The sequence below is a fragment of the Nilaparvata lugens genome, chromosome 1 (assembly GCF_014356525.2).
Source record: "Nilaparvata lugens isolate BPH chromosome 1, ASM1435652v1, whole genome shotgun sequence".
NCBI classification, from domain to species: Eukaryota; Metazoa; Arthropoda; class Insecta; order Hemiptera; family Delphacidae; genus Nilaparvata; species Nilaparvata lugens.
In genome coordinates this window covers 18,981,137-19,053,225 of record NC_052504.1, presented here as the reverse complement: position 1 = coordinate 19,053,225, position 72,089 = coordinate 18,981,137, and the positions used below count along the sequence as shown (strand labels likewise).

The window sequence follows — 72,089 nt, the reverse complement described above, 5'->3', positions numbered from 1 at the left end:
TGGAGCCCACATGCGATCAAACCGTTTTGAATGCCACACCCGCGCATCAAGAGACCACCACCAGGCATCCGCGCACGGACTATGCACCCCGAGAACCCATGATGGAAGAACAAAGGATGACACCAGGGAGTACGGGAGGACAACATTCGGGATACAGAAGATACACCGTAAGGCCGGAGACGGAAACGCCCGAGGCAGACACCGGACGACCGACTCCATGACCGACTACAGGAGAAAAGAGGCATGCACCGCAAGGCCGGAGGCGGAAAGTCAGGAGGAAGAAAAAGAAAGACGAACCGCGCGCGCGCATACCGGCCGCATGCACGTTTCAAACGCCCGAGGAGGACACCGGACCGAAACCAGGATGGAGGACGGAGATCGACGGCATGCATCCGCGGCACATTCGCTTTAAAGCAGAAGAGCAGCGATGTGACCGGCAAAATGGACATAATAAATGGAATGAAACTGGAGCTACTGGAAGGACTAATATGGATTCATACAGGGATATAAAACGGAACTGAAAGGAAAACTACGATTGAAACATGCATGGATGATAATAATAAAGTGGACTACGTATTGAGTTTGATGAAGGATAACAGTGTTTAAGAAGAGTAAAAGAAATAAGAAATTATAATAAGAGAGTGAAAGTACCTGACTATTACATGTTGAGAGATTATTGTTTAAAGAAATGATAAATGTTCTGATATATTGTATACTATTTGTTATGGCTGTGATATGGATAAAGGACTGCGTTATAGGTATGATAGAAATATTATGTTGTTGTTATTAGAAGAATCTATTATTGATGATGGGAAAGGTAATATTATAAAAATAGTTATTGTTGTGAGCCTACTAAGTTATAACGAACTGAAACCGAGAATATTAAATGAAATAGAGGAAAAATGCATTAAGACTACAAGATGATGGAAAAAGAATGGATTGAAATATATTACCATTAAGGAAGCTAAGAATTGTTTGAAAAGGTATACAAGATACCGAGGTTTTATATTATGAAGGATAAATCATCATCAGGACAGCCTCATCTATAAATAACAACCGGACAGCAGCAAACCAAATTTAACTTGGTGGGAAAATATTTCTAATCTCAAACCGTATTATCGAGACACACTAAGCGATAAGGATATAAACAATAATATTTTGATTAAACGTCATTGGCCTACCTGACAAGATATACATACCAGACGAACGCCAACAATAAACTTAATTAGCAGACGAGTATCCACTTCGAATAACAACACCTGAAAATAAAGAAATAAAAAATTTAGAAACCATCTTTAACACCTTTCTTATTAGTGAAACAAGAGAATAAATAACTTCTAATGTTAAAAGCCAACTTACCGTTGTTTAGCCAGAAGAGACATCAAAATGGCGACAAGTGATGAACCGAAACCAATAGAAACCAGCTGTCCACTACGAAAACCAGAGTAGTCAATGCCTATTAAATCATCTAAGTTGACACCCCCAAGAAAAATTCAAGTGTCATATAAATGTGAATTGTATGTAGAGATGTTATAAAAATATCATATTATTATTATTTATGTATAAACTAATTAAGAAAATCACTAAAATTATCCGCCAAATGATCAAACCGCATAGTACCACCAAAAGCATTAATCCCAAGTCTCAATGTATTAGATGAATAAGAAGTTCTTGTTGATAAAACCTACCAAAGATTATCCTTAAAAATATCCATTATATGAAAGCAAAGCCCAAATTCTGCAAGAGAATGAAATGAAAATGTACAAGTCACTGTTCTATGTTGAGGGAAAAAAAAATATATTATACTCTGCAAGTCGGAGAATTACCAGTTTGTTAGGTTGGCAATGATTTTGCACCAACGTTCAAATGTGCTTCTGACCTGAGGGCGGAGCGTGGATTAGAAAAAAGATTTATATTATGTATGGAGGAGGAGATAGTTATATTGTGTATTGTGTGTAGAAGGAGATTGGCCGATGTAAGGCGTATGTATTTGAATTGAATTTATTTATTGTTGTATATGTTGTTGAATTGTTAGGAGGTAGGATTCTCAGTAGATTATTAACAGACTTTGTAACATGTATGATTTCTGATCCAAAACCAACTGGATCATAAAATTTATAATATATTCTCGAATTGTCGTTTTAAATCAGAAATCAGAGGGCGTTTTGTGTCACGTGGTAATTTAAAACCACCAAATATTTTTAAATGAGCCAATGAAATGTAATAGAACTATAAAATTGGAAAGAAGGTTAGACCTACCCAAAGAGTAAATCAACTCAAATCAAGTATTATTAGCGATTAGGAGTAATAGCATTATCAACAACGATAAGAAAACATATATTATTGTGATTTAATAATTATGAGAACCCATTGGTAAGATCAAAAAATTATAAAGCGGCATACTTATTATTGGCGGATTATAAAAAAAAAATAAAATGCATGAACATTGAGGTTAGAGTTACTTGTTTACATTTTGAAAAGAATTAGTCGATCTTGGATAAATCGATAATTATAGAATCAATACTGAGCGAATCAGCTGATTATTCGATCAACCCATATGACCGGTTGAATCATATAAAATTCACTCATAAAGGATATATTATGTATACTAAAGGAAGTCGATGTGTAGACAACTATTATTTCTGTATAAATATTTATTATAATCCAAAAAAGCATGATAAATCAAGAGTATACAAAACTCATATAAAAACTAAATGTATTATCTATTAAAATCGTATGTTACGATTTATTTATGAATTCAATTTAAGATAAACACTCCATATATTTGTATAAAAACTTCTTTTATTTAATTTTTTCTATTATAAAGCCGAGGAAGCCCTGATTCCCAAGGCAACCAATTGTATTGAGTCTATTAAATTGAAGGCCAATCAGAGAGTAGCTTACAGAATTATTCTAGGAAGAGGCAAATTTTTCTGAAAACCTCCTTCTTCTGGCTTAAGATCCTGACCGGAGAGGATGCACATGGAGTTTAGGGTTTTTCTTATTCCTTTTAAAAATTTTTAATGAACTATTAAGCCAAACCCTTTTTTAAATGTAATGTATTGTGTTGAATGTTAATTATTTGTGAACTCAGTGCTGTCAAGGAGTTCGTAATTGTAAAGATCCCATAAAAATAGCTTTAATTCGAAAGAAACTTATAAAAATCTGGATCACGCGTTAGCCCAGCAGTGACGAAAAGGAGCCTACCAATTAATTATTGGAAATAATTAATTCAATCCACGAGAACATCTAGAACTTCCGTTCAGTGAGTGATAAGTCAAACCAAACGAGCTCGTTTTTTCTACGTCCAGTGGGGGTAATTAATTAATAAAAAAGCGCTATTCCAATTAATTTGAATTAAAATAAAAAGTCACCACGTGTTGAACAATATCACATAGTTCATAAGAACATTTTATAAATTTATTTGATATATGTAGGAAGCTTACTTCCATGCACAGCCCGAATTCATTAAATCCCTGAGATCTCATGTTTGAATATTAATTTATTAATTATAATTTGTTAATTGAACAAAGTATATCATATCAAACTTATAGACCGAACAGGTTTTTATTGGCAGAATTTTGTATTGATTGGAAGTCTAAGTACCAGTATTAAATATAATATATTTATGAATTTGAAACTCACTATTGTGAATATTAGCAAAGCCTGTGATAATTATTCAGATTTTAGAAATAGATTATTTAAGTGAATTATAGATTTATCGAATATCTTATGCACATCTTTTTTGTGGGAATATATTTTGTGTTTTATGTCAGCATACAAATCGTAGAAATTTATTTTATCCTAGTTCATCTCGTGATATACAGTTTGACCTGATTATAAGATTCAATGACTGAAATAATTGAAGTCAGACTGTATGATCGTTCCTTGATTTGCATTATCTGATTACAACTTTGCTATGAGATTAGGAATCTCATTAGAGATTATAACTTTAGACTATTATGAGAGTTGTGAATTCGCTTTTGAACATTCAAATAAATACTGCTCAGCTTGTGTGTACAGTATTGAGAAAAATAGTCCCAACATGGTTTTTCTATTCAATATTATCATTGATTGATAAAGTAATGATTATTTGTTGTTAATTCGATTTAATTGAAGCACACTTGTTAATTATCTACCTAAATTTTTCCTACTAATAGTTTACATTATCTGTCCAATCCAAGTTCAAATCAAGTTTATTTTAGTATTGTAATAAACTTGATGAGTGGGAGAGAAAGGGTTTATACAACACGTCGGCTTTTTTCCAGTGAATTTCGATGTTTGAGTCTCTCGAACCAGAGCTAAACTCCAATTTCCATTGTAAATACAAAAGTCCCATACAGGCTCTAAAGCCAAATTTTTCACCCCAATTTCACTTTTAAAAGCACGGGATTATCTGAGCCTAAATCCAATCTAGATCCGTTCTAATGTAATTTTTCGGATTGAATACGTGGCAGAGCACATAAATATGCATGGCCATGCGCTACTAAGTAAACAGGCCGGATAAGATAGAGGCTTCAACAGGAGAGAGGCGCCTGAATACAAAGTTACTTTGAACAGTAAACAGCATTCTACGCTAACGTGCTGAGTATTCAACTCCTAGTTGTTGTCTTGTGGAAAGCGTCTGCTGCTTTGCTCTTCATCACCCTCATCCATCTTGGTGTGGCAAGCACCTGAAATAGTTGCATGAGTGCTGCCATCTCCACCACTACCACACTACCTACCCCCTCCACTGCTCCTGCTGCTACAACTCACCAATATCAGCTCGAGTGAATTACATGGCAAGGGGCAGGGCAAGGCGCATTCTTAATGGAATGTTCACAAACCAACACAGGAATTCGCCAGGTATTAGGTATCCAGCCGCGTACCCTTGATGCATGTACTTTCGTAGATTGTGTTCCACGCAGTTCGTACTCGACTGTCTCTTCTATTGTCGTCACTTGATTCTTAATGTCCAATGCTGCTATAAGATCAAGTGTCATTTCTGCTATAGGGAATTGTTGTGTATAAAGCCCCTTCATCATCCTAATCATCTTCCATTTTCATCCAGGTAATACATTATCGAATTTAGTATTCTTCACATACTCTTATTATATTTAGGCTACTATTTGCTAGGCTTCTACTTCTTGGTCCACCAATTCTTAGCCTACTACTTTTTAGTCTACTAGTTTCGTGGGATTTTCCACAATGAAGCATAAAGATGCTATCTGTAGTGAAAATGACTGCAATACATCTGATACCTCTGGTTCCAATTATCAAGAAAGTAAAAAATCGTCATTCGTTATAAACCTCTTCTTACTGTTAAACTCACCAATTACTCGCACAGATGAATCAATACGATGTTTTATACGTATATGAATCACTATTCCATAACACACGGTGGAACGAACACGGAAAATGTATTTTTCCTCGTATGGAAATCATTTTCATTCAACAATTGAATCTACTCCAGTCTATCAAAGGAAATTAACGTATTGGAGCTATGAATCAAATAATCATTCCATACATTATCACGTTCAGTTTATAACAGTAATATTATCCACAAATTATTGTAAGACAGACATCATTGCCCAATATTTGAAATAATCTTACTTCAAATAATCGGAGTATCTACTTTGGATGTAATCACTAGGTCTAAGTGAGACTTAAACAATATTACCTATCAGTTCCTAGATAACGTGAAAGAAACTTTTATTGCAACTTCTACCAAAGTACTGTATCTCAAATTCAATGAGGAAGTCTAAATGTATCTCAGTGTTTAATGAGTTCAGTGTTTAATGAGTTCAGTGTTTCATAGAAGAAAGACCGATAAGATTTGATTTGATGTTGATGTCCACATAGGTCTGTGACTTGTGTGTAGATTATTGATATTAAAAACAACGCGCGTTGTGGGCTGAATCTGAGAAGCTCACTAATTAGGAAGCTCTACAATCAGATGCTGAAATATAATTTATAGCAGAATAGATAGGAAACTGAATAGATTGAATTTTGGAAATCGAAATATTTCACAGTAGAAGAGAATTTATGTTTATGCTTATTGCTTGATGATAAATTCATTGTTATGTTGATAGAGAAATGATTATAAATTTTTTTGAGTTGATGTTAGATAAATTTAGATATAATTCTCAAGAAAGTCAATACATCTCAGTGAAATACAGGAGGTTTGGAAGTAACATAGGAAGTGTTAGTGGTATCTCGAACTACTAAGAGAGTTCCTGGTTCAGGAAATGATTTTATCAAAAACAATTCAGTCAAGAAATCGTAATTAATTTACTAATGAATTCAGCATCAATGATTATTTATGTAATGATGAATTGCAATACTTGAAAGCCACAATTTCTCCAAAAATAAAAGAAGCAATTGTGAAAAGTAATAACTCCAAAACAAAGGGATAGGAGAGCCTTAATGGGATGCTCTTAATGGGCTCTTGATAAATAAGGACCCGAAGCTAATGTAAATGAACGACATGGTAATTTAATCTAAATAATTCAGACCAAACTAATAATTCAGAATGACCTAGTTGAGCCAAAATATTCATGAAAATTGTCTTGGTACATTCAAATGAAACCAATTGTTAATCTTATCATACTTTCTCTTTCTCAAGTTGGTTTTGTAAGACAATGAAGTATTATGTAAGATCTAAAATATCAATAATGAGTACGTACATTTTGGGAATCACTAGATGTATTCAAATCCTAGTCTAAAAAACTTTATCGTACTCCGGAACCAATTTCTTTCTTATCGACCATAATTTATAAAAAAAAAAACATACATAATATTTCTAGGAGAAATAACTCCATTCGAATACTTTGAGTTAATGGTGATGATATTGATTCCATAAATTCAATATTTTATAGTTCCACCTTTCCATACATTCATGATAGTTATGTTTTATAGCTCCACCATCATGAATACATTTGGAGTATCCTACAATTTCAGTTACTGAACATAATGTTCCATCAATTATTAATCCAGATAGGATACCAGATTCCACACGATTTTTTTAGACGCCAATATATTGAAATCACTTTTTTAATTACCATCTCTAGCTCAAAAACATTCTATATTTAGTATTTGAAAACGAAATGTTCAATTCCTCATTGGGAATTTTTTGCGGTTTCTAGATTCATATTAGAATTGAAATTAGTGAAGAATTGGAAAGTCGCACATAACCTTTATTTGGACAATTTATTTTATGGAATTGGGATGAAAAGAAGTTTTGGACTGTAGTCTGTTTCTTTGTCCTTAAGTTGATTGTAAATGATAAATAAATAAATATGATAAGTGGATAATCGACTTTTCAAAAATGCACAATGATGAATTGAATCAACAGATGGAATTGGAAATCAACTGGTGAAATTGTAGAAAATCATCCTAAAGATTTAAAAAATTTTATTTCTACAAATAACTTAGTAAACCAATTTATAAGGGTACAGACCCTTATAAAATAGATTCATTCAGGTCTGGTATGAAATTACATTACTGAAAAACGTAATAAAACAAGCATCCCCTGAAAATTTTAAAAATTTGATGCACTGGTAGGTAACGATATGTGAATATAATATTATAATAAAATAACTTATAGAACTAACATAATTCACCGTTGTAGTTATTGAGATTGGAAAACTTTTCCTGTAGTTGGCAGTTGGTGAAAAAAATATATAGACACGACAAACCGTTGGAAAATTGTTCAAGCAAGACGTCATGCATTTTTGTAATGATTTGATGAATTTCACTCACGAGTTCGGTTGTAGAGAGCAGATGAACTGCGACTTGTGGTATGCACGCATGTCCTAACGGCACCAGAGTACATTCGGCAATGCGCTGCTTCTGTCCCGGCGGCCTCAGCGGAATTCCAGCGTTTCCACCCTTCGCTACCTGCCACCCCCCACCCAACCACCAAGGGCCGAACCAACACGAACTCAGCCGAACAGCACCAAAGTCAGCGCAAAAGCTTTATCGGTTTTCCTAGAGAAGCATGGTTCATATCCTGCTTATAACCGGTGCTCGCTAATAAATACTGTACTGTCTTGCCGAAAAATATTACCAGTTAGATCCGTTTCATTTGTGAATATTCTGCCTAGCAGTATTCGATTTCCATGTAGTAACGTTTTCACAACTGAATGAAATCAAGGTTGTGTAAGAGGATTTGAATAGGACGAAGTTCTCCGTGGACTACGTGTGAAGTTTCTAAAAATTTTTTTTAATGTGCAACTAGTAAGCCACCCGGGCTGAAAAACTCGCTATCAACTAATTTTAGGATATTCACAATTTATTCATAACTAAATTCTATCCTAGAATAGAATAGAGAACTGAAGTTTAGAATGCATTGGAATATTAGAGAAATGTTGGAGTTATTAGAGTTAATGTGACAGATTCAAACGAAACTTTTTTGGAGGATACAGTTATAAATTCAGGGCCTGGCAATAAAACTTCACCAATCATGATACGTGTTTGAAAACAAATAGTTCAAAAAAAAACATTTCAACCAGTACCATTCAGCTTGATGCATGCGACTTTGTTTTATAATATATCACTGAAAATTACATCTAATAGAATAACATTAAATTAACATAACCTTTCACGAGAATTCTTCGCAGTTATTGCTTTTGGAATGGCCTTCCTGCAATTTTCTCTCTCATTTTTTTGCAGATTTTCCGGAGGACTGTTAGTACACTTCAGCCTTGAAGTGATAGACAACGCAAGGTGATAAATATAGAAGTGGAGGAATCTCGGAAGAGTCTATCTCCTCATCAATGTGCAATGTGGAAGTCCTCAAAGATTTAATTTTCGAATGGAACAATGTAGAATTACATTGTACGAGAGGTTCATCAGTAAGGTAAGTTGTTCAATATTTCTTATTTTTAGAAACTAACTTTTGAAACTGGGGAGATTTTTCTAACCTGACCTGTGAATGAGGAGATTCAATTCATCTGCAGAGGTGTGCAGCCAATTAATTTCTATTTTATTAATTTTAGCTACTGAATGATTCATGAATGGATGATAATATATTGATTTAATCATGCAACGTATTATGAGAATAAATCGATGAATGATGAATGATCAGCTTGAATGCTTGAATGATTAAGAATGATGAATGCTCGATGAATGATCAGCATTTTATTAGAAATTGTTCGACATTCACGATAGAAATCACTTTCAATAATTGTGTACAATTAATTCGACGTTATCGAGTCTTGGAGTGAGTAAACCAAGGCTCATTTTTCCCTGAACTCTTGAAGCACGAATACAATACGGTACTATGATAAAATAAACTGATATCATGCAAAGTTTTCTATCTTCAGCCCTGTACACAGGGTATCAACTGTCTACCTAATAATTATCATTACCATATTATTGGGATAATGACTGCCTTCAATGACAATTTATCTTAATTCATTCTAGTATGTATTGTGGCGTTTTTATTATCCATTAATCTTCTAGTATTGGGCCGAATTGTTTTAGCTTGCATGGAATCGGTTATCCAATAGGAACTACTAATAAAAGCCCCGGGTTTGAACCCTTAGCCTGCCAAGATATATTTTGGGTCACTTTTGTGTTATGGATAGACACGTTAAAATGTCGGTCCCGGCTGCCTGAAACCTTTTGTTAGGTAATGTCAAAGTACCTCTTATTGAACAGGTGGGACCTGAAAAGTCCGACATCAGACCGCAAAGGCCAGGTCACTAAGCATTCATTTACTACCAATTAATTTGCAAAAAGTAACTTAGTTTTCAGATTTGAAAATAGTCTAACATTTGAATATTTAGAACAGTGTGTAAAGTGACATTTTTTAGAGAATGTTGTGCTTATTCTATTAAACTCTATAGAGTTCATGTTGAGTTTTTTATGGGAACGTCAAAGTCAGAGAGTCTTCAATGGAAAAATCATATTATCATTGTTGAAGAGCCCATGATAATAATCTCATTGCTCAATTGATCCTGGAAATATTCATTTTTCATGAACCGCTTCATGAGTATTCTGAAGTTATAATGTCAATCGTTTTAGGAGACCAGTAGGCTTACCAATGAAATGCATAATGCAGTACCAATGTAACAGTAATTCCTTTTCCGATACAGTCTGGAAGTTATAGAAAAAACATCCTTTCTTTTCCGACTCTGGGTAAAATATGACATCTACACAATAAGAACTAAAAAGTCACCAGATTGCGTGGTGTTTCAATCTCATTCGTCGGAAATCTCCAACTGGTGCTGGAAAATGATTATTCCATAGCTTATTGCTTACCTTACAAACATGTTGAAGCCACATCATATATTGTTGTTCTCGTGTTCTCGTATTCTACAGTCATCAAAATTCTCAATTGGGAGTGAAATTCCGACTTCCTTATTTTTAAGCTCTTATTCCATATGAAATTCCAATCAATTAAAAGATTTATTAAATTAAAAATATATCTAACTGATATGATACATTCAAATATGATTAGAGCTATCAGATGTTTGTATCAAAATGAAATGAAAAACAGAAAAGAAAAAGCTTTATGCATAGTTTTCAAGGAGTAGTCTCTTACCATTTCCATATCGGGTACAAAGCATAGTGACTGTATCAAAGTTATATTGGGGAGCTTTTTATGATTTCCCACCTTTGTGATGAAGTGGCGATTCGCTATTGATTCACAAATCAATCCTCCCATCTTGAAGATTCAATTCTATGATAAATTTATTAATTACTGATAAAGTTACGATGCACCAAACAACTAGACTCAAAATCCTGTGAATGAATTCAGTCATGTGAAGGAAGACTGCATCTTGTTCCTTCAATTATTTCATTGTGTAACAGTTCTACAAAATTTCTGATAACAGTGTTCAATAAAACATTTTTAATTCATATCACACTTTTCTCCAGAAAATCATGATAAATTCCTTTTTTATTTTCTTCCTTTCTGATAAATTTTCGTTTTTATTAATTCTCTAGCAAAATTTGATCTTCATTTCTTATTTCGTTTCTATACTTTGTTTTTGTCTTCTTTCATCTTATACTTGAAATCTTTGAAGTGTTATATTTATTCTTTTCAAGTTTATTCAACTTTTTAACTTGTTTTTCTGTAACTGGGCACTCACCGAAAAACCTTCGGGTTTGGCAGGACCCTCAATTGTTTAAATTGTGATTGATTGATTCATGATGTTGAATCCTATATGTTAGAAACCCATTTTACGTTATTATACGTTCAATTATTCCATAGAAAAACTTCAATCATAAATTTGATTGGACCCATATTACACTATGACCCACTACATACAAAAATATTTCATAAAATATCTTTGATATTTGAATAAGATTCTTGATTCAAGAACATTGACATTTCTATGGGCCCCATACTGGTCTGATAGGAAATCAAATCTGAAAGTTCGTCAATGATTTTTATAGAATATTTGAACGTGTAATAGGCCCCACAGTCTCATTTTAGTTAATTTCCGTTTTGCTTCCCGCGCCAGATATATTCGCGGGTTACAAGGCGTGGTCGCAGTAACAATTGAAACAATGTACAACACAGCAGAGTGCGCTCAATCACCGGAATTAGTGTGAAGTGGAGTAGTAGCATCAGCAGCAGCATTAGTAGCAGTAGAAGCACTCTTCCTCACGGCGGTCTACACCAATGACAGCGTAGCTGAATAGAATAAATTGACGTGGATGCTGCTTTAAAAGTTTGCGAAAGTTTGATGGGCACAGAACTTCTTCAGTTGGAGCAGGATAATGGAAAGTACTTCCTTTTAATTAGCAATGTAAGAGAAGAGTTTCGTGGTGCTTCTTGGAACATACAATTACTGGAAAGCTGTGTTCAAACCGTTCGTCATTGTTGAGAGCCTTTCATAGTCATCATCGGTGAACCCTCAACCACCGCTGCTCTTTTCTACACTTTTTGAATGGCTCGGCAACAATCGAGAGAGTATCTGACCCTGACCACGAGAACCGAGTGCTCGATATTGCCTTTCCCGCCACTGGTCTCAATTGTTCTAAACGATGAAAAGCATTGTGAAAGACTCAAGTGATGAATACCACATGAAAGGAAGACGCGCGCAATATATCACATTTACACATCCACCGCCAAACCAATTGCTACCTTCAAAGGTCAAAGGTGGTGTTCACCAAAACCAGCTTGTTGATGTCCCACTCACAAAGAATGTGAAATTCGATCAGCTGCACTGCCGGAAAACATTTTCACGCCACTACTGTATGCTATTTAATTAAGAGTTTATTAACAACGATGTTCACGGTTTAATTTATTACTTTCCTTGCCCTATTACCATAGGTAAGGAAAGTATTGCTTTCCGAAAAAAATTAAGGTACCGTACCCGAATTTCTATATTTCTATACGTTTCAAGGTTCTGTGTACACGATATCTCGTCTCCCAATCAACGGAATGACTTGAAATTTGGGACTTAAAGTCCTTCCCCTATAAGGATCCGACACGAACAATTTCGAACAAATGCAATTCAAGATGGCGGCTAAAATGGCGAAAATGGTGTCAAAAACAGGGTTTTTCGCGATTTTCTCGAAAACGGCTCCAACGATTTTGATCAAATTTATACCTAAAAAAGTCATTGATAAGCTCTATCAACTGCCACTAGTCCCATATGTGTAAAAATTCCAGGAGCTCCGCCCCATCTATGCAAAGTTTGATTTTAGATTCTCAATTATCAGGCTTCAGATACAATTTAAATATAAAATTCCAAGTGGAAAAGATTGGGCATGAAAATCTCTACAATTTATCAATGTCTAGTAACATCTTCACCTGAAATTGGAAATAAGCTCGAAGTTCGAGAAAATAAGATTATTCAATTTGCAAACTGTTGGCTAGTGTTGATTCTATTAAATCTTTCACTATGAACAGATAGCAGACTTCATGTGTCTGCAGCGTTATTGTCCTGTCACCAGCTGGCTTAGATCTTCGAATAGTAGACTAATTTGGATGCGCGGGAACACTAGCGTCAGTTGATCAATTTTCATAACGGTAATATAAGGAAAGTTGTGTGAGTGCGCCACACCAGATTTTTTTTAATTACAGTACATCAACTGAATAACATTGATATGATGTAATTTGCTGTTATGATTCCACTTGAGATGTGAGGAGATGGTGTCTAGTACAGACTACAGTAGCTATATTACCCATATTTCTACTATTTCAAGTTCTAAAACTATATTGTGAATTTATAAGAATAACTTAATAAGAATGATTTAATAAGTAAACGCCAGCGATTTTTCTTATAATCCACTATAAGCTGCATTAAAAAATATAAATATTTGAAATCTTCCTGGCGACGGCGGGAAAAAGCTTGAAAATATTTAACCGTGATTTATTCATTTCATAACATGTTATATTCAATTGAGCCGCAAGAATATTTTGAAATAGATTATTGGAAGTTCGATCCAACAAATTGGATTAAAAAATACAATAAAATTGAAATCTATATATCTGTATATTTATCTAGATCAGTCAGAGACGAGGCGTCCGGTCATCTCTGGATTCGCCGTTGACTGGACAGAAATTGATATGTAATGTGTATATTATTCAATTGAAAAGATTCAAAATAAATACAAAAAATTGTGAAGAAACCAAAAGAGAAACGATTTTTTGCGAGCGCGCCGAGCTTGAATAAAGTAGACCACTGAATCATCAGTTCCATCCGTTCAATGTGATTCTCAAAAATATGCGATTCCAGTAATGCTATTTAGCATTGGTTACCACCACTCTTCTGCATCATCACTCTCCCTCTCCCAGTAAACGATGGTGGAGTAAACGGTCAAAGACATCGCTATTTTCTGCGATTCCACTGTTCCGCGCCAGTGTTGCAAACCGTATGATAATTATGTTGTTTGCAATTTGTTATTGATAATTATTTCTTCTATGTTTGGTTTTGAAGCATCTGAATTAGAAAATCTACTTTGTGAAAATAATTAAGAACTGAACATTTATTGAAGTGAACAACTACAAGACTTAACCTATTTCGGACTATGTGTAACCTTTCTAAATTTGGAAGAGGAATAGCACAAGGTTACCTTATTTTTTTCTCTCCCTCTCATTTTTGATGATGTACTTGTTGTATGAATTAATAAAGAAATTTAATTTCAATTTTTTTAATTAATTTGAGGGCCAGTTTCCGAGCTTGAGATTTAGCCAAGTTCTAGACTTTTCAACTCTAGGATTTTGAATAGTAAGCTTATCTTATACTAGTTGTCATCTTTCTCGATAAATAATCGTCCAAAATGAAGCATTATCTTCAAAGTAGGGGTAGGGGTGCAGCTTTTATTCAAACTTTGAACTGAATTGTTCCTGTAGATGACTGAGCCAAAAAGTCACGCCTCGCCCCTGAGATCAGTGGTTACCAAAAAGTGGTCCGCGAAAGCACTGGAAGCGGTCCGCGAGAAGCCCGAGGGGAAAAAATTGAAGTTTTAAGCGTTATAAGTGTTATTTTAACCAACTTTATTGGTCTATCAGTGATGCATAATCAATTTTCCTTCGGAAATGTTATATCAAACTCATCGGAAGTTCAAAATATGTTTCCAATCGGTAAAAGAAGTGATAAGTTCCAAATTTCCAATGCAATAAGATAGGACTATAAAGTTTGTTTGGAATCTTAATGTCGGATTTGTACCACGTGATCGAGCTAGCCAATTAGATGCGCGACATGCACGTACAGTCAATGGCCATATTTTGGAAGTATTTGAAAGTTATTAGCCTATACCCAGATTCTCGACTCACAAAACATGGAAGTAACTTGAGAAAAATCTCTTTGTAAAACCCTCAAGACCTCTAGGTTTTCGAAAAAAGTAAGCATTTAAAATAACAAGCATTTTAAAAAAGTGAGCATTTTCAAATCAAAGAAGCTTCAAAGAATCAACACATAATTTAAAAATATCATTGAATATTTATTTTTAAAAAAATTAAAAAAATAATTTTTTTAAGTATATTTTATTTCACTATTATTTGTGTACAAGATTCAAGAAAATGTGAAATTAAGAAGGTATTTGATTAGGCTACAATCATTTTTTATATTGCGCTCTCATGAGGATGGATAGGTTCAAAGAACTTAGAACTGAGGGGAAGTGGCATTAAATCAATAAGTAGATAATAATATAGCAGAGCTTGGCCTTGATATACTATCGGTATTGGTTTTTCGTAAAACACACTCAAGTATCACGCTGATAGAGAAAGATATTTGTATCAGAGAGCTGAGCTGGGGATAAAAGTTCTTGATGGATACATGAAAACAGCTCATCATATAAAAAGAATGAAAGAACATTATTTTATGGAAGAGCTCGAGCATTTTATTGCAAATATCAATGTTTTAATTCTGAAACCTCAAAATTGAGAGATCATTTTCAATGGAATCGTTGTTCATTTGCTGTTTGCTCAAGAAGCTGCAAGTGTGAAAGGGGAATCTTCTGTGGCGCTACTTTTATGTCCGTACTTTGCAAAGTGTAAATATGAGAGAGCCCAGCGGCCCAGCATCCGACTCTTGCAATATTTGCAGTACTTGAGCTAGTGGGGGGGGGTTTTAGGGGCCGCAAGACAGGCAGTAAAACAGCGGATACACAACCAGATTGTATTTCTTTATAGACATTCTTCCTCTCGTGTCCGAGCCGTGGATTCCACAGCGCTCCACATTTCTTGCTCTAGAAACAAATCTCTTGCCAAGCACCTAGACAATGAATTTTCTTCTTGAAAATGTCATTCAGATGCAGATTATGAATAAACAATTTTCAACCATTCAAAAGATCTTTCTCATTTACAAGACGAATTCTTCGTTAATTAAGCATGCACGTGATCCTTATTTCAATTATGAGATTCAATTAACATTTGAATAACAATATTGCAATAATGTCTTCTAAATGGATTCAAATGTTAAATTCTTCAATATAATGGAATGATCGACAATAGGGAATATTTAAAACAATTATTTCACAATGAATGAGTTGAATACTGATCAAAATTATGTTGGTGATTGAGTTTACAATGTTTATAAAATTCTACTTAGCCCAATGAGCTGATGTATTACAATATAGTTAATTGTTTTCCCAGCAAGAGAATTTTTTGATGGAATATTCGTGATTGTTGATTCAATTTTTGGGGCACAATATGCACCAACCGGATACCATTATAACGCAACATCAATTATGCACTACCCAAATAACTTTTGCACAGAGAGCACACACAGAAAACCAGAATTCAATTTCTGTTTACTTTTAAACAAAAAAGTAATCCCTTCAAGCTCGATAAAGAGCACGCTACATGGTAATTGCGGACCGAATTCGTTGTACTGTAGTCGGTTTTGTGAACACCAACAGCGTAATCCGTTATAATCGTATTTGCTCGAGAGAGAAGCTTTTAAAACGAAATCGAGTGAGATAGTTGCAAACAGCGTGATGTGGTTCATGTATTTACAATCTGATTTAATCGGCTATCAAATTGTGAATTTGAATATAATCTTCTACGCTACAATAAAGCCCTGTGAAATGATTGAACAGATCTTTCACAGAGAGAATGTTTGAATGGTTTTGTTTTTCCAATGACCATGAAATATTCATTTGACCTAATGATATCATGAAACACCACGTTGTTCACACAATTCTGAGAATATGTTACCTCCACCCACAACTGGATTGATTAAATAATGGATAATTTCATTGTATTACATAATATATCATGGATTTGCGATGCATTATAATTCATAATTATTCCCATAATGGGATTATAGCACAGACTAAGTAAACATATCTGTTTATATCGGTGATATCGGTTCATAAAAAAAACAATATTGTAACATATTTAAATTTGGGTAGATGAAAAGCCCTAACAGAAATAGTAATAGGTCTAAAAATAAAGTAATTGGCTAATATCGCCAAGCAGATAATAAACAAGATTAGATAGCATCAGCTTGTTCTGGCTAAATGGTACAAGAACTTAAAAAGGATTTGAAGGAAGTTTATTACTCATAAATAGATTATTATGTAAAATATTTGAAGATTGAGGTTATGTAGATGTATTCACGGATCGGTGACCTAGAGATCGATCAAACCGAAGAACGTAGAATCTGACCAAAACCCCTTGGCAGAGCTTTATTGCAATCGGATGGTGTGCAATGTGAAAAAACACCCGTCCACGTGGCTAATTATTAGGTAGCATGGAATTAATATTAATATATAGAATATTAACTAGCATGCAAAGAGCATAAATAAAAAACCAAATAAAAATAATTTAATGTATTCAGGAAATAAGAGTTACCAGGCGCATGAATACCGAATAAAATTTGCATGCACCAATAGTAAAACGGCAGTTAATAGGCGGCAATTAAAGGCCAATTCAAAAATATTTATATATATTTATATAAATGTACTAGATTTTGTGTAAGAATTTGTGTAATCTATGTTATCAATATGGCTCGAATGCAAAGAAATTATTAATCATATAATCTAAGCAATATTTTAGCATTTTTTGTAAGATCTATTTGAATTAATGGCGGAGGATTGAGATATTTAAATTTTATGCTAATTTGAAAGTCGGAAAGAGGATCTGTAAAACTTGAAAAGGAAGAACCAGCACTCGCCAGCCAGATGCCACCATAAGAGGACCCCAAATATTTTAGAGCGTAGTACCTTACTAATGATTTTGTAAAAGTTAAAGTTAAAGTAAATTATTAAATTTCTTAAAAGACTTCGTGATGCTATTGTGAAGCAGAAGTCATTTTCATTTTGAATTAAATTTATAACCCCTTGGAGGAGACGATTCCGGCTACCATATTCCCGGACCACATGGAGTTGGATCGACATCGGCGGCTTACAAGAAGATTTTCGACACGTGAGTGATTAAATTTGAATTTAGTGATGGGCGCCCTAGTGCTTCGAATTAATCTGATGATCAAAGCTAGCTCGCCGAAAGGGTTATTATAAATTGAGAAATTAATAAGAGTAATACTTGCGCAAGTAAAATTAGTATTAAAGGTATTTAATTGAAAGAAAAATATAGATCAATATTTTAGAAATTTCTATTAAATCAAAGAAGTACGAAATCTAGGCTATTAAAACATATGCATACAATATTTAATTTTTTGCAATACAATTTGCGATAATTTATCATAGTTCTAATTCACTAGATGAATGGCTCTACCTATTCCGTCAGGTGCCGAATCTTGCACCCTGAGATGAAAATATATATTCGATACAAATAAATCTACTAAATACTAGAGATTTTAATATATATATATATTTGGATTATTAGTGGCTAATTTATCAAGCTGATCTTAGAGCACACATTTTTTAATTGAATTGTCCAAGTCGACAAGTATTAACAAGTGCATATCGCAGCTACATGCAAAAGAATGCATATGATTTTAAGATAAAGGCACATGGTAATGATTCGTGCCATAAATCTAGAATATAAAGTTTAGCCTGTGATATTTTGCTGATATAAAATTATTGTTCTATTTTTATATTATATTTTTTATCGCTCTATATATATTTTTTGCCTCGATTGATCTTTGCATTATTTGTGTAATATATGTGTGAAATTTTCATGGTGTGCAATTTATTTTTTATTCCTCAACACTATAGTATAAGTATCATTTATATATATATTTATTATTTATTGAATTACAAGAGTTATTTGGAGAAGCCCATATCTAGGCCTATCAAGATTTTTTAAGACTGAATACTATTAGAAAACCACGACCTAATTATATTAAATCTCATGCTTTACCGACTGATGCCAAGCAGGAGGCTAATCGTTATTTAAATATAAAGAATAACGTGACAGAAAGACATGTCGCCCAACGTGATAGGCCACGGATACGGCACAAAGACATGTCGTACCAACGTGGGACTGATGATGAGAGCCAAGCTCATCGAATAATTATTTGAAATTAAGTCAATAACCATATTGAAAATTATAGATAACTTATACGAGTTGTGAGGAAAACTGGCGAAAGGAAATTTGTATTACTTTTTGGGGAATCAATAGCTTTAAATAAAGAGAAATTATATGTTTTAAAGAAAATTTTTTATTATTGTTATTGTAAAAAAGAAAATATATTTTATAGAGAGAGCTATTATATTTTATAGGCCTAAACTGCTAGTCAGAAATCAATGAATAGTATTATTATATTATAAGAGCTTAAGTAATAAATAGGTTACCTGGCTTGTAATGTCCATAGGCCTATCCTCATTTGTGTCCTTATTAATGCCTTGTTGGCCAAAACTTTCACTTTTTTAACAAACACTTGACACTTAATCCATTTTTAAAATATGAGTCTCTTTTCGTCCACGCAAAGTAAGGTAGCAGACACACTGCAGACGGCGATAGTAGCGGAGATCGACGCTGAGGGGGGCGTGATGGAGTCCAACGCCCAGATCTCTTCAATCACCGCCAAGAATCCTGTGAACAGTAATAAACCGTTAAATGTCTCCCAAGAAGCAATAAGAAGGGTTCTAGTAGAGGGGATGATCAAGTCATTTTCTAATAGTTTAGAAAAAACAATGACCATGGTAATGAAGGACTTGAAGGCGGAAATGAAGGAAATGCGGGAATCATTGAAGGATACATCGGTAAGAACGGGTAAGGAAACTGCGGACACAATATCAGCATCTACCGCTGAAAATCAAGAACTAATTACAACCGATTTAACAGCAAAAATAGATACTGTCACTTGTGAGTTAAACGAAAGAATAGATAACCTACCAGCACAAAACACTTCGCAAATTCATGAAATAGCTCACCCAAATTCTGATATAAATCAAAACACTGAAACCTGTAACGCTTTAAACGGAACTCTACTAATTCAAAAATCCACTCTGACTCAATTAAATCAAGAAATAAACGCAAATAAAATTACACATAATAGTCAATGGCAGATAACACAGGAAAAAATAACAGCATTAGAAAATCATATTCAACAACGACCTCAAGGGATTCAAACAGACAACCTCAACATACATAGTATATTACAAGGACTGGGAAAATTTGATAATACTGATCGCCATTTGCAACCTCAACCATTCATTGATCAGATAAAATTAGTACAAACTCTTGCACCTACCTCTTGGAATTTTTGGCGTCTCCGTTTGACTAATTTATTGATTGGCGAACCCCTGATGTTCTTTCGGAGTAGAGCCCATGAATTTACATCATTGGATGAGTTTGTCGCTGTCTTCCTGGAACAGTATTGGAGCAGAAGTAAACAGTTGGACGTGCTAGCGGACATCATATCATGCGAGTTCAACCCTAACTTAGACGGTGCATGTACCACTTTCGTCACTGCCCTACAGTTTAAAAATTCTCAATTGAGCGAGCCCATTAATGAATCGGCATTAGCAAATATTATTTTAAAGAAGCTACCGTATCAAGTTAGAATGGCACTCGCCACACAACCCATTACTGATTGCAAACAGCTGATAAATCATTTATATGGCATACAGTCTGTGATGGCAATATCAAACCACCGTTCAGACCAGAGATACGCACAAAATCAACATAACTCAAAATTTAATCAGTATAACAGCCAAAATTATGAATCAGTACCATATGATTGCTCACGATCTACCCCTCAATTTAAACGCCGCTATAATCATAATCAAAATAACAGCTGGAATAATAGAAGTTTTCAGAATCGTCAAACAAACCATTATCCACAGCAAACCTATGAAAGAAATTATTATTATGGCCGTGATCGATTTAACACAAATAATGATAACACTCAGAATAATTACGACAAAAATTACAAACCGCCACCTCATCAAATAAGTACAAACTACACATTAGAGCATGCGTCCAGATCAAATCACCAAAAAACACAGAACCCAACACCCAACAACCCGCCACCAGATACACAGAAAGCTACAGCTAATAAACCAGGACTATATGATACCCCCGATATAACAAGCACAAGCTCAAATGAAACAAACCAAGAAAAGCAGGATATTTTAACATCATACACCACCTTTAGAAATGATCCACCGAAAATATTATCAGGAGAACAAAAGCCAACACCAGATAAACCACCACCAAAAACCGCCGCCCACCATGCAATTAAAACCAGCCGCAAGCAACAACCCATTTTAAGTATATTGTTTCCCGCCGAAGACCCATCACCGCAGGAAGAGCAGCCCGCACATCAAGAGACCGCCACCATGTATCTGCACACCACACCCGCGCATCATTTGACCCCACAGCAGACCAAGGACCCGGACCAAGAGGACGACAACAGGGAGGACGGACTACCGGACAAAAGGAGCGACCACCGTAAGGCCCGGAGACGGAAGCGCCCGAGGACACCGGACGGCCGATATCAGGACGAGGAGGATAACATGCAGGAGAAAAGAGGCATGCATCATAAGGCCCGGAGGCGAAAGAAAAGGAGGAACCGCGCGCGCGCATACCGGCCGCATGCACGGTTCAAACGCCCGAGGAGGATACCGGACCGACACCGAGGAGGGCAGGAGCGGACCGACAGCGTGCATCCGCGGCACATACGCTTCAAGAGAGCAAATCAGCGATGTGACCGGCAAAATGGGCTAAAGAAATGTGACAAAAACGGATTGAATGAATGTATTAAAAATGGAACCGATAAGACTACTATGGATTCGTGCATGGGCAACAAGGAAATGGAAGATGGACTAATAAAGAACAGACGGTGGCTAATAAGATTGGAGGAATTAAAAAATAATATAAATAAAATGGAAGTAAATAGTTATTATATGATAAGAGATTATACTATTAAAGAGAAAATAAATGTTTTGATATTGTGTGTAATGTTGTTTATGGCTGTGATAATATTGAAAAGTGATGCTATAATTAAGACCGTGTTATTGTTGAAAGAATTTATTAGTGTTGATTGGAAGTGTTATATTATTGAATTGTTTATTATGATGATGAAGCCTAATAATGAATTTAAGTGGGTAGTATTGAAAGAAAATAAATGGAAGACTTTGGATCAATTAAAAGAAACAATTATTAAAGGAACAAGGAGTTATTTGAAGAAAGAGTACACCAGATACAAGGGTTTTAAATTCATGATGAAAATAATTATCAATTAGGACAGCCTCAACAAACAACCGGACAGCAGATAACCGAACGGCCTACAGCAGTATAGCTACAAGCAAAAAGCCAAGATGCAAGTAAACCACAACAATTCTACATGAAATATCACAGATTTTGAAATAAATATGATAAGAAATCAAGGAAAACATTATTATCAAACCGATTACTAACCTTCCTTAATAAATTTAATCTTGGTATAGGACCGCGTGGCAACAATCCAGTGTTTTAATTCCTTCCAACCGTTAGAAGCCTGCAATAAGAAAAAGAATAATTTTTAAATATGTAATTAAATTATATACATCAGATAAAAAAGGACACAAGCGGGGATAATAAAATTAAAATTTGTTAATTACCTTTTTAAGAGAAAAAATTGAGCAGTTAGGTAGTTATGAAAGTCGATAGCAAATTCTGAAGTAACATGTAGCACTCTGAATTGTAGAACAGCGACCAGCTGACCAAAGCCACCCAAATCAAATGAATGTAATGTCTGTTGAACATATGTTTATAAAAAGAAGTACTGTACCCAAAGAGTTATTTATTATTGTTATTTATTATATTTATTAATGTCGATATATTTATTTATATGTTTTTATATTTATTACTTTTAATTATGCCACGTTTGTTACCTGAAAAGACTTAAAGTGAATACCAGTTACCAAAACCAAAGAGCCATTAGCAAAAGAAAGTATTGTACCTGATGTATAGAAAATTATTTATATTAAGACCTAAGAAATACTATAAGATATAAGCCCAGAAGTTTATGAATCGAAATTATTGTCTAAAAGGAATCATTTATGAGAATTATGAAATGTGTGTAGTTAAGTTGGCGGCCCTGCAAGCGGCGAATTTAAAAATTACTGTGTTTTAAATGTTGTCAGGAGGAGTGCGTTTAGAAGTTTATATTTATGATATTTTTATGTGTATTGAGGAGGAGAATTTGTTATTGTATTTGATAAAAGGTATAAAGGAGATGCAGCAAATATGTCTGCGATCTGTGATAGAAGTAGGAGAGTATAATTTATAAATAAAGTATAGTGTATATCAATGTATTGAAGGGTGGGTATTCATTAAAAACATTGTGATTCTCAAATATTTTGAATTCAAAACCCAGGGGCGCGTGTAACATATTTAAATTTGGGTAGATGAAAAGCCCTAACAGAAATAGTAATAGGTCTAAAAATAAAGTAATTGGCTAATATCGCCAAGCAGATAATAAACAAGATTAGATAGCATCAGCTTGTTCTGGCTAAATGGTACAAGAACTTAAAAAGGATTTGAAGGAAGTTTATTACTCATAAATAGATTATTATGTAAAATATTTGAAGATTGAGGTTATGTAGATGTATTCACGGATCGGTGACCTAGAGATCGATCAAACCGAAGAACGTAGAATCTGACCAAAACCCCTTGGCAGAGCTTTATTGCAATCGGATGGTGTGCAATGTGAAAAAACACCCGTCCACGTGGCTAATTATTAGGTAGCATGGAATTAATATTAATATATAGAATATTAACTAGCATGCAAAGAGCATAAATAAAAAACCAAATAAAAATAATTTAATGTATTCAGGAAATAAGAGTTACCAGGCGCATGAATACCGAATAAAATTTGCATGCACCAATAGTAAAACGGCAGTTAATAGGCGGCAATTAAAGGCCAATTCAAAAATATTTATATATATTTATATAAATGTACTAGATTTTGTGTAAGAATTTGTGTAATCTATGTTATCAATATGGCTCGAATGCAAAGAAATTATTAATCATATAATCTAAGCAATATTTTAGCATTTTTTGTAAGATCTATTTGAATTTAATGGCGGAGGATTGAGATATTTAAATTTTATGCTAATTTGAAAGTCGGAAAGAGGATCTGTAAAACTTGAAAAGGAAGAACCAGCACTCGCCAGCCAGATGCCACCATAAGAGGACCCCAAATATTTTAGAGCGTAGTACCTTACTAATGATTTTGTAAAAGTTAAAGTTAAAGTAAATTATTAAATTTCTTAAAAGACTTCGTGATGCTATTGTGAAGCAGAAGTCATTTTCATTTTGAATTAAATTTATAACCCCTTGGAGGAGACGATTCCGGCTACCATATTCCCGGACCACATGGAGTTGGATCGACATCGGCGGCTTACAAGAAGATTTTCGACACGTGAGTGATTAAATTTGAATTTAGTGATGGGCGCCCTAGTGCTTCGAATTAATCTGATGATCAAAGCTAGCTCGCCGAAAGGGTTATTATAAATTGAGAAATTAATAAGAGTAATACTTGCGCAAGTAAAATTAGTATTAAAGGTATTTATTTGAAAGCAAAATATAGATCAATATTTTAGAAATTTCTATTAAATCAAAGAAGTACGAAATCTAGGCTATTAAAACATATGCATACAATATTTAATTTTTTGCAATACAATTTGCGATAATTTATCATAGTTCTAATTCACTAGATGAATGGCTCTACCTATTCCGTCAGGTGCCGAATCTTGCACCCTGAGATGAAAATATATATTCGATACAAATAAATCTACTAAATACTAGAGATTTTAATATATATATATATTTGGATTATTAGTGGCTAATTTATCAAGCTGATCTTAGAGCACACATTTTTTAATTGAATTGTCCAAGTCGACAAGTATTAACAAGTGCATATCGCAGCTACATGCAAAAGAATGCATATGATTTTAAGATAAAGGCACATGGTAATGATTCGTGCCATAAATCTAGAATATAAAGTTTAGCCTGTGATATTTTGCTGATATAAAATTATTGTTCTATTTTTTATATTATATTTTTTATCGCTCTATATATATTTTTTGCCTCGATTGATCTTTGCATTATTTGTGTAATATATGTGTGAAATTTTCATGGTGTGCAATTATTTTTTATTCCTCAACACTATAGTATAAGTATCATTTATATATATATTTATTATTTATTGAATTACAAGAGTTATTGGAGAAGCCCATATCTAGGCCTATCAAGATTTTTTAAGACTGAATACTATTAGAAAACCACGACCTAATTATATTAAATCTCATGCTTTACCGACTGATGCCAAGCAGGAGGCTAATCGTTATTTAAATATAAAGAATAACGTGACAATATCTTTTAGATAATTATGTGATTATAGATTCAATAGTTATCTCTCTTAATGTTATTCATCCCCATCTAAGTTTTCTCCCTATTGAATTGAGTTGCTCTATCAATGCAAAGAATATTATTTCAATGATTTTATTCATTCAAAAAGTAATACATTATGAGAATTGCTTATTGGTTACAGAGTTATGACAGAAACCCTTTGAAAGTAGATTTAAAATTTCCAATCTTTAGTCCAAATATATTATTATTATTTCTCGAATCATAGTACATCGGAACTGAAGAGGTATGTGATGTATTAAATGGAACTGTTTACCTAATAACACAAAAAAAACTCATCAAAAAAGAATCCTTAAACAGAACTATGTTACATATGAGTTATATGTATGCGATAATGTGAATACCGAATGCTTTTGCATAAGAAAAGATGAGTTGCATTCCCAAGATGAGAAACAAGGTCTAATATTGTGGGCTTATCAAAAACGGAACAGCCTTTTTTTCTCCCTTGGGTTTAATGCTCACCGACAATAGTCCATTACCAACAATACTATAATTCATGGGGAATAGTTGAACTTATTAAGGAACTTATGAAAGAATACTTCGGTTCCACATTGATTTTGTGTCAAAGAGAATCCAAAATTCCACCTTTTAAATAATATTTCTGAGTCTATCCTCTGGAAATAATATTGCAGATATTTCTCATGCACTGTCACTCTTATTATTCCACGATCTCTTCACATAAACTGGATTTCCTTTGCCAGCATTTGAACTCTTCTTGTTCTCGCTCTCATAAAAAATGAAAAAGAGAGAAGTAATAAAACTATTGCATGTTAGAACGCTTTGCTTGTGTGAGTAAGAGTGACTGAAAAACAAAATACGATAAACTGATTGAACTGGACAGACCCTATGAGATTTGGCTAGAAGAGTTCAGTATACGAGATTCTAGACCTAGACAGTCACAACTATTCGAAGACCCGTTTGGAAGCGAGAGTACCACCTATCCCGAACAATTTAGTTTTGCCTGAACGCTCATGGCTAGATGTAATGCTCGGACTCAAAGTGCTCAGAACATTAATACTAGAATGGAATTCCTTTGAAAGCTAGACATGTGGAAGCAACGCGTTAGAAGCGTTTGAGTTCAACTATTCAACCTCAGTTGCAAGTAGATTGCACTCAACAAACTCAGGCCATTATTGCTCCATTGATGCAAAAGTTGTAATAATTATACTTTTGCAGCATCAGAGAAAATCTAATTGATCGTCCTTGAAGATTCTCCAAGAATATCCATTCATCGGATAACTCTGAAGACCGTCCTTATTTTACGACAATATTTGAAATTTCCATTGCTGTACACATTTCCGTTTGGGAAAACAACTTTTATTGAGCGAGCTCATTGGAAATATATGAATATTCAAATTCTGAATTCCACAATATCTGGAATGAATAAAAATTAATAAATTCAAGTGATTTGGAGAATTAATAACAATTATTTTAATATTTGGTAGAGATATCATTAAAATAATTTATGTATATTCTAGTATATGCACAGACAAATGTGAAAAATACGGACGAGCGTATTGGTGAAAGGTAGGAATTCACCAGTGAATTTTCGTTTTGATAGGCTACACTAAACGAAAATTTGAGTTTTGATACAGAAAATTATGCCCTTCCTGAAAGGCTATGCAAATATGAACGGATGTGAATAGCTCATTCATCATTACACTCATAGCTTTTGGTGGAATTTGCTTCTTATCATAACTAGAAGAGAAAATTTCCATGTTGCAATAAATTAATGTTGCTCGCTTAAAATAATAAGTTTTTTGTTCAACGTTATTACCTCCATATATTAGTTATGAATAGAATATTGAGATCAATCAATAGGGTTCTAATATTCAATTACTTTTGAATAATGATTCTATTAAAAAAATTAAGAAATTTCAAAAGTTCAATAAGTATTGTTCAATCTTACTATTAAATTACATTATATAAAAGAAAGCTCTCTCTTATCTCATCGTATGATATTTTACTGAAGATTATATTTTTGGTGAAGTAATTTCGTACTACTCTATTCATTTTCTCATTTGCAAGTAGGTTAATTTGAATATTTCTTCAGAAAATATTCCACTGTAAATTATCTGAAATGCCATCTCTCTTCGAAAAGGGAAAGGTCACCATGATACGCTCATCTCTTGTAATAAGAAACAATAAGAGGAAAACTTCAATTAAAGAGAACAGCATTCAATCTTATCGAACGGATTATAACTTGAAATTTCGACTGGAAAACTCTTCAATTTCTGACTTTGGCATAGAATTAAGATTGATATTCTCCATTTCCAATTAATAAGTTTTCATTTGATATCGTCGAATGGCAGGAATGGGTTGACAGAGGGGCTGCGAATCTGAGCAGAAGCGACACAATGAGAGCTAATCAATATGAAGAATTCTTCGTCGCTAGAGCAAAGGATACTGCGTTTTTAAAACGAATTAATCAATAATATGAAGTTCAGAAGTTGAGGGATAAAAAAATTTAGAAATTTGATGGAAGACGGGTGTAGTTTCTGCCTATGTAGCATCTGATCCATGTCAATATTGAAAACGGTACGTCTCTATTTAATTGATGAACAATTTGAGCTTTGTTTCAACTTTGAGTTGACAGAGCTTGAAACTTAGTTCATAAATGATCTTTAAATTGGAAAAAACGTAGATGAACTTTTCTTATCAGTCACTAAACTTCCCGTTAGACAAAAACGAATGAAGCACGCAAAAAACGTGGCATATTAGTCAATCAATATTTTCAATGTCGAGTACCAAATGAAAGTCAAATATATATGAATAACGGCTTTCCTGTCGATTATACCACAGAATACAACACTATTTGTATTCTGTGAGTATACGTATAATATATCCTAGGGGATTTCTTGGATTGATTCAGTGAATCACAAGATTAGAGTGAATAGTTGTGAACACAATTTTTTTAATCATGAAAAGCCCCATGCCAGCATAATATAAAAGATGAATTTATGGAATGAGTCTGGGCTCTTTGAAGTATGAATCGTAACTTTGTTTCTACTTTATCATAATTAATAAAATATATTAATAATCTCACTATTCGTAAAATTACTTCACTAATATGGGCTACTTTTGTTCAACCTAATAAAAACAATATAAGAACTTGTAGTAGCCTTTATTAAAAACTTTAAAATATTTTAACGACTAGTTTCGACTAGTTGAAATGTAAAAAATAAAGAAGTTGATACTAGATAATATGAACATTTTGTAAGAAATAAATTAATCATGTGAAAATAAGCATACCGTTCATATTATCAAATTGATTATTTTTTACATTTTAACTTGAAAATGACCTATGGTCGAAACTAGTCGTTAAAATATTTAAAAGTCTTTAATAAAGGGTACCTCTAGATTTTATATTGTTTTTATTAATTCTCATTATTCGTTATATTTCGAATGCAATTTTTAACTATAATAGCATATACGATACGGTACAATGTAAATTAACCAAATGAGTTGCAGAACTTATTTTTTGCTTTCTTCTGTGACTGGAACCTCATCCATCATCAGATGAGCTGTATAATTCTTGATTTATTCACTTATCTTGCTAAAAAATCTAAGTTTGAATTATTAAAAATGTTTCTTATGTTTTACCCTAGGAGCAGTACTGTACGGATGCAGTAAGAAGGATTCCACCCGGCCGCGATGGTGACGTGTATGCATATTCCAGTTGGAAACTAATTAAAGTATCTAAATCCACCATCAAAGCCCACAGGTTGTCGGAAATGAGTATCTGATAACATAGGTGTCCGTGCTCATTCAAAATTCAACTACCCTGCCAGACTTAATTAGTCAAGTGTGCCGTGCCCGGCTCGCAGTAGACGACTAATCAAGACTGGTTAAACTTCCAAACATAGTTCGCCAGCTTCAATTTGCGAATAACAAAAACCCGTCAGTCGATACATGTAGGTGCTGACGCAAACTTTGCATACTCTAGCAACACTTCAACTTAAACGCAATCTGACAACTTTACTAATTCAACAGCAATGAGAATAGTTTGGAAAATCATCTTTCTAATAAAGTACAGACAGAATCATACCCCTTCCATACATTCACTATTCATTTTTCTAGACATTAATGTACTCAATATCAAAACCAGTTAATATTATTTTAACAATCTTCAATAGTTATGATTCTTCCAAACTTTCATTTCCTATAAGTGGATTATGACTTTCACAATGAAGAAGTGTAAAATTAATCTGTACTTAATATTTCAGTATGCATATTTCTAGAGGAAAAATTTGCTTTCATATCACATAAATGAAACAACTGATAAAAATGCTAAACGTATTTGACATAAAAATGGTTTGAATTACACTCATCTTTGGATTCAACAACAATGAAGTTTAATAAAATTATTCAAAAAAGTGAATATGGAGAAATAAAGTTCTCTTCAGATTGTCAAATTGTTGTCAAACTCCTAAGACAGTTGACACAACATTATAGTTTAATTCGTTATGAATAAATGTTGGATTGTTGGATCATAAACCGATGATAGACTTGAAAATAAACTATTAGAGATTCAGTGGAGATTTATTTAAATAACAATTTAGCCTACTACGAATAAGCCATAGAAGCTATAAGGCTGATATCACTTCTCAATACAGGTTTCATTACATCTAAATGCAATGAAAGTATGATTCTATATGGATAATACATGGATGGAAACAATTTTCTTGTTTCAAGCCACTCTTGAAATTCCTTCCAATTGCGAGAGTTGTAGGAAAGGAATTTCACTATTCAAATTTTTCATGAACAGAGTTTGAGATCCACAATATCCATCCAAAACATTATTCTACTTATCAATACAATTCTATTGAAGGGTGTTGTACAAATAATAACAGAGATACTGCAGCGGTGGCTACAGCAATGGAGATTTACATGTGAAACAAGAAAGGAAAAACTCTCTCCATAATGGACAGAAGGATTTCTGACAATAATAATTATAATTGTGATCGCTTTGGTGCGCAGACAAAATCCAATTTCATTTGCAAACATTGCAAGTCCTGTCTTTGTGAAAAACAAATTGTGTTGGATACTGATACTGAGATAATCAATGAACATGCACGGTCAGATGAGGGTGTAGCCTACTCTGTAGCACGGCAGTGTATCACAGCCTCTGTCATGTATTTGCAAATCAGTGTAACGAATCGAAATTGAAATATTTGGATACTCCCTTTGCTTACAACTTCTGCTACATGGATTGTTTGGTGAATATTGACAAGCAAATTGAATGCTTGTAGAAAATAATTACACTAGTGAAATCAATTGAAACTTCCTCATGTAGAATAATTCTATTAGGAACCGGGAGAATTGAATGGTGAATCAATTTGCGAGCATTGCAGATTGAAATTTTGTGAATCAGGTTGATTGTACTGTTCGAAAGTATTTTACACCTGGAACCTTTTTTTCAAAATATTATTGAAAATAAAATATGACTCAATAGCCTATTGCAGAAATTGTTTTGAAAAATTAAGTAAAAGCGACAGAAGTATGAGATCTTTAAAATGTTAAATAGTGGATATACTTAGATAGCGATAACTTACTTAAGTATCAATTAACTAACTGAGATAAAAACATTATAATACTTCTCAACAAAACACGCCAGAGATTGTCAGATCCGTCAATTTTAATTGTCAACATCTTCAAAACACATATCAGGCTGTTTTATAATGTATTTATCCGTATTCAATAGTATAAAAAAATATTGTATGATGTAATCTTCTTCATCGAAAGCCTCTTGACCATTTGGAAACTAGCAAACCATTCGTAAATCAAGAATATATTATTAAGATCTATGTATTACCTCCATATCAGATCTGTCTACTTTATTATACTATATCATAAGACTTCAATTTGACATTGGAGCGGCTCATTCTTTAAAACAAATTCGATTGTTCATGTAATGAAGTGATAATTCACTTCGAAAAAATATTTCCAAACTTTTCTTCGAACACATCAATAACTCCATACTTCGTGAACACTCTGGAATTTCAAGTTTTCACTCGAAATGTCTCATCCAATACTTCAGAAGAACATGTGTAATTTTATCAAGCACTTTGTAATTCTCATTTCTTGGTGGAAAGTTGACCAGTAAGGGAAAGAGATGATGGAAGTGGAGGTGAGCAGTGGAAGGTCACGTTGCTGTTTTGAGATGACAAAGTTGGATTCGAACTTTTGCCTCGTAGAGCAGAGCAGGCTGGTTGGTCAACAGTAGTAAACTTTTAACACTTCTTTAGAGGATCTTATGGACATCCTACTCGTCCTGCTTCTCAAATACATTTAACGCTTCAACTTCCAACTCCCATCCATTATCTTCGAGATGGTTTCAACACCTGATCCTACACTTTCGTTTTCAACCTAGTGTATATATGACATGAACATCTATAAGCGGTTCGTTGTTTGCAAAAAACGTTGAGGATCATTAAAGCAAAGTTTGGAGAAAACACCAAACATTCAGAAAAATCTAATTTCTAGCTAGATTTTGAAAAATCTTCAATATATAAATAATTCTTACCGAGCAAAAACGTATGGAAGACGTATTGAAGTCCATGTAAATTGGTTAATCCAGTCCATAACAAAAAACACAGGTATTTTGCGACACAAGGTATGTTCAAAAACATTTATTTATTGAATAGAGCAAACAATATAATAGTAGGAAAAGAAAAAATAGGCTATTGCCTAAAACTTCTCCAATTTCCTAATTTTGTTTCAAATTGTCTAAATATTACATTGTGAGATTTATTTTATCTCTACTAATAATCATTGAAGTTGATACAATTTGATCGATTATTCTTTACATGTACGTTTTCAAAAATGTTTGGCAATTTGTCATACATTATAACTAACTACATCAAACAACAACAATACAAGCAACAACAACAGCAAATCATGTAGGAAATAGATGAGCAAGATACATGGAGTCGTATGGTATTTAATGTTATCTTATTGAATTTTATTTAATGTAGTGTGATAGTTATTCGAATAAAATATTCTATTAACTCATAAGCCTAGCTTAATTAGAAAAATTTCACTTACTGAGTAAAGTTAACCTCAGTCTTCCTGAACATTAACCTACATATTTCTGTAGTTAACTTTTGCTAAACGTATCAACAAATAACGTAGTTAGGTACTCTGAAGTAGAAATAAAAAATTAAAATCCAAGTACCATTTTTTTATGTTTTCTTACAAGATGTTACTCTAAAGTATTTTTATCAACCCCTGACTGCTATTTTAAAGCGAGCAAAATCATTGAGTCGATCTTCGGCGGTTGTTCATAATAGGCGTATCAAGCAATAAATCTTAACAGGTTGGGAAGGCCTCAGCAAAGATAATGAAGTTATCTTTCCAGGTCGAGAGCGGAGATTTATAGCTGAGACGCGCTCGAGTCAGCCTCTCGAACCACTAAATGATAACTTCCACGGCACATAATCGTATAATGGATATTATTTTTGTGCTCAACACCATCATTCCTCTACTCCACCCAACCTCTGAGCATCTGATCTTGTAGACTACCTATAGAGGAAACTGAGCTAAAATTGAAAATTCACCAAATTTTGGTACAGATAAAGTCAGTACTGGTAGGATTGCATATTTGTGTATTTATCTCCCATACCTCCATTTCTTGTATGCCCACCACACCACTCATATGTTATTTTACAACGATCTGTCAATTTGCAGTAAATCTTTTCTGGAAAATGGAAAGCGTGCGTGAAAAGAAACACTGATATGCTGAGGATGATTATGGTAAACTATGAATTCAATCATTCTGCTACTTTCAGGTTTCTGCATTTTCGATACAGGATAATATTTGATATGCCTCTTAAACTTTCGTCATCGGACGTAATAATAGCCATACTAATTAACTTTACAGTTATAACTTTTCATACTCTCCACTAAACTTACAAAAGATTATAATACATGGGTTTCCGTAAAATGATTCCACACAAAATTGTTTTATTTATACAAGTAGTATAGTATTAAAAAATGAAGAGAACTACTGGAAAATAATAAATGAATAATAATATTGGGAGGAGTGATTGGGCTTTCCTATTGCCCCTCGCAAATGCGATGTTCATTAATGAATCAATTATTATCTGTACCGTAGGCTACTATCAAACAGAAACAGGAACTCGTTAATCAATTTCATGAATCGAAAATTGAATAATAAGAATACATCAACGCAACTACGAGAATCAACTCGAAAACATCAACTCGTACTGTCGTAATATACACTGAGATGTCATTTTTCAGCCATCTTTCGGCTCTATTTGGAAATAGAATTGAACTGTTATTCAAATGACTTCTTCGTCGTTTTAAGAACGTAATAACACGTTATTCTTCTCTCCATTATTATTTCGAATGAAATGTTCACTAGCACGATGTTCACTGAATGTTTACTATTATGTCAATGTTCACTACGAAGAGAAATGAATTGAGAAGTCTAATAAGGAATGTAGGATGAAAGAAATGGCTGTGAGGAAAACGGTTGGATGAAAGAGATGATAGGAAGTTGTGTTGCGGAAGGGAGGAGAGGAGGAGATGATATAATCATGAAGCAAGAAGTGGCGTTTTTCATTACCCTTATATGATGGCAGCAGGGTGAGTGGCACTCGTCTATCTCGCTTACGGAGGATAATTTTGTAAGGAAGAAGGACAATAATCTCTCAATAGGGGTTCATAGGTTCCGTCGAGTGGCAAATTGAATTACATCTGCGAAAGAGGCAGTAAATGAAATAACCAAGTGAAACCAAACAAAGTCAGAGTCGGAGAGAGAAGTAAGACGAAATGGCTCAGATGTTGCTTTCCAATCTCCCCCTACAATCTTCACTGTTTTCCAGCTCTTGCTTCCAAGCGTCGTCATTCTTGCTCGAATAAAATCTTTTCAAATTTATTCAGAAAGAGTTAATAACTTTTCCTTCCATGAAGTTCCCTGAGAAAATATTTACATTTTAATTTTGAATCTGTACTTTACAGTTGTGATCGTTTGTATAGTACATAATTTAACAAAAGTGGATGCTCAATTCAAGACTGTTTGCTTTAATTATTTAAGAAAACGCTTAATTTCCGAAATGCTAGTCTGTTTTCATTTTCAAACTGGAAAAGGCAACATGCCTATCACCATGCACATTCAGGAGCAATAAAAATTCAAACGGTTATTTCCACAATTATTTTCGTATAAATGTTGTTTAAGAAACAATTAATCACTAAATAAATGATAAAATATGACTGTATATGTTTTTTTTTGAGCTGGAAACTACCATTTTATCATTTAAAATTATGAATGATAAGATCCTCACAAAATATTGTGCATACTTACTGATTACTATGGGAAAATAAATCACAAGTGCTTGTGCGGTTAAACCGATAATAAACCAAGAAAATATACATACAAACAAGAAGTAATTCAGAAAATAATTGAGATTCTATCGATTGATGAACATCATTTAATTCACAAGTGAATGTAAACCTGGAATGAGTGAATTCTGATGTGAGAGCAAATAACAAACAAGAGAAGGAACGAAAAGCAACTCCCAAATTGATTTCCCACCTTGAAGTGGGAAAGAGCAAAGCAAGCTCATCAGCTCTTCCCCATAAATAAGTTATAGCCTGAGTGGCTGAACAGCTCCGGTGGTCTGGGGTGCAGTACGTCTGAAGTCTGGACTCGGAAGTTGTGTGCAGGAAATGCGAAGCAACCGCACAGCGTAAAATGGCGTTTTTTATCTGTACTCTGTGATGAATATGCAGTTCACATCAATTCCAAGAACACCACTTACCTCCTCAGTTTGCTTCAGAGTATTTTTTTACCATATACGATGAATATTTTATGATAACGGCTTAGCAGATGGGGATATTATCCAAATGCTGAGATCTGCATCTTACACCGAACTGGACCGATTCTCATGCTGCATTAGTAAATTAAACGGTAGATTACTACAAAATAAATTCATGCTAGCAGTAAATTCTTTGAAAACGTAACAAAAATTGTTCATCTATTCATCTCTATAAGAATACTTAATTTCGAACAAAATGTAACAGAGCTTATTAGGTCAGCATCAAACACTGTACGGGTGAAAAGTTCAGTAAAAATCTCAAACGCATATTATTATTGAATAGAGCATAGCGAGCGAGTTTTCAGTTCAGATTCGCTTTTTTGAGGAAATTTTCCATACTTGGAGTTAATTTCATCATTACATAATTTCTAAAAAAACTGTCATGGAATATAGAACTCTGGTAGAAGGGATATTGACAGACCTCTAAAAAGATGCTAAGATAAGTAGGTAGTTATATCCTTTGAAACCGAAACAGGTGTGTACGCCTAATCCTGGAAAGAAGAAGAAGAAGATGACATAATTTTATTTCACATGGACAAGTCCATTATTTATTGGGTTGCTACAATTCATGATTTTGATGTCATCATAATGAATAATTTTACTGTACCTTGTATCATAATAAGTCGAATATTGATGTATTCAGAGTTTAATGGACTAATCGGTATGTGAATCACTTTCTCACTTCAGAATAGTTTCATTTTTATAATCTGATAAACAACCAACTAGGCTACCTCTGACATTGTCGTTAACAGAATATTTCTGCTCAGCCTACTTGCACGGTGTTTGCTTAAAGGTGCATACAGATATACGCGCCGCGAACATGAGCAACTCACTTTTAATCAGCTGACTATATCTGTATTTTTACAGAAACGGTAAGATACAGATATAAAAAGCTTGGCATCAGCTGATTAAAAGTGAATTGCTCATTTTTGCGGCGCGTATATCTGTACGCACCTTATTACTGTCTGCATTTTTTGTTGTAATCATATGAAATAGCTATTTCAGGGGAAAAGAATTCAGAGTATGAGGTACAATAAATTGCTTTCTCTTCCTCCAGGGCTGTAACTAGACGAAGTCGTGAAGCCATCTTTATTTGATATTTAATGATAATGCATGAGAAAAGTCAACTTGCCCTTTCCACACCTCCGGAATCAGCAGAGCATGTAACCAGAATGACGGAAAGGGCCTACTTCCGTTTTTTCCACATGAAATATCTCAACTCGAGTCAGGGATCGGGAGGTGTGCCAAAAACACTAATCTCTGTCGGAAATTCGGTTCCACTTTTTTCTAGAGCACTCAAACGAGAAAATCTTCAAGAAATATGAATAATTTTATCGTCTCCAGCAGTTTTATTATTCATGGTGGAAAAAGCACTTCTGAGTCGTCGAGTAATGGGCCAATGTTGAAAAGATTCTCCTATCGTTCAAGCTCATTGAACGATATATTTTTCAATGGATTAATCAACATTGGGACTACTATCAATAAAACTGCAGTAAAGTTCAGTTTATTCTGATATCCTACTAATTATATGTCTGCAATTTCATGAAACAATGCGTTGTACACTCTGAACTAGAGCTATATATATATATATATATATATATATTATATATATATATATATATAATATATATATATATATAATATATATATATATATAGGAGACGGCTGGAGGGAAAACAGGAAAACAGGAGGAGGCTGCCAGTCGGTGAAAGGAGACTCAGTCTCCGAAAATTTCCCCCATTTCTAATGTAAGTTTTTAAGTGTTTTCAATCTATTTAAACTTATATCGTGTTTCCTGTTTTAATTTATATTACAAACTTTAAAGTGTCTTTTGTTATGTGCTATATATATATAGTAAGGTGATACAATAATATTACATTGTAAATATAGACTGATCTTTGTGGCGTATTTCTATTTATCATCTTTATGACGTATTCATGTATGTTCTGACTACAAGTTTAATTGTTTCATTCATTTTATAGGGAAGCCATCAGTAAGTGGGAAACCCACATACAGTCCAATTAATAATGCAGTCCGATTAATTTGTTAAAGCAATTTAAAGATGAAAACTATCATAGATGGAAGAATAAATTATGAAAAATTTCAGATGAAATTTTTTAACAAGATTGTAACATAGACAGGTGTTCCCACAGCCCCACAGGAAGGGGGCGTCATTTAAATTATTCCTGGGAAGGGGTTTCAAGACAATTCCTGGGGGGTCCTAAGAATAATCAGCAGTCAGCAATGTTCAAAATAGCGATAACAACCTTTTTAGTGAGTGTGCCTTATTCGCGAAGGGGGTGGGAATTTGTTTGTGATATTTGGGGGGGTGAGTAATTGACCCCTGGCATAGAGAGCGTGTAATTGAATATTGATCAAGAAAATTAATCAATAATACATTACATTATAATCAACTACTCTTGTTTACAGTGAAGAAAATTGAAATATCCTACCATCCAATCTGAGATTATGATCAGCCCTGTTATAGGTGGTCTACTACCGGTACTCTTTAACTTGTTTAACTGATCCACTATTCACCTCTAGGCACTTGGGCACTTGGATGCTACAGAACCATAGGCAGTTACTATATTCTAGGTATATTATCCTATACAATCTTATCTAGTCTGATAAATGATCAGCCATTTTTGAGAGAACATGAGAATATCTAGTGTAATGTTCATCATATTTTCTTCAAATTTATCCTGAGAAATCACAAGTCTAGATGATGAAATAAAAGGAAACTTTAATTATTCACTTGATTCTAAAAGCAACTTAAAAATACTTGAAAAATAAGTTTTAACGACAAGAATGAACATGACATGGTCATTGAACAATAATTCAATCAATCAATAATTTATTCAATTCAACACAAATAGAAATACACAAAATAAATCAAAATACCAAACAAATAAAATAGAGATTCAGATGACATTGGTTCAAACGTCTGCTGTTTCCAGGCTATCTGCATCACTTTGAACAGCACTAATTCGAATCGTTTGAGGAGTGGCATTTTCCACGGTCGAGCTAAAGCACTCACCTTTTCCGAGTCGGGCAAAATATTTATGGAAACGTTCGTTCATTTTTCACAGTCTTCGCCAGCTCGCCGCCATCTATTGAAAGTTACTCTTGTTTAGAGCAAACAAAATAAAGCTGTAGGAATTCGAGACAAGTATTTGAATATTATTCGTCTGAACGACCAGTGTTCTGCACTGCTTTCAATGACATCTAGCTGTGCTGCGACGTAATTCTTTAAGAAACTGAAGCTGCTGACAGGTCCTTGCCTGCTCAAAGGCGAACTGTGCTCGTGTCTCACTACACTCCCCCTTTCTACCCTCAACCATCCCCCCCTGCATTCCTTTCACAGCAACTCGATCAAGAGGCTGACTTTTCTCCAGACTGCTGAAAACTTCCAGCATTATCTCGCGAAAGACGAAGTTTACATAATTCGATATCAGATCCCCATACCACACGTCCTCATTATTATTGTTGTTACTCTCCCTTTTTCTCTTCGCCGGCAACCGAATCCTTCCATCTCACTCATTCTCAGTGCATGCTTTTCTAAGTTTGTAGGAGAGCGACTTCATCAAGTTTTTGCTCCGTCTTGAATATAACACATCAACTGGCAAGAATCTTTGCAAGAGAAGAGCTTATTCGTTGTAAAACTTCATTCCAGAAGAATCATGTTTCCATTGTTTTTTCGAAACTTACGGTAGGCTACGCCTACATGAGAGATTCCTTCATGAGAGATAATACGCGTACTTCTGGAATTTAACATTACTTTACGATCATTAGAATAAAAAATTATGGTTAGTATTAAATTTCCACCATCAAAAGTGTATAACCTGATGAACCTCTCGTCATCTTAATTAATTGAGTTTACATTGTTACTATAGTGAGGTCCACGTTATAAAGTGAATTCAGTTTTACCATAGAGAAAAGATAGCATAAAAAGATTATTTCATGATAAAAATAAGAAGATATTTTATGCTATATTTGCTCTGTAGTGTTACCTACCATAGAGAGGTCCACGTTATAAAGTCAACATTTGATTAACATTGGTGTTTCAGTCCTTGTCTTTTCATTGGACAGCAGATAGATAGGTCTATCCTTTTCTAGCTCAGCAAAGTTGTCAGATTGTTCCTGGGCCATTTAGAAATATAATTATTAATCTCCAAAATATCCAATCAAAATTATAAAAATGTATTGAAAAAAATATCTTTGGTGAATAAAATGTAATTAATTATTATTAGAATTATCAATTGATATTATATCGTATATACTGAGAGTGCTCTCTACTATAGAAGGCTGTGATAACGCAGAGAATCGGCAACGCTGTTATAATATCTTTTTCATTATCATTATAACGTGGAAATCACTATAGTAAAACGGTGATTTAAGTGCAAATTAATTTGTCGTTTTCAATATTTACATCACCTTGTATCAAAGAGAATGTGACATAATTTGCATCATAGTACTCTATCCTGTTGATAGATTATTTCAACTAATTAACTTTGATTCGACTTTCATTCTAGCTTTGAAAATAATCATCTTGATTCAGATGTTTCAGTTATTGCTATAATGCAATACATGAGTTTATTTTTTCCTTTTGTTTATGAGATAGGCCTATATTATGATTAGTATTTTACATTAGTAGGAACTGAGTTCACTTACATCTCGAAAGACAACAGTCATGCTAACTCAATTTGAAAGAGGAGTATTCATAGAGAAAATTACGTTGCAATGAAATTATCAATTTGCCATGATGAAATACAATACTGTATAAGTTTCAATTGTAAATAGTTGTAATGATTAAGTTTAGTTGAAGCCAAACAGGATATTCTGAAGACAGAGTATCTACATCGCTCTTGAATAGTGGTAGGAGACAGGGAAAATTACTTTCAACTAGTAATAGAATACTTTTTCGCTGCCAACAAGTTCACCCTTTTCAACGGTGACTTGTTGCAGAAGTCCACTTGCAACTTTCCTACTGTCGTACAAGTTTTTCGAATTCCTTCAATTGTTTGGCTCTCATGAAAGGAAACGGCGCCCTTCACAAGACTTCACAGAGCGAGACCCATTCTGAAGCTTTGTCATGCAAAATAACTCTGCCAAATTGCAGGAAAGGATCACGAAATTTTATTTCTTCAAAGTTTCGCTTCTCAGATCGACTGTGACATCAGACTGTTGTTCATCTCCAGAATGGGTTGCACACGATTTATCAGTAGAATATCAGAGACATTCAACAAACATTCCAAATATTTTATTTCTATTCAAATGTGGCTAATGAAGTGGATTTGTGGCTATTAAAAAGCAATAGAAATTCGGAAAAATATAGTTTTATTTCATTGAAATCATCTCTATATTATTATTGCACATTATTCCAATATAGGAATAAGGAAGTTGCAAATTTTATAAATATTATATTATTATTTATTCGTCAATGATAAAAATACATAATTATACAAGTAATATGATAAATCAATATGTAATACAAGTGAATATCGCGTGAATCCGATAAGTGAGTTGATTGCTTATCATTGCAATTTACTCATCTATAGTTGAAACAACAACACCCGGAAATACTCCTCCACTACCTTCTCGGATCCCTTCTCAGCTACCCGCATAGAAGCCTCCTCGGCTTCCTTCTCGACTACCATTTTTGCTACCTTCGCTGCTACCCGCTACCATCGCCGCTCCACTATTTTTTGATAGCAACTACTTTCAATTTTCTTTCAACATTTATCAACACAATTTGCTGAGTTGATGTCATCAGTCTGTGAAGAGCAGCCTGAGGAAGTTGAGAATATAGTCGGTACTTCAAGTTGATATGGCGAACGGGTCGGTGTGGTGGAGGGTAGAAGGAAACGGAGAAGGCGAAGGCTGTGCAAAGGCTAAAAATAAACTTTCTACTTGTGATATTTTTCAAAGTTTTTCGATTTGTATATCATCAAGCTATCAAAATGATAAAGTTTTCTCGCGAAAACATTTTTTTCCGATCATTACTTTTCAAGATATGAGCGCCTGAAGTTTGAATTTTTGGAACAGAACATTTCAAATTTGGTAGGATATAAATCCATGAGATTTAGAGGATGGATTCTTCATGGTATTCATGATCTAGTAGAACAAAAATTTTCTGAAAATATCAATATTTGAAAAAGTTATTCAATTTAACAAAAATAACTAAACAGAAAGTTATTTTTAGTAAATTGAATAACTATCTTGGAAATTGATATTTTTAGAAACATTTTTGTTTTACTAGATCAACAATAACATGAAGAATCTATCCTCCAAATTCATGGATTTATCTCTTACCGAATTTGAAATGTTCTGTCCCAAAAATTTAAGCTTTAGGCGCTCATATCTCAAAAATTAATGATCAGAAAAAAATGTTTTCCTAAGAAAACTTTTTCATTTTGATAGCTTGATGATATACAAATCGAAAAACTTTGAAAAATATCACAAGTAGAAAGTTTATTTTTAGCCTTTGCACAGCCTTAAGATGCTGCATGCTCCACCTTTCAAGACCCTCAGCTATCTTCTCTGCAACCTTCTCGACTACCCTCTTTGCAAGCTTCTCGGTTACTTGCAAAGTAAATGGATAAATTATTAAGTTAGAGCCTGATTAACATTGGTTTGGCATCCTTGTCTACCATTAGACAAAGCAGATAGCTCTATCCTTTTTCAACTTGACTAGCTTCTCTATCATTGCTGCTCCATTATGACTACGTTGGCCACTTCCACAATGGGCGTTGGTCAGCATCGCGTATGGCGTATATGGAAGTTGACAATGTAGTCGGCATTGGTGCGCTGCACACTGATAGCGAAGGGGTCGGTGGGGTGGAAAGTGAATGCAACCAGGCGGCGTGCTGCAGGGGGAGCGCTGCGGCCCAAAAGCCCCGCGCTGATGCGGAACTTCAGCAGACCCGAGTTGCGGCCATAGAATCTGCAATACAATCCAAAATCAAATTTCAAATTTTATTTATTCAAACTCACAATATTTACAATCACAACCAATAAGAAAAACAAAAACACACAGCTCAGTAAGATAAAAAAAATAATGGAAGATTAATAAAATAAATACTGGTATGTTTTATTGGGAATAAATTTTTTGTGAATTGGAATAAAAAATACTACTTGCTGGAGGTATACAATACGTTTGCAAGCAGGAATGAATATCACTTTAATTAATTTGGAATGCATGAATAAATGGAGAAAGAAAAAGAAAAGAGAAAGAGAAGACTAACAACCATTAACTCTCGCATTCACTCACCTAGCACACTTTCCAATAACAGCTCATCTTACTAATGCTTATTGCAAGCCACCAACATTACATTTAAACTACGAAATAGCATTAAATAAGGATTCTAAATGGTCAGGGATAAGACCTCTGAGCCATCTAAGAATTCTTTTTTTGAAAACCAGTTGATTCTGAACCCTCTTGATTTCAATTGGGATGTTATTAAAAAACTTGGGCCAAGAAATACAAACGATTTCTGGAAACAAGTGGTATACAATTTGGGAAGTCTCAGTAGATCAGCTGTCACTCTCCTAGTTTGATAGCTGGGAACATCCCTGGGCAACGTATGACCACCGTTTCCAGACATTACAAAGAACATACACAGGACCTTGAACACATACATATAACTAAGAGGCAAACATCCAAGGCACTGGAATAGAGGAAAAGAATGTTCATATCTACCCTTTCTTTTTATAACACGGACTATCGATTTCTGCACCGTTATCAATGGCTTCAAGTGACAAATATGGGTGGAGCCCCAACAATAAATTCCATAACTTATTTTTTGATCAAAAAATGCAAAATATAACTGCCTAAGAACATTTAAAGGGAGAAATTTATTTAAGAAGTAGAATTTTCGCAGGACGAGTAACAGATAGTTTTTTTATGATAGATATATGCTGAGACCAGTTAAGCTTTTCATCAACAATCACACCTAAATATTTTATTGCATTGGTCTGACCAACGACCTCACAGTCACAGTCATTCCGATCACAGGCACCATGAAACTTCAGTGCAGAAGGCAGTGTCCATGGTGTTGTAATGTTAAATCAGCTTAAAAACTTGGACAAATTTCTTTATTGTAAGATTCAAGATTCAGATGTGAATATTATGATCATTATTATATCATTTTTGGGTTTACCTTTTACTAAATAACCAATTTTTTCAAGTTTTCAGTGATTCATGAAGGTTTCTTCATTCTTGTTCATTCATTATAGGAGCTCATGATGGAGCTAAAACTTGAAAGTCACCTTTATGGAGGTCATGTTTGAAAGTACAATCCAAATTTTCTGTTTGGTAGACTACTTACCTGCATTACATGAATAGGTTACAGGCATTACATAATATCAGTTTCTAATTTAGAGATTCATCCTTCTACATTCAACATTTTTAATTTATTTATTTCGAACATAGGATCGGACTCTAATTCTTAGAAGTGAAAATATAACAATCTTTTGGAAATTGTACTATTTATAAGATTTGGGAGTAGAATAGTTTTGTGTTAGGCCTGTTGCTCTTGCCTATTCAACCTATATTAGTATATGTAATTGTTTTGAAGAATAAATAAAAAAATAAATAAGTTATTATGTCAGAGCCTGATTAACATTCATTTGGTATCCTTGTCTGTCATTAGACAAAGCAGGTAGCTCTATCCTTTTTCAACAACGCACCATTGCCAAAATGCTTGTAATCTGTGTAGAAATAGTATGAAAAACGGAAAGTTGTTTCATCTTAACTATTCAAATGTATTATTAAACCATGAGAGAATACAATATACTTGACAAATGAAATATATTAGAGATATAATTTATCATTATTTATAATAATGAACGACATCTTTCAAATGTCGGCCTATTATCAAATAATGAAGATGTAGTTTACTGATGAATAGAATATAATTGATTATTATTTATTATAAATAATAATTATTATTAACAAGCATTCTTTATTGATTCATACAATAAGTACATCATCAAAATGATAGAGAGAGAAAAAATAAGTTAACCTTGTGCTATTCCTCTCCCAAATTTAGATGAGGTTACACATAGTACGAAATAGGTTAAGCCTTGTAGTTGTTCACTTCACAAAGTTTTCAGTCCTTTAATTATTTTCACAAAGTAGATTTTTAAATTTTGATGCTTCAATGCCGAACATAGAAGAAATATTTCACATTATTATCACTAAAATAGGAAATATTCACATAGATTCATTAACTAAGATCAGATCTGATTTGTCTAGTCACAGAATTATTCTCTTCTTCTGTTGTTGATTATACAAAACTACAACAGAGGAGCAGTACTCCTGCAGCATATCACACGTCAAGCTTTTTTAGAGGCTAACATTACTGATATTGATACAGTATACTATGAGATAATATTATACTTGAACAACAGACAAGATAGCATATACCAAGCAAAGATCATTGCTCACGTTAATCAGCGATCTGTAAAGGTATTTGATTGTTATATCTACATATTATATAGCTATTAAATATATACCTTGGATTTAGATACCTATACGATCGCAGATCGCTCTATATGTGGTCAGGCCCTGAATGTTATTTTATAAACTTTCAAGCCTCCAATTTATTAAATTTCAATGAATATTGTCATTCACATATTATAATACTGTCCACTCTCCAGCTTACAAAAATAGATGAACTTTGAAATTCCTTCTATTATATAGTAAGATTCACGTTTTGAAGTCAGCATCTGATTGAAGTTGGTTTGCTATCCTTTTCTGTAATTAGACGAAGTTGATAACACTACTCTTTTCCAAATCCGCACGGTTCCCAAACCGTTTGTATATGGTATGAAGAAATATAATGAACTACCGGAATACTCAATCTTTATTATGGAAATGTTCCATTAACCTTCCGGTAGTCGCGCCCTACTCAATCACACGAGCAGTCGCGTGTTGTATTTCTTACAACATCCAATTTTCCAAGTCTTATGTACTCTGTTTACTGTCAAACATATCAATTCATTGTATAATTACTTTTCCATCTTCTTGGACTATTTTACGCCTATGAACATTTGGATGATTACCATTTCATAGCCCAATAAGGTACATCAAGCAAAGCCATCAATTCTGCGTTATTGGTTCGTTTACAGTCTTTCCCTATCTTAATGCACAGTGCGACTTATGCACTGTCGCGACTAAATGGTACCTAAAGACTGAACCATTGCTCGGTTGATACTGCAACTCAGTGGAGTGATGGGGGAAAAGTTTTCGAATGCATAGGTGACTCATTCACTGACACCACCCCATTCAATAGTTTTTGCAGCCAAAAAAGCTGACACTGTTATACTTTTTACAACAGCGCGACTGCCGGAAGGTTAAATCATGAAAATATTTTTTTCTTTTGTAAATTTAATATATTTGAGATATGATTCATCATTATTAACGAGTATCAAAAATTGATATCAGATCTGATTTGTCGGGATAGCTTGAATCATATCTATCTACTTCAGAATGCCGTAGAAATGGAAACGTGACAAGTACGAACTCCACTGGCATTATATCGTGAATCTCACCGCAGCTATCAGAGAGATAAAGATAAGATTTTTATTTGAGCTGTGTTAACTACGATAGAAAAAACGAATACTACCTCCTGTGAGTGATTTTAATTGATTTAATATTTGTAATTTTCTGAATATTGGTCTGCAAATCTCAATGTAGTGAGCACCAAGTATAATTATTCTCTTTTGTAGCAGGCTTTCCGCCACATTAAGATTCCCCCACAATGCAATCCCTTAGGATAGCACAGTGCGGAAGCATCCGAAATATACTTTCATCAGTACCTCTTTTTCAACTATTTCCTGGTGTCGACGAACAAGCAACATACTACATTAAGTCCCTTGACAACGTTGTTGAGTGTTGATGAAGTTATGGTAGAAGGTACAAGAAATCTGAATAGATACATGCACTATTTAAACACTCTCAGCTCCCTTTTCTGATACACTCGACTTCATCATCTTTATTTATGTATTGTTAATGTAATTCTATTTGTAATTTTATTTTAAGGACATGGCCTAGTTTACTGTATGTATTTTCTGGCTGTGATAAAATCATTGAATCACTCTAAATTCGCCGCTTCAGTATGTTCTGACCCTATGGACAAAATTATCGATTTATAATTTACTGGTGTAAATTGTATCATCTATCTTGAAGTAGAATATATCAGAGGAGGTAAGTGAGAGTGTTAAAAAATGCATTACTATTCAATGTGTGAGAACATATTGGAGCGACGAAGGAATGGTTGAAGATACAAGGAAGCAGATATAAATTTGTAGACATCCATTATTAAAACACTCTCAGCTACTTTCTATGCTACACTCTGCTTTCGCTGCTACACTTTGTTCTAACCTTATGAAAATAAATGATCAATTTATAGTTTACTGGTAAAAATATATTGAAGTAGAGTGTATCAGAGAAGGTAGCTGGTACTCGGTTTAAACGGAGAAATGTCAGATGTTCATTTTAACCTCGTATGAAACATATCGTGATGAATGCAACCATATCTACAAGTTAACGTGGTTTAGCGTTAAACGTAGATGGTGCATATGACCCCTTACTATAAGATGTTTTAACTATAAACCTGACTTGCCTCATACTCCATAATTGGAGTCTACAAGATGTAATCTTAAAATAGTTATTTGTATATCTAGAGTGAAAAGTACTACTTTTTCTCCCTGAGGGGAAAGTTTGAAGCTCGAGGCGAAGCCGAGTTCAACAATTTCTCTGAGGGAGAAAAAGCATTTTTCACTCGTGATGTACACACCATTTTTCCTCCACCTACATTTTATAGAGACTGCAAATCAAATAATTTTAATAACTCACGTTATTGGTGACAATGTTTTCTTTTGCAACATAACCTAGAAACTAGAATCCGGCCATCTGGTTGGTTGGCACTGCCGATTGCGCTATCTATTGGCAAAAGTTGTAACAATCATCTGCTGGCCGACTATCAACAATGGCTGACTCCAGTTCACGCGTTTCAGATTTGAATCACAGATGAAAAATATTTTGTTGCCTGGTATTTTGAATAGAATAAAATATTTTAAAATATGTATAATTTTTTATCGTCTACTAATATTAAGTATGTTACATCATACAAACATATATTCGATGAGTTGATAGAATTTATGGTTGAATCCAGTTGGCTCAATGACAGACAACTCTATTATGTTTCCTCATCTGAGCTTCGACCTCCCAACCTATTTCCAATGTAAGTTCTTAAAATAGAGATGCTTCCCATGTTATTTAAATGGAGTTACTTTTAGTCTCTAGAGAGTTATTATTATTTTTTTAGTACCGCAAGAGTGAAAATTGACACTTTATCGTTATGTTCCAGGGAGTAAAGTAAGTAGGCTACTTTAAACAGTAGGTGGAGGAAAAAAACAAATTTTTTTCACCTTTTCAGCTACCTTCTCCAATACACTCTACCATCGCCGCTCCACTTGGACACATTTGAATAAATGCATTACTTTTCAACACCCTCAGCTACCTTCTCTGATAACCTGTACGCTGTACCTCTGCCTTTCCACTATGTTTCAACCCTGAGATAAGCTTATATTTTTTGAACTACTATTTTTTCCGATATGCAAACTGTGTACTGTACTTTTCTTCTATTCTTTATTCTTCATTGATTCTTACAATAAGTACATCAACAAAATGATGGGGAGAGAAAAAATAAGGAAACCTTGTGCTATTCCACTCCCAAATTTAGATAAGGTTACACATAATCCGAAATAGGTTGTAGTTGTAAGTAGGTAGTAATGAAATTTTGTCATTGAAATTTCAAAGTAAATAGGTAGTAATAAAAATAGTCTTATAGTTGTTCACTTCACTGATAATAATATTATGTTGTGTTGGTCTTTGCACAAGTTGTTCTTTGCCAGTAGTTTCATATTTTAATAGAGAATTATTTTATTGATTTGTATGTAATTTTTTATAGCAAATAAATGCATTTGAATTTGAATTTTGATCACCTGATAGGATGTTCGCCACAAGCCTTGGGTCTCTCCATGACCGAAACCCACTTGTCGTCATAGCTGAAGAGTGAGAGGTCGAGGTAGGGCGAACTCGTGTACGACTGGGCGCTGATCGGTAGCTGTGCGAGCATCCTCTTTGTAGCCTCCGTATGGCCTCCAAAGCGAGCGCTCACTATCGTCTGCTTGAAACGCTGTTGCGCCAGTCTGTATCAAATTCAAACATTGTTCGTTAAAAACACAAACAATCAAAGAACAGTTGGATTTTCCTCAAAATTTATAATATAATTTATTAAAGGAAAGAATCGCCTTATACATGTAGGAGATAGGAAATTCACGAATGACGCATCAACACGTCTGAACTACTCAACTGATTAACTTGAAGTTTTGCATATAGATTCTTAATTCACCGAGGATGGTTATAGGCCTATTTTCAGAAGATCAAGTTCTCAGTTCGCCAAGATTTTAATTATACCCTTGCAGAGCACGGGTTACCTGCTAATTTACTATAAATATGGTCTAATAAGAGAATTCCTAGTTTTTCGGTGCGGGGGCAGTAAAAGTTGGAATAAGCTCAAGTCTGACTGCTGTATTCTTAATTATAAAATGACGGCGTGCTAGGCTGTTGACATAAATAGCTCACAAACACTCCGCTGATTGATAAAATGTTATTGCTATGCATAGTAGCGTCTTGATGCTGTGGAAGTGGTAAATCGGTCCAGGGATCAACTTGTGAGACCGCAACTGTAATTTATTTAATTTTCTGAATTTATCAATTGATTTTGTTTCTTTTTATTGATCACAACTGCTTATACACAGGACAAGTAGAGACGAAAAGCTAATATAGTAAGATTCATGTTATAAAGTCAGTAGAAATTATAGGTAGGCGTTGTTGTCACGTTTCCTATCCCACCGCCTTTCTTACTGAATAGCTGTGATGCAAGACATCCCCAAAAATTATTCCATATTTATTGACTGCCTATATATAAGGCTATATTTCATTTATCTACTGCTGAAAACCCTACGGGTTTAGCAGGACTCAATACTGCACAATATTTTTTTGAATTCATTTTTCCAATAAATTGATTGATTGACTCACAAATCGAAATATAATACAATGAGAAAATACTCTAAAAACAAAATTGTGAATCTCTTTCCGCACATAGAATTATAATACAACAACCAAAATATTTAATTGTGATTATAAAAATTTATTATTGAATCATAGAAAAATATTTTCTCTTGACAAACATAATATAATTGATCGTTATAAGCAAGAATCAACTATTAATATTATCAATCAGTTGCATAAAAGTATGTTGACTTCTAATCCCGATTAAATGCCATGAGAACCAGTTAGAGAATCCTTCTTCTCAGAAAAAACCTTCTCTGATTGGTTCTCGTGGATTTAATCATGATTAAAATTTAACAGGCTTTTATACCGAGCCTTATTCAGATAAGCCGGGATGACTTGAATCATGCTATCTACTGTAGAAGGCTGTGGAAATATGAAACGTGTCTATTCATTTGTACCATCATTTCCACTGACAATCTGACTTGGACTTACCTAGCATAGAGGTTATTTGAAGGCGAACAGGTGAGTTTGGACTCTTGGCTGAGACGCGCGTTGCGAAAATTGTCGCAGAAGTTCTCGAAGATGTGCAACAGGTCTTCCGATGTGTTCTCGAATACAGCCAGCACCTGCGCTGTGAGCATGTTGTAGACGACGAAGAAGCATGGTTGTGAATTGGGCTCGGTCGCCTTCAGGGTCACCACATCCTCGCACGCGTACTTCAGCAGTAGATGCGACTCGTCTAACAGTTGCATCTTCCACATGCGTAGGCTGGCCAACTGAAATCACATCAAATCAATACATAACACAAAACAGATATGAATAAGCCTGTTTTTTTAATACAGTCATAAAAAATATTATTGGAATGTTGCAAGTACAATTAAACAAGGTTTCAAACAAATTTATCAACTTACAAAAAAATACAAACAGATTGATATGTGATATAGTATTGTGATTGACGTTTCACCTGACGATTAAAGTCAGCACCTGATTAACATTGATTTGCCCTGAATGCCATTGCATATGCCATTTGCCGGATAGACTCTTGCCGTATATAGCTGAGATTTGATCATTGTCAAGTATAGCCGGTGTTAGTGGCTTATTTGACCAGTGGAGACGGTTTGACCATGTCCAAATGTCTTGACCGAGCTTGGTGAAACCGGGCACCAGTCTCTCAAAAGTCAAAACACGGTTTTCAGTTTGCGTGATAGTTTGAGATCTTGTCAGACCGGACACCCCTACCTAATAATCGAACCACACACGGAGGGCTTAGCTTGCTAGGCTCGTATCTGTGCTTGAATGCATTCTGCCGTTCTTTATGGGAGAAAAGACTGAGCAGATAGGTATATCCTTTTCCAACTCTGCAACAGTGCCAAATCATTTTTTAGAAATAATGAGCTACCATACTAGTGTCAAATTTGTTCACGATAATTTTCAATTGAATCATGAAGATAAATGATATTCAAGACAAATATTGTGATATTAGCTTACTTGGTAATTGCAGATGGGATTTCACGAAGTCAAATTGTAGCTGATATGCATATGATCTGTTATTCATTGTTACGTAATATGAATGTTATTTATGTCATGCTTTGATTATTGTTTTCATTTATAATTGTTTAGCTTTATTTAATAACGGTAGTATTACTATTATATAACTATAGTTTTGTTTTGTGATATTTTTGTATGAACCTGGCGATGTCTATGTATTTGTCGAAATACTGACAAAATGACAAAAAGGAATGATTATTATTAATTATGAATATGATATTGTGGTAGAATTGAGCATTATTAACAAAAATCAACAATAATTTCAATCAGATATAGCGGAATGAATTGAATCACATCTACTATAGAAGGTTGTGAAAAAAGAAACTTGGCAACTATGCCGTCCTATTATTTCCACTGGCTTTATACCGTGAATCTCAGTAAAGGTATTAAACGTTATTGTTTTTTCTTGTACTTTAACGGGTAGTGGTTTTCATTGTAGTAAATATCTGCTATACTTATAGTTACATTACGATTTCATTCTGTATCTGTGTGAAAATGAAACAACAAATTCGATTTCATCTTGTTGTTGACATTGAACCTTATTATTTTATGTTTATCATGAAGCGTCCCTGGGTCCTGCTATTTACATAATGGAATTGACTATAAATTTCAGTGTTGAATATTGAATGAAAACAACTTGGTATTGTCGTACCTACTAATTTATAAGAACAATCTGATTTACTAGTTAGAATAGTTACACCATAAATTCAATAAACAGGTGATTCATTTTTACACTAGTACCGTAATCTAATAATTGAGTTTACTTACTGAATATTGATATTGGTGTTACAATCAAAAGTAACTTAGTATGTCAATTTGAGCCAATAGATAAGTGATTTAGACAATACCAAATCGAATTCAATAACTATAAATAAGTGAAAATAGCATAACAAACTTACTTGATCAAAATACTGACAAAACTTGCGAATCTCGAGGGGGTCCCCAGTTTCATCACATATCTGTTTAGCTCTCCTATATAAAAACACAAGCAATCTATGTTTTAACGAACTAATTGCTTCCTCTCGAAAAGGCCGATAATTTCTTCCACATGAAATAACATTTGATATCAAAAAGTCGTCATCTTCAAAACAAAATCGTCCAATCTTCCTTACATCTATGAACATACCATCAATTATTTGAAAAATATGTATAGTTTGATGTTGAACAGAAAGTACGGCCAATGTGTCACCGTACAGGTAGATTCCCTGATTGTGTGACAGAAATATTTTGTCCACTTTAAGTTCACGCGTGTCACACAGTTTGCCGCAATGTAGGTCCACTATATAGAGCGAATAATCTTCAAGTGGAGACCGAGGATTAGGTGTCACTGCTTCGTTATTCGTGTATACTTCATAGAAATGAGGTCGCAAATCTTCTGGGATATATGCTGCGGACCCTACAATCACATATCTGCCGTCGTCCGTAAACAGACTACATTCCCGATTTAGTTGTTCGCCACTTTGGGCGACGTTCACCGTGAATTTAGGCTTAAAAAACCTCGAAAACACTTGGTTTCGAACAAACTCACTCCATTCATCGTTTTTATTACCAATATAGTCTCCTTGACATTCGTGGATGAGATCGGCAGCCGCTGATGAACCCTGATACTCATAGATTTCCAAAGAAGTTTGATCCGATGAGAACGCTACAAAGTAATGTCCGTCGGGGCTGAATTTGCGTAGAAAGCATGGTGGTTTCTCAACGTTGATTATTGTAAAATTTGGAAACACGTTTAGATGAAATGATCTGGCGAAATGTAGATGTGTGCCTGGTTTTTTGACGCCAAATGTTTCGCGGATAAATAGGCGATTGATGACGTTTTGCGCTGGAACTTTCCGTTGTTTAATACTGTATTTGCTTTTCATGTTTGCTAGAATTGGTAAAAAAAATTATGCACTAAACAAAACATTGAAAAAATTACTTACTCACAAAACTAAGAATAAAAATCATCATTAAAACCACCAGTGATAAAACCAAAATATTATTATAAACATAACCTAAAAACCTACATTTCGTTTTGAATTCCGAATGTGATGCTTTGAACAGGGAACCTGAATAAGGAATGAATGGCTAAAAATGCATATGAGGTGTCAATTTGGAATGGGGTTGAGATTATGATTAGGGTTGGAAACGAGTTGAAAGGTTATGAAGATTATAATAATTATGTTGAACTGTAATATGGCAATATGCTAGAATAGATTATAAAAATTGGTTGATGTTGATAGAGAATTTTAAATCCAGGAATTTTGCCATTTCACTGTAGTTGACAAAACACTCACTGGAGCGCTGAAGGGTGCACTCTACTTGGATTTTTAGTCTATTCCTGATTCCAATTTTTGCCTCAAAGGAGCATGAAAGAAACGGAATAAGCTGATCAGCTGATTGGAATCCTTCACTTTCTGGCGCTAAATTTAAAGTAGAATCATCATAAATCTGGATTTCGCTGCTTTTAATTTTTATTGAAAATTATCTCTGTGATATCTTATGTATCACTGTATCCAACAATCGAAAATCTTTTCATTTCACCAACACATCAAGTGTCCCGCAGGAATCAAATCTTATCCTACTATTGTGAACTTCAAAGTAACTTATTATGCAAAGTTAGCATTGCGAATATGCAAGCATTTGAATTAACCGCTAATGTACAAGTGACTCCGACTAGTGCTACTACCAAGTGGCAGTTATTTGAAGTAAACCGTATGAAGTGTAGCCTGAAACCCGAAAGCCGCTGTACCTGGCTGTACAACTTCAACGTCACACAACACAAGTTGGCAACGGTAGGGAATTTATAGTTCCTTACAATCCTAAGGCAACGGCACAAAGGAGAAAGTAGGCTAGGGTACGTCGAAAGTCCAAAGAACAAAGGAACAAGCCTAACACAGTGTGTCTTTCGTTCTTTCCTCTTTCACAGTTCACACTCAAGGTGACTCAAGTCATAGTAATCAACCACCTACTCAAGTTACAACAGCTCAACATAATTATTGAAAATATTTTTTTTGGAAAAGTCTAGATTCTGTGTAATAATGACGAGTAATCAAGTACCGGTAAGTAAATAATCAATCCATACAATTTAAAACTTGAGTAAGTACGGTACCGTACTTTTCCTCAATCACTATTATCATTGAGACTATTTTGTCTTGAGACTATTAGTTTTGTTTCACTTTTTCCCAGGATCGTAAGTGCATTTTATTTTCCTAGGCTTGAATCACTGTTGTCACTCTTTACATCGCTTGTAACCCATTGTGTCATTGATTCAGTTATTATTTGCTATTTTAAGTGTTTCCACTGCAATTTCCATGTAGGTAGGTACTGTCCTATTTAAAAATAACTATTCTTGAACATACGGTAGCGATTTCCTACCCCATTTATCACAGTTTAACGTATTTTTATAAGCTGTGGGAGTGTCGTCATTCATTTATAACGATAATGTATTTTGCAGGTGTCATCCATTCCTGCACAAGTGGAGGAAGCAATCCCAAATGAAGCCATCATAGACTTTGAAAACGGAGACAAAGAGAAAGTAGGCCTACGACCATCTAACAAAGGTTGGTTGATTTAGGGTAAAGTTTCCGCTCTACATTTGGATTACAAGCAGGTTCAGTATAATAATATAGCAAGCTAAGACAGTCAGAGTCTCTTATTTCTCTCTTCATTATCTTTCTTAAATACTAGCACTCTTCTTCATCACTTATTTCTTCCTTCATCACAACTTTCTTCCACTTTTTATTTTATTATTATTGACTCCTCCAGTCAAACCTTCTTTAAAAGGTTTTGGGAGTATTTATATTTCGTCTGGTGTATAATTTTTTAAATTTTCCACTGAAATGGAATTTTCTTATCATTTGTCATTCTTGCTTTGTTTATTATTCTTCATTTCTTGTTTGTAAGATTTATTTTTGTAAGTGTATTTTTCATGTTTTTGTTACACGGTATATTTTCTGTAATAAACTCCCTTCTTCTGGGGGTACTAGGACGAAGGAAAAAAGGAAAGAAAATGATTCCTTCTTCATACTGATGTGGATCGGAAATATTCCCAGTGGGAAGGAACTTATGATTTGGCAATATTTCCGAGGCCAAGAAATTTTGGGAATTTATGGGAACTTGAGGGAATTTATAAAATATTGTTCTAAAAATGATTGAAATTGATCAATTCCACTCATATTTTACATCAATATAATCAATAAATCATCATTCTATTTGATATTGATCAAGCTCAGCCACATTTTACATTGATATAATCAATTAATCATCATTTTTTGAGCCTGGTTTTGCTCACTCACTCACTGTATTTTAAATACTCGTATAGTCCAGTCAATGAAAGATTAGAGAGGGAAAATTTTGGAACACAATTTTTGACCCCGTAGCTCTTTTAAGGGTAGTAAGGGGGTAAGCATATCAAAAGTCCTCACTCCTACACCCTGTGCTAAGGTGGTGGGGGTGGTTTGAAAGTGCCATATTTTGTTTTTTGCATATATCTCGAACAATAGGCGCCTTTCGGAAATTTTTGTTTGAATACAATCATAATATTAAAGCTCACAAATTATCCTACAAGTTTAATTTCCAACATTTTTCCATATCTCTCATAGTTTTCTAGGTAGGCTATTAGCTCTCTAAGGTATCACATTTTGAAGAAAACCCCCTTCCAGCCCGATTTTTTTATCTTTTTGGCCTTATAACTTTTTAACGATTCATTGAAAAAATCCGTGCTAATCATGGGCTCACAGAGCATTAGGCCTATATTCTCTTCAATTTCATCTATGGTCTCATTATTTTTCGCATCTCCCAACGATTGTTGCAGCCGTTAAGTTTAGTGTTGAGTCTGAAATCTTCAGATCAATTGGGAGGGAATGTTTGGACCACAATATTTGACTTGGCAGCTTTGTTTGAACTAGTTAGAAGGTGAACATATCAAAAGTCCTTATCCCTACTCCTTGAGCTTGAGATGAGGATACATTAGTTTAAAAGTTGCATTTTTTCATTTCTGGCTGACACGCATGTAACTGGGAAACAATGCATTTCAGAGACATGGCTAACTGAGTAAAAATAAAGCTACATAAATTTCCTACAAGCTTTGTACAGTAGAGTTTTGTGATATCTTCTTTAGTTTTTGAGATATTCACTTTTAAAAGTGTAAAATCTTTGAAAAGGCAGTTATTCTTCCAACTTTTTGCACTTTCAGGGCTTATTACTCAACAACAATGCATCGAAAAAATGTAATTTTTTTACACAGGGGGTAGGAGTGAGGACTTTTAATATGATTACTCCCTTACTATCATGAGAAGAAGAGATACGGGGTCAAAAATTGTGTTCCAAAATTTTTCCTCTATAATCTTCCATTGACTGGACTATAGGAGTATTTTAAAGACAGTTAGTTGTAGAGCATTCAATTCTCTCCAATTTAATGTATTATTTCATCAATTTATTCTTTCCATCAATTTTTATAGCAGTTTTAGTGTTGAGTGTGGTAGATGTGAGGACTTTTTATATGCTTACCTCCTCACTATTCTTAAAAGGACTGCGAGTTCAAAAATTGGGTTCCAAACTTTTCCCTCTATATATTTTTGAGCATTCGTTGCCTGGATTAGTATCTTATTACAAGTTGAGTGAGACTCTTGAAAGGATGTGAGCTGTGGAATTATTTTCTTTTTAATATTGAATTAAACTCGAGTATGCTCCTTGTTTTAGTTTAGCCTATTTTGCTGTATTTCATAATTTCTAATTTTTGGATTTATATTCTACTCTAATCTTTATTTAGGGGGTCAATTATTTTTGTGCGGAGAAATTGAATAAAATCATGCAATGAAAGTTAAATTACACTCAATACTTTGTTGACTTTGTTTACCTGATTTACAGGCATTTATTAGTAAGTAAAAAAAATCTTATTCAAGTTGTAAGACATGAAAGTAGCATGATAATAGTGGTGCAATTGAATGATATATTCAGTCTATGAACTTCAAATTACTGTTTTCTTTGAACTTACTACAATTTATAAGTTATTCATCCTTATATTTCTTAAATTCCCGGGAATTTTACATCACTAAGTGGGAGGGATACAGAGGCGCGATGTTGCCGTTTTAAAGCGGCCAGCGTTCCTCAAATTCTAGTCACTGTTCATGTGTTCATGCTAAACAAGCAAAGTTTCCTGTCTGGAAGCAGTCAGACGACTGACAAATTGGCAACTGCGCAACCTATGACTATTAATTACTGTAATTGGTTGATCTCTCTCTATTTCTCTGTGTTGCATATTCCTCCAAGTCTGAAGTAAATTTGTACGGACTATAGTGTTTTGGCGTATCAATACTACTACTGTATAATGAAGGAAAGAACTGGCTTTTGCACGTACGGGATAGGAAAATTATGTTTTACGCATCATCACGCCTGTACTACTGGACTGATCAACTTGAAATTTTGCATAAAGATTCTTAATCAACCGAGAATGGTTCTAGGCATATTTATGTCTGACTTCAAGATTCCACTCGGTCAAGTTTTCAGTAGGTACCGTTTGTCAAGTTTTAAAAATGTCCCTTGCGGTTGCGGAGCACGGGTCAACTGCTAGTCATGAATATCTTCAATGTTTTTCAATTTTAATGTGGTTATACTTTTTTGTATTACTATTTTCCATTTATTTGTAACTTAGTTTTCTTATTACGGTACCTATTACTTCTTTTGTATATCTCTCTATTCTATTTCAAATCCAGTTCATGTAACGTCTATACATACTCATGTTTACTCTTCAACATAATACAGTATATTATAAAATAATAGCCTATATATTTTTTGTACGAATATTACTTATACAGAATGTTTCAGAAGTAGTGTTGAACATTTTTGGGTATTGTTCCTGGATGATAGAAGACTAAAAATGTTTGTCTCCAAAAATATTTGAAGTGTCCAAAACTCAGCGTTTATCCTTATAGCTGCCATTTTGTTTTTTTTTTCACTTAGTAATTTTTATCTCAAGAACGAAATGTATTGATCTGAAATGTGGCATGAGTATTTAAGCTATGAAGACTCAACTTTGAAAAATAAAATTAAAAAATTTCGCTGTAAATTTTCAAAATGGCGGCCATTTTAAATTTTTGATTGCAAATTTCACGAAAACTGTTCACTTTACAAAAATTTACAGAAGACTAAATTGTTAGCAAATTTTATCAAGATTTCAAGGATACCTTATTTATTACTAGCAGGTAACCCGTGCTTCGCAAGGGTCTTTCTTAAAACTTGACGTAATGAAATCTAGAAGAATTCAAAATAAGCCTATAAGAATCCTCGGTTGATTAAGAATTTATATGCTGCATTTCAAGTAAATCAGTATGACCACCTTTCAATTAAAAAAAGAAGTTGGATTCAAAATGGAAAAAAATTGGGTGTGACGGAAAACCTGTTTTTATCATTCGAAAAGGATCCCCAATCATACCTATCTTCTAATTTCCCTTTTAAGAGAAATCTTCTGCTGCTTCCATACAAACTGGAAGCATGAAAAATAATTGAAAACTTGACAAACTGAAAACTTGATGTAATCAAATCTTGAAGAATTTAAAATTGGTCTATAACCACCCTCGGTTAAGCAAGAATCTATATGCAAAATTTCAAGTTAATCAGTCCAGTAGTTCTGACGTGATAATGCGTCAAACATAAAATTTACCTATACTTTACACCTGTATAGGCTACGTTTATAATCCAGTTCTTTCATGTATTATAGTATAGAAGATGATACATGGATGGATGATTATTTTACTATAAAAGATAGAATAAGTTGAATAGTTTCCCTTTCAGAGGGAGTTTTGACAACCCACAAAACTCATTTTTCATTTGAAGATATAACGAAAAGGTGCATATATATGACCTTATTTTTTGCTCAGCTTGCCAAAATACCCCTCATTCCAATATTAAAATTTTCGACTGACTGTACATTGAGTCAGTCATTCTATCAGGGCTCGAATAATTTTGAAATTTTAATTGAATAAAAATGGAAGAATATAATTTCTTTATGTAAATAACAACACCTTCATTCAAAGACATATTAACTGCTTGCGTTTTCATATTGCCGATACAGCATTGATGAAACTGTAGACGTTTATTTAGCACTTTGTCTCAAAAATTGTTCTAGCTGAAAAATTAATAATCCATGCCACCTGTAGGCCTAAACATTGCATCAGGAAAACAAAGTTTCAAAACTATGTTTTTCAGGTAGAAAGCAATATAGAAACAGATGTTCCTTTTTTAATTTCGACCATATGATTTGGTGATTTTTAATGAAATCGAATGTACCATTAATGAAATTGAAACATTAATTCTGAAAAATCTAGAAGGAAAATTAAAATTTTGGCTTCCAGGTGCACGAGATTGATATTTTTAGAATCTATGTGCAAAATTTGGAGATCTAAATCATTCCCGTTTTTCCGGTATGCAATCCACAAGTTGACATGTTTTGATGCGAACAAATGAACACACGAACTAACACAACCCTACTCTCTCTTATTATAGAAGAGTGGTCGAAGAATAATAGAGAAATTAATTCTTTTCGTACTGTATGAACAAACTAGATCACATGAAAAGCATTGTAAAATCAGCAAGATGGCCATTTGGAGCCATACCTAGTTTCAAAGCTTCATCTTAAATTCAATTATTGGAATTGAAAATTTAATATTGATGTTTAAATGGTGAGAAGTGGTCATGCATGCAGTACGAAAAGAAGAAATTTCTCTGTTATTCTTCGACCACTATTAATAAGTAAGTTATCCTTGAAATCTTGATAAAATTCGCTAACCTTTTTGTCTCCTGTAAATTTTTTGTGAAGTGAACGGTTTTCGTTGAATTTTCAATCAAAAATTTAAAATGGCCGCCATTTTGAAAATTTACATCGAAAAGTTTTTATTTTATCTTTTAAAGTTGAGTCTTTATAGCTTAAATAAATATTCATGCCAAATTTCAGATCAACATTTCGTTTTTTAGATGAAAATTCTCAAGTGAAAAAAACAAAATGGCAGCTATAAGGATAACCACTGAGTTTTGGACACTTCAAATACAACATTTAAGTAGTCTCCTATTATCCAGGAACAATACCCTAAAATGTTCGACACTATATCTGAAACACTCTGTATATCTAACTCTTTCTATATTTGCTCTAAGATTCCGCCATTGATTCATTCTTATCTTTTAATTATTTAGTCACTGTTATCTTCTCTTCTCTATCTCTATATATACTTATAAAAGGCTAAGCCCACACAGACTGAAATCACACCACAGCCCAAACTACTGAGCCTAAAAACTTGAAATTTTGCACGATTGTTTATGGTAGCCTGAAAACATCCACTAAGAAAGGATTTTCAGAAATTTGCCCCCCTGAGGGAGCTGGGGCCCCCCCAAAATTTTGTACTTTTTAACCGCTCATTGCACAGCAAAGTCATGAGGAACTTTTTTGTTCAGCTACGGAAAAAAATTAGATCTATGCAGAAAAATCTCGATCAGGAGCACAGGGGGGTCCAGGAGAGGGAATTTTTCGAAAATGTTGATGTAAAATCACACTACAGCTCAAACTAATTGTCCTACAGACTTGAAACTTTGCACAAATATTCTTCAAACATACTAGACGCGCACTAAGAACGGATTTTGAGATATTTTGCCTCTAAGGGTTTCAAAGGATGAAAAAGGATCATATTGAGTAAGGTTATGAACATAGTAAGGTGAGTGCCATATGGAAATGAGATAATATTTATTTATTGACATGTGATATTCTAACAGGAAATAACAAAATAATATGATAGAAATTCAAAAAAGAACATCTGTTCTATTATTGCTTTCTACCTGATTCCACTCAACCTCAATAATATTGTTCTGATAATTGATAAATATGTTTAATAATATTATTATTATTGATATAATAAAAGTATTGTTTTAATAATTAATTATTATCATTAATATAATAATAGTATTGTTTTGGTAAACAATAAATATTTTTATTTTCACAAACTCTGTATAATTTATAATGGTGAATGTGAAACAGCTGCATCAAAGAAATTATCTCAAAAACATTTATGTTTAGGAAAACCATCGTTTTGAACTTCGTTTTCCTGATATAAGCCTACACGTGGCATGTAGGTATTATTAGTTTTCAGCTAGAACAGTTTTTTGAGACTGCTAAATAAACGTCTAAAGTTTTATCAATGCTGTATCGGCAATATGAAAACGCATGCAGTTAATATGTCTTTTAAATAAAGGTGTTGATATCTACATGATAATATTCTCTACCATTTTTATTTAATTAAAATTTCAAAATTATTCAAGCCTTGATAGAATGATTGACTCACTGTACAGTCAGTCAAAAATTTTAATATTGAAATGAGGGGTATTTTGGCAAGCTGAACAAAAAAGTAAGTTCCTATGCACCTTTTTGATATTATTTCTTCAAATGAAAAATGAGTTTTGTGGGTTGTCAAAACTCACCCTGAAAGAGAAATTTTATCCTATCTTTTAGTAAAATAACAATGATTTCTGCATTGAATAATATCTATCTTGCCAACAAGAATCGAACTCTTTGTGAATTTAGATATGACCTACACTTTAGATTTATATAATTCTATTAATAAATTCATGGAAATTGAAGAACTTTTTCCAGTTAGTTGATGAAATTGATTATCAATAGAGAAAATGATTATAATTTTATCAATACAGAATTAGTTGAATGAATTGTCTATGTACTGAGTTCTTGGTCAACAATAATTCAATATTGGTATTTATCCAATCATTATTTTTTTCAGTTATTCCATTTGAATTAGAAAATATTTATAAGCTCCTATCAATTTATCAATCGTAAAAATGAATTCTTCAAAACATGAATTTAATCAAATAAAAAATTGCCGATACTTCTGTATTCATGTTCGCATGTTTATTCATGTTTCCACTTATGATGGATAGCAAAAATATTGTGGAGCGAACTGCACGGCGAATTGTAATCATATGTCTGTAAAATGGATTAATAAATAATTATTATTAGTCCCCCCTATTAAAATTTCTGTTCAGAAACCATCCCCAATATTCACACAACATAACTTATTCCCAAAGTTTCATGCCGTTATGTCAAGGAGTTTTCAAGTCTACAGGGAACAAACAAACATACACACAAACAGACATTCATTTTTTTATAAATAGATTTCCATTCGGCTCAAACAAAAGCCTCTCTGAATGAAGGTAGAATGATAATGATTCAGTTCTGTTGTTTTAACATTTTTTCAAATTACTTTTAAAAAGTTCATGTAGTACCTACTATTGTGTTTGAGACACTTCTGGCGCTATCATAGTTTCACCACTATTCTGTTCCACAGTCCTATCTCTTGCAGTCGTTAACTATATCTATAACAATTATAAAAGTAAAGAGCTGGCTTATGCACGTACGGGATAGGAAAATTATGTTTGACGCATCATCACGTCTGAACTACTGGACTAATTAACTTGAAATTTGGCTTATAGATTCTTAATTAACCAAGGATGGTTATTGACCTATTCTCAATTATTCAAAATTTCATTACGTCAAGTTTTCATTTTGTCAAGTTTTAAAATAGATCCTTGCGAAGCACGGGTTCTTGCTAGTTTCTCCATATAACTTGACTCTCGTAGTCTCACATCAGTGTTTGCTGGCAGCTATGACTTAATTTTTCTTCATCATTAGTATTTTATTCCAATTCAATTCTAAATCTAGTTAATCTTCTGAATCTCAGGAGGTTGGAAATTATTTTTCCTCCACCTATCAAAAGTCTCATTTTACACCCTGGAATCGAATACTAAAGTACTACTTTTCCTCCCATGGGACTAAAAATAATTCCCAGCGGGAAAAGTGATCACTTTTACTCCCATGGGAGTAAAAATAAACCCATAAGATTAACATGGGAAGAAGTCCGACAACGCCGCGATTGAAGAATGAGGAATGTGGCAACACTGTCGTGGTCGGTAGAGGAAAAGTAAAAGAGCTCTATTTCGATCTTTGGAATATTTTAGCTCTAGGAAATAAGTAGCTCTATTTCGATTGTTAGGTTATGTTCAACCGTTGGTGGATATGAAAAAGTACACACCTCTAATGACGTTATTACACACCTCTAACGTCATTAGAGGTGTGTACTTTTTCATATCTAACGTCATTACCTCTAATGACGTTAGTACACACCTCTAACGTCATTAGAGGTGTGTACTTTTTCATATCCACCAACGGTTGAACATAACCTAACAATCGAAATAGAGCTGAAATAGTGTGAAAGCGTGAAGATGTAGTAAAATTATTCATTGTTATAGGTATTGGTGTAGGTGGAGGTGTAGGTGTTGTGTGCATCACGGGACTAAAGTACTTATTCTCCCTCAGGGAAATTGTCGCCCTCGGCTACGCCATCGGGCGACAACAGTTTCCCTCAGGGAGAAAAAGTTGCACTTTAGTCCCTAGATGCACAAATAACTATTGAATTGGAATGCTTTTAACTGATCATGATTAATCTCTCTCTCTCTCACTCTCTCGCTCTCTCTCTCTCTCTCTCTCTCTCTCTCTCTCTCTCTCTAAAGATAAAATATCTTTATGCTAAAAAATATAGCTAGTTATAACAGTCAGTCTCCCTTAATTCCTGAAATCTTGATTAAATCCCACATTATGACGTTAGGTCCATTTCTCTATTTTTTTAATATTAATGCAATACTGTATTCACTATTACTCATTCTAATATCATTCATTCATACCATATTCTCAAATTCAAATTATGTAGTTCTTAACTTACTAAGTTAAGTAGTTTCTCATTTAAACTTCATTTCTTCTTCGAGTTTTAATTCCCAACAGCCTTATTCCATTACATCCCGGTCGTGCTCTGATAAAAGGTGCCCATAAGCCAGGAGCTTATAAAATGAATGCAGACGAAATCTTCCACCCTGCTGTATAACTTGGTAACTAAGCATTTTCGGACCTATGTTAATAAGAATTTTTTTTCTTCTTTTGATGAGAGGTATCATGCCACCTTTTTTCAGAACACTCACTCTGTATTATCGTTATTTCATAAATTATTTCATTTTTCATAATTTGAATTGATTTTTTATAGACAATATTTTTAGATCTCACAGTAATTGTACACTTTTAATTTTCAGCATGAAATTATAAAACACTCAATTTAGATCCTAGAGTAGAGGGTTGATAATAATTATTGACTGTTAAGGGCGGAGCACTGGCACTTACGTCTTGTGATCGTCTTCAATAGTAAATCACAAAAATAAGGATTTTTCTTTGCTGCAAATTTTTGCTTAGTCTCAGTTGTGATAACAGCAGCTACTTTCAATTATACTAGTAGTTCTGTGAACAGTAGACCTCGCGCAGTTATAAACCGCAGCCTCCTCTTATTCCATATCTACATTTGGTCAGTAGTTTCCTTTATTTTACGTTTTATTCGTCCTAATCACATTTTACCAATCATATGGCTAGAATATTAAACAACAACCTGAAACAGGGTATCTTCCCAGACGGTTTTAAAATAGCTAGTCTTTCCACTTTACAAAAATGGCGAAAAATCTCAAAAAAATAACCATAGACCCATTTCCCTTTTAAGCATCTTCCCTTTTAAGCATCAAAACATAGAATCCATAATTCATTCTAATTACCAATAATTTATTATCAAATAAAGATCCCGTAATCTGCACTTAGCGTGTGGAAACGGAAACATCCGGTATGTACAAAATCAGGCGGTAAAAAATCGGCCGTCCAAAAATCGGTGTGTGTGCAAGTAGCCGTTAAAATTTTGCTACCGATAAAAAATCGGCCGGTGAAAACCGGCCATCCAAAAGCGGTGAGTGTGCAAGTAGCCTAAATCCTGTCTGCATATCGTGTCGGCGAGGTATCTGTGTGAAAACTGCTAATGGCTGTTGGGGTTGGTGTATCAAAAATGCTAACATTTATTCATTTATTTACATAGATACATATATGGAGACAACAGGTTAAACCCTTATTATGTCTCCTTGAAACATTACAACATTCTTCATTCAAAAAATTAGATTTAAAATAAACATAAAGCTGAGAATAAAACAAGAGTAAAATAAAATAAGAACAAAATTAATTATATAACAAAAAAAAGCGTCTTAACAAAAGAAATATGTGTTTTTATTTTTAAAAAATCCTATCTTATAGCTAGGATTCCTATCTATCCTGAATCTATCTAATCCTATCTATTGCTGAAAACATCAAAAGCTAATCTCCTTCAAGACATACTGGCAACAGGACAGCCCGAGTTCAAAGCAGAGAAAGTTCGAGAGACAATACTATGTTATTTTAGTTATTAATTGCATGCGTTATTGCACGCAATCAATAGTTCATTTATTTAATCACAATGGAGACAACGGGTTTCCCCAAATATGTCTCCTTAACAATAAAAATTGTACAGATACAAATGAAAAAAGAAAAATAATACAAACTTATACAATAATAAATAATATAAACAACAAAAATACCACCTAATTCAAAAATGGAAAAAACAAATATTTCAAATATTCATGAAAAAAGTAAAAATAAAACAAATTAAGGATTCAAAATTCCAAAACTTATAAAAATTAAAGAATATAATAACAAATAATGATCAAAAAATTTTATCAATAGAATAAATTAATAACATTTATAACTGAACGACGTCCCAAACCATATGCACATTCACACTGATACACCAACTTTTTATTTGATCAGATCATGCTTACACAGATTTGATTATCATATAAACGCTTTCCGGAATTTAGCGCGAGAAAATCAGAAGACATCTATAATCCAGTCAAGGAAAGGTTATAGAGGGAAAAGCTGGGAAGACAATTTTTGACCCCGCAGTTCTGTTTAGGGTAGTAAGGAGGTAAGGAGGGAAAGTCCCCACCCCTACCCCCCTGTGCTAAGTGGGTGGGGGTGGTTTGAAGGTGCAATTTTTTGGTTTATCGCATAAAACTCAAAAACTATGTATCCTAAGGACCTGACTGTCATATAACAAATTAAAGCTTACATAATTTCCTACAATATTACATTTTACAACTTTTTTAATATCTCTAGTTTCCAAGATATCCGCTCTTGAAGGTGTAACATTTTTGAAAAATACACGTTTGCCGCCAATTTTTTTCCATTTTTTGCTCTTATAACTTTTTAAAATTGGATGGAAAAGATCCATGCTGATCATGAGCTTATAGAGCATTAAATTCTCTTTAATTTGATGTATAATTTCACACTTTTACGAATTTCCCTAGACATTATGCAGCAGCTTTAGTGTTGAGTTTGAAATATCCATTTTTGCAACAATAGACTATATTGGACAAAGGCATTATTTGGAGAGAATGTTTTAAACAAAATATTTGACTTTGCAGCTTTTTTGAGACTAGTTTGGAGGAAAACATATCAAAAGTCCCCATTCCTAACTCATCTGTTAATTCTATTAAATGATTCACTATGAAGAGATAGCAGACCTCGTATGTCTCCAGCGTTATTGTCCTGTCACCAGCTGGCTCAGATCTTTGTTTATAAGTAGACTTGAGATGCGCGTAAACACTAGCGTCAGGTGATCAATTTTCATAACGGCAAGGAAAGTTGTGTGAGTGCACCACACCAGATTTTTACTCTAATATTGGCGTATGAAGGAGGTTCCTTTTTCCTTTTATATTATCCTTGAAATGCAAAATTTCCAAAGACCTTATATATAAGGTCTAATAATTAAATATAATTTAAAAAGGAACATACCTGTCAAACTTCATGAAAATTTGTTACCGCGTTTCGCCGTAAGTGCGCAACATATAAACATTAAGAGAAATGCCAAACCGTTGACTTGAATCTTAGACCTCACTTCGCTGGGTCAATAATAAGTTATTAAATGTTATTTTTCACTTTGTAAATCCTTTTTTTGAAATGTGCCCTTATTCATATTTCCAGCATCATATTTATGGATATTCTGTTAATGTTTCAGAGACAACTCTACCCACTGCCTCGCATCGCATTGAAGTGCTGGATAAAACCTATAACAAAAAGCTGAGCTCAAATGATGATTATGTAAGTATTTAAAAAATATCTCCAAGCTATTAGGTACATTCAAATGATAATTTTCCATTTTGACACTGAGGATAAATGAATGAGTCATAATTTGTTATATGACATGATTATTTTGCAGAATTGGAATTTATTTATGGAAAATTATTTTTAATTAGAATCAAGGGACTGAACATCGAATCAACAAAATACCACAAGTCAGAAATTTTGTCAGAGGCAACTTATTAATCTTCATCATAGTTATTTTCAATCCTCATGTATTTTGTAACGTAAATTTGTATTTATAAGTGGTTTTTATTAATTTTGGACAAGAAATGAAAAATCAGGAGGTGAGAATGTAAGTAGAAATGTTGTAGTGCTAAAACTTCAACCCAATATATATTCGATAAACGTTAGTCCTTGAGTTTATATGAAGTGACATTGGGTAATAAATACATCAAGGCAGAATTCATTTGAATGTTTTGTATGAGCTTTTACTTTTATTGCTAGAGGCGACAAGAAATAAAATGACTCAGCAACTGAAACGGTAAAAGAGTGGCTGGCGTGGTAGGGATGCAGGAGTAGTAATGCCTCTTTCACTTATCTTATTCTCTCACACTGCATTCATAAGTGAGAGTACCGGCTGTCGAGAACAAACTGACCAAACTCTTGGGGCATGTTATATCTTGCTGCCTCTACTGGAATACTCCTAAAGAAAATGGAAAACGTAACTATCATTCTTTCAGTCAGCGAAAACATTGTTCGATATCAATCGTGTGAAATGTAACAATACGTGATTTGTCATGTGTGATATTACATCAGTTGTTATTCTAATGAATTAATCTATAATATTTGGTCTTTTTACTTCCAGATGTCATTAACGGCTGGTAGTAGTAAGGATTCATATGAAGAAACTGAACAATTTAGTGAAGGCGAAAGTGAAAATGATGAAAAAGAAGAAGAAGATGATGATGATGATGATGATGATGATGAAGAAATGGAAGGAGAGGACGAATTGAGAGAGGGTAACATAGAGGAAATAGGAGAAGATGGAGACAAAGAAGAGAGTATATCAAAAAAAACTATAGCTGAAAAACCACATCAGTGTACAGTCTGTCAAAAAAGGTTCTGTCACTCTAATGTTTTGACTGTTCATATGCGCTCTCACACCAAAGAGAAGCCTTTCCAGTGTACAGTTTGTACCAAAAGGTTCTCTCAGTCTAGTAGTTTGAATGTTCATATGCGCTCTCACACCAAAGAGAAGCCTTTTCAGTGTACAGTCTGTACAAAACGTTTCAGTGTGTCTAGTAGTTTGAATGTTCATATGCGTTTTCACACCAAAGAGAAGCCTTTCCAGTGTACAGTTTGTATCAAAAGGTTCTCTTGGTCTAGTGGTTTGATTACTCATATGCGCACTCACACCAAAGAGAAGCCTTTCCAGTGTACAGTCTGTTCAAAAAGGTTCACGACTTCCTGTCACTTAACTGTTCATTTTCGCACTCACACCGAAGAGAAGCCTTACCAGTGTACAATCTGTGCAGAAAGGTTCTCTCAATCTAATGGTTTGAATAGGCATATGAGCACTCACTCAAAAGAGAAGCCATTTCAGTGTACAATTTGTACAAAAAGGTTTTCACGGTCTGATTATATGACTGTTCATTTACGTACACACACTAAAGAGAAGCCTTATCAGTGTACAGTCTGTACAAAACGTTTTACTGACTCTAGTAGTTTGAATGTTCATTTCCGCACTCACAACAAAGAAAAGTCTTTCCAGTGTACAGTTTGTACAAAAAGGTTTGCTACCTCTGGTAATAGGACTGATCATATGCTTACTCACACCAAAGATAAGCCATTCCAGTGTACAGTCTGTACCAAAAGGTTCTCTTTATCTAATACTTTGACTGTTCATATGCGCACTCACACCAAAGAGAAGCCTTTCCAGTGTACAGTCTGTACAAAAAGGTTCTCTGAATCTGGTGGTTTGACTATTCATATGCGCACTCACACTAAAGAGAAGCCTTTTCAGTGTTCAGTCTGTGCAAAAAGTTTTACTGAGTCTAGTAAGTTGATTATTCATATGCGCACTCACACTAAAGATAAGCCTTATCACTGTACAGTCTGTACTAAATCATTCTCAGATCCTAGTGGTTTGGGAAGGCATATGCGTACTCACAGCAAAGAGAAGCCTCATCAGTGTACAGTTTGTTCAAAAAGGTTTTCGCGGTCTGATTATTTGACTTGTCATATGCGCACTCACACTAAAGAGAAGCCTTATCAGTGTTCAGTCTGTGCGAAATCGTTCTCTGAGTCTGGTTATTTAGGAAAGCATATGCGTATTCACACAAAAGAGAAGCCTTATCAATGTACAGTTTGTACAAAAAGGTTTTCACGGTCTGATAGTTTGAATGTTCATATGCGTACTCACACCTTAGGCTTTCTAGTTGATTAGTGTATTTATTTAAGAAAGTATATCCATACCCACATGGTTTAGTTCTAACAATTAGTCACTAGATTTCTTATTGGTAAGTTTTTTTATTGAAATTGTTCTTTGTTCTTTTGACTAGTGGTGGTGTGTTGTAGACTTTAAAAAGATCAAATAGTAGAGGATTTAATTGTAAAAATACAATTTGTAAACCATTTTAAAATGTTCTTATACTTTATTTCTACTCGGCTTTCTAATGGTGCACTTATTAAGAATAATTTGTGTATTTCCTCCTACAAAAATAAAACATGCTTGCATTCATGATTTGTGTTTTCAGATGCAATTGTTTATGTTCCAATCTCTATTAAGTGTGTTCTTTTAAACAGTGGTGGGGAAAAGGACGCAAAGTGTGTCATTGAAATATTTCGGGGGGTGGGAAGGTACCTTTAAAATGTTTGTCATTGGAAGATGACGACAACAATCCTTCCCCTAGGAGATACGTTTTACTAATCCCGTTTACAATTATCTGAAGGAATTAATAACTTTTCTGTTGGCAAATAAAATACTGTAATTCAAATATTATCTCAAGCTGGCTTAACATTTGGATATTTCTTGTCTTGTTGTATCTGAATGCTCAAGAGTATTATGTGTGTTAATCTATTATAATTAAGTATTTCTATTAATTATTTTATATATATATTTATTTATTTCTATTTTAATTTTTAATTGAAAGGAAGTCATGAACAAATATTGTATTCTCTGTGCAACATGAAGAACTTAGTCGGACTAAGCTCCAGATCAGTTGATTCTTAGAAAATTCTCTGCTGCATTCAAGTCTTTCAGCAGCATTAAAAAAGTAATTCTCTTTTTTATTCACTAGTAGTGACCACTTCAAGTTTCTAAGTTCTAAAATGTTTTTATGTATAACTATTTTTGGATCAAATTTTGGCCTCCAAGCCTGTTGCTAATTTTCCAATTATTCATAATTAGTTGAGAATGACATTGTATCTATGAATGTTTAAATTAATATTGAGAGAAATAATTCAAGTCTGTCACCAACCGAATTTTAATTAATGCATTTAATATTTTGTGATTATTCAAAATGGACAATTTTTATTCTTATCAAGATGTATGATTTGTGTGAATTGTGAAGTTTATCAAATAATATTAAATATGTATATTTGTTCTTGTACTGTATTTGTTATTATAGTTTCTACTATTGATCTAAAAAAATGTAAATTTATTTTGCATTTTTTTATATAGCTTAGGACTAGATATTTAAGAGCTGTTGCACACTAAATTTTAGAAACATCTATAACTAGTTTCCATTTATAGGGTAGTTCTATTCGTGAAAATATAGTGATACATAGTCATATCAATGCGAAGAAATTATGTTACAAATAAAACTCTTGATTTTCCAATAACAATGTTTGTGTCAACGTCTTCATTCAATATTTTATTAAATTCAACAATCATTCATTAATTTGTTTCGTGTTGAAAAATCACGTAATATTAAAAATTTACATAAATTAAGTCTATCTCTGCATAGATAGTAAACAATCACTTATTGTTCTGTGTGACAGTTAATAATAAGCTTATTTTAATTAAGTTAATAATTGAAAGCTCATTTTCGAAATTAGGTGATTATTTAGAAAATATTGAACATGAGAAATACATTTTTACTGTAGCCAATGATACAATTTATTATTTCTATTGCATAATAAAAATTGCATGGATAGTTCAGAAAATACTTTTCTGGCATGAAACATAATTTGACCCAAAGGACATTTTATTGAGTCGATCATGTTATAATGTAAACATTAAATCACAATCAATCCCATAAGAGCTGTCTTTTCGTTCATGGTCTGGTTGCACAGAAGCCTGTTAAATTCTAATCATGATTAAATTCTAAGAGAACCAATCAAAGAAGGTTTATCTTCTCTAATGATTATTGTTTCTCGTGGCATTTAATCGGGATTCAAATTAAAATTTATTTCTTCTTTGTAAAAATTCATACATAGACTACAATCACATAATATTTAAAAGAATAAAATTATCAATTGTTCAAAAGAACTTGAAGCACACAAAACAAATGTCTTGAGCTTGTATTATAAAGATAAAGAGAAAATACTGAATTTCAAATAAGAAAAAATTGTAACTTAAAAATAAAAAATAAGTAACAAACAACCTAATGATAAAAGAACAAAGATCAAAAAATAATGAGTTGAAAAAGAAAAATTCTGGTGTGGTGCACTCTCACAACTTTCCTTGCCGTTATGAAAATTTATCAACTGACGCTAGAGTTCCCGCGCATCTCAAGTCTACTTTTCTAAGATCTGAGCCAGCTGGTGACAGGACAAAAGCTGGAGACACACGATGTGTGCTATCTCTTCATAGTGAATGATTTAATAGAATCAACAGTTTGTAATTGAATAATCACATTTTCTCGAATTTCGAGCTTATTTTCAATTTTAGGTGAAAATGTTACTGAACATTAATTGTAGAGATTTTCATGCTCAATCTTTTCCACTTGAATTTTTTTGTTTAAATTGTATCTGAAGCATGATAATTAGGAATCTAAAATCAAACTTTTCATAGATGAGGCGGAGCTCCTGAAATTTTTACAGATATGGGACTTGTGGCAGTTGATAGAGCTTATCAATGTCTATTTTAGGTATAAATTTGATCAAAATCGTATACGTTTGACAACATTTTAGCCGCCATCTTGAATTGCATTCGATCGAAATTGTTAGTGTCGGATCCTTATACTGTAAGGACCTTAAGTTCCAAATTTCAAGTCATTCCGTTAATTGGGACATGAGATATCGTGTACACAGACGTACATACACACACACACATACATACAGACCAATATCCAGAAACCACTTTTTTGGACTCAGGGGACCTTGAAACGTATAGAAATAAAGAAATTTGGGTACCTTAATTTTTTCGGAAAGCAATACTTCCCTTAC

General features: G+C 33.7%; 3 protein-coding genes across 4 annotated transcripts in view; 1 reads left to right on the top strand and 2 right to left on the bottom strand.

Moving 5' to 3' along the window:
• LOC111050259 (ly6/PLAUR domain-containing protein 6B) overlaps positions 1–7,860 on the bottom strand; it is a 70,404-nt gene extending 62,544 nt beyond the window's left edge. The window contains exon 1 of one of the 2 annotated variants that reach the window (XM_039421132.1): positions 7,741–7,860. The gene's annotated coding sequence lies outside the window, so the exon portion shown is untranslated. Of the gene's footprint in view, positions 1–7,592 lie in introns of both variants that reach the window. The other variant, XM_039421136.1, reaches the window with a different exon arrangement.
• A 32,515-nt stretch (positions 7,861–40,375) lies between these two features.
• LOC111049404 (DET1 homolog) lies at positions 40,376–52,698 on the bottom strand. Its single transcript, XM_022335458.2, has 4 exons — positions 51,589–52,698; positions 49,634–49,917; positions 48,067–48,273; positions 40,376–41,998 (listed from the first exon to the last, which is right to left on the bottom strand). Exons 1-4 carry the CDS (start codon positions 52,552–52,554, stop codon positions 41,809–41,811), a joined length of 1,647 nt encoding a protein of 548 aa, XP_022191150.1. The 5' UTR covers positions 52,555–52,698; the 3' UTR covers positions 40,376–41,808.
• A 723-nt stretch (positions 52,699–53,421) lies between these two features.
• LOC111051571 (gastrula zinc finger protein XlCGF57.1-like) lies at positions 53,422–70,541 on the top strand. The gene is made up of 4 exons (XM_039432678.1): positions 53,422–53,733; positions 54,129–54,234; positions 66,634–66,716; positions 67,564–70,541. The coding sequence occupies exons 1-4, from the start codon at positions 53,713–53,715 to the stop codon at positions 69,142–69,144; spliced, it is 1,791 nt and encodes a 596-aa protein (XP_039288612.1). The 5' UTR covers positions 53,422–53,712; the 3' UTR covers positions 69,145–70,541.
• The last annotated feature ends 1,548 nt before the right edge of the window (positions 70,542–72,089 follow it).

Coding starts and splice junctions, on each gene's coding strand:
- LOC111051571 (XM_039432678.1), top strand. CDS start 53,713: ATGACGAGTAATCAAGTACCG. Junction 53,734..54,128: donor TGACGAGTAATCAAGTACCG/GTAAGTAAATAA, acceptor TGTATTTTGCAG/GTGTCATCCATTCCTGCACA. Junction 66,717..67,563: donor TGAGCTCAAATGATGATTAT/GTAAGTATTTAA, acceptor TTTTACTTCCAG/ATGTCATTAACGGCTGGTAG.
- LOC111049404 (XM_022335458.2), bottom strand. CDS start 52,554: ATGAAAAGCAAATACAGTATTAAACAACGGAAAGTTCCAGCGCAAAAC. Junction 49,918..51,588: donor TTTGTCAGTATTTTGATCAA/GTAAGTTTGTTA, acceptor ATGTGATTTCAG/TTGGCCAGCCTACGCATGTG. Junction 41,999..48,066: donor TGTGGCGAACATCCTATCAG/GTGATCAAAATT, acceptor ATTGTATTGCAG/ATTCTATGGCCGCAACTCGG.